General features: G+C 54.6%; 1 protein-coding gene across 5 annotated transcripts; it reads right to left on the reverse strand.

Moving 5' to 3' along the window:
* Positions 1-12,472: 12,472 nt before the first annotated feature.
* Positions 12,473-56,014, reverse strand: AMPD2 (adenosine monophosphate deaminase 2). Of its 5 annotated transcripts, none has more exons than XM_030561077.1 (18): positions 55,865-56,014; positions 35,881-36,011; positions 33,661-33,791; positions 32,731-32,799; positions 31,112-31,223; positions 24,422-24,608; positions 23,657-23,798; positions 22,591-22,680; positions 22,065-22,194; positions 21,479-21,673; positions 20,807-20,938; positions 19,817-19,980; positions 19,082-19,208; positions 18,549-18,712; positions 17,998-18,118; positions 17,391-17,564; positions 15,840-15,950; positions 12,473-15,148 (listed from the first exon to the last, which is right to left on the reverse strand). In XM_030561077.1, exons 1-18 carry the CDS (start codon positions 55,872-55,874, stop codon positions 14,933-14,935), a joined length of 2,406 nt encoding a protein of 801 aa, XP_030416937.1. In that variant the 5' UTR covers positions 55,875-56,014; the 3' UTR covers positions 12,473-14,932. The 5 variants fall into 5 exon arrangements, with proteins under 5 accessions (XP_030416937.1, XP_030416936.1, XP_030416940.1 ...); XM_030561076.1 differs by lacking the exon at positions 55,865-56,014 and adding an exon at positions 50,887-51,013; XM_030561080.1 differs by lacking the exon at positions 55,865-56,014 and adding an exon at positions 41,361-41,487.
* Between the last annotated feature and the right edge of the window lie 14,534 nt (positions 56,015-70,548).

Raw genomic sequence — 70,548 nt, forward strand, 5'->3', positions numbered from 1 at the left:
AACCTTTAAGCTGGACCTCGAGAAAGTTACTCTTGGTGCTTAATCCTTGTAGTTGCTCTTTTAAAATTTAGCAATAGCCTGCGTACCCAGATGTATTTGCTTTCTTTGTTTTAAATAAAATTTACCTTTTTAAGAACATACTTGGATTTTTGTATCTTAAGAGGTTTGTGCACATATTGTTGGCAACAGCTGATTTCCTGTTTTTTCTTTATCAGCTCTTCCCCAGAGGGGGTGATGGTGAAAGGGCTTGAGGGTACCCCACAGGAAGGAATTCCCAACTGTGCCTTCCTGGGGTCTCAGAGGGGTTCTGAACTTGGGTGGTGGCAGCATCTACCAATCCAAGGTCAGAGAAAAGTTGTAACCTTTGGAATAATACAAGCCTGGAGTGGCCAGTATTAATTTTTAGAATCCTTGCAGGCCCCCACTTTCTGCACTCAAAGTGCCAGAGTGGGAAATCAGCCTTGACATGGTGGCAGAGCAGTGGGATCATTTTTAACCAGAGGTACAGACCTCAGGATTTTAAAAGGACACATTTTTCCTTTTGGCCACCTGCAAAGCCAGGAAGTTCTTTTCTTTTCTTTTCTTTTGCTGCCTGAGGGCGAACAGGCACCCAAAGGGTTCAGCCTGCAAACCCAGGGAGTACAACAAGCAGAGTTTTTTTTCTAGCTTCGTGGCAACAAAATAGCTAGTCTAGAGTAGGGCAGCCTGTGCATGAGGTTGCGGTCGGGCACCGATACCCTAGAGCAACCAGTCTTCCCAAAGTGGCACACCACAGAGAAGACAGACTCAGATAAAGCCCAGACATCCAGCTCCATGACAGAAATGCAGGGATGGGAGACCGGAGATTTCCTCAGAGGGAATGATCAGCCCTCCCCAACCCAAGATCTAGGCGCCAAGATGGAGGGATTCCCTTAACCCAGATTGAGTTCTAACTGCGGCAGACAGGAATTTCTTCCTTCAAATAAAGCGCTTGGATGCGGATGCAGAAGCAAAGCACTTGGAGGCAGAAGCGGAGACGAAGTGCTTGAAGGCCAAAACGGAGGCGAAGCACTTAGAAGCAGAGACAGAGCTGAAGTGCTTAGAGCTGGAAAGAGCTAAACTGGGTCAACCAGGTAGCCCTAACAGTCCTCCTCCAGATACCGCTCCCCATTCCAAGAAATTCCCTGCATACAAGGTAGGCGATGATACAGAGACCTTCTTAGAAAATTTTGAAAGGGCTTGGCTTGGGTACAGCATCCCTGCAGACCAGTATGTGGTGGAGCTGAGGCCACAACTCAGTGGACCCTTAGCAGAGGTGGCAGCTGAAATGCCTAAAGAACACATGAATGAGTATGAACTTTTTAAGCAAAAGGCCAGAATTAGAATGGGGCTAACACCCAAGCATGCCTGTCAGCGGTTCAGAGCCCTAAGGTGGAAACCAGACATGGCATTTTCCCGACACACCTACCACATTGTAAAAAATTGGGATGCCTGGATATCAGGAGTAAATGTTAAGTTTCTGGAAGATCTGCCTCTCCTAATACAAGTGGAGCAGTTTATAGAAGGTGTTCCTGAGGAAATAGAAAGGTACATCCTAGATGGGAAGCCCAAAACTGTAATTGAAGTGGGGGAGATTGGAACCAAATGGGTGGAGGTGGCAGAGAAGAAGAAAGCTGGTAGCAGTTGGTGGGGATACCAGAAGGAGCAACCTGAGATGACACCCCACCACTGGAGTCAGCCCAAGGCCAACCTCACAAGGAGGATCCCTTCGCACAGCCAGGGAGACCCCAGATGCCCTCTCATCCCACCACCCTACTCTCCAACCACCCACCTTGCCCCAGCCCACAGTCAGCTCGGCAGTGCTTTAAATGTAATGAGCTGGGGCATGTGAAGGCCAACTGCCCCAAGAGCACCACTGACTGCAACTCATCACCCCGGGATCCCACCGAGAGCCTTCAGGCCCAGTTGCCTCGCAAATATCCCCAGAGCAAAGGGAAACTGTGAGTGGGGCGGAAGGAAGATTACTGCATTGAGAGAAACAGAAGCACAGGTGTCAGCTATCCACCAGTATCTGGTGGACTCCAAATTCAACAACCCAGAGGCCCAAGTAACAGTACAACTCTTTAAGGCCAACTCGTTTAACTCGCCTACAGCCAAGTTGCCTGTCCAGTACAAGGACTGGTCAGGAATATGGACTTTTCAGTCTATGACAATTATCCCATTCCCATGCTGTTGGGAGAAGACTTAGCCAACCATGTGAGGCTACAAAAAGGGTGGGGATGGTCACCCACAGCCAGGCTAAACAGACCTCCACACCTAACTCCATTCCTGAGCCTCCTACAAGAACTCAGTCTGTGTCCCCTGATACCACAGGCCCAGGGACCCAGCCAGAGATGGTGGAACCAGACCCCAGACCAGACTCTATGGTAGCAGTGGTAGATCCAGTTCCTGGGCCCCAGCCAGAACCAGCCCAAGGATCAGAACTGGCGGATCAGTCAGCACCAGAGCTCGTGAGTGCAACCCCACCAGTGTCAGGGAAGGCAGCACCAAAGGGCACCACACAGACTACATCTACAGCAGCAGCTAAACCGGCGCAAGAAGCTCAACCGGAGCTTGAAATACAACCCAGTGCACCAGTGGAGAGCGGTTCACAATCAATGGAGACACCCCCATCACCTGCATCGCTTCCAGTGGGACCAAGCCCAGGTCCACAACCCAGCAAGGAACTAATGTCTCCAGCATCCAGGGAGCAGTTCCAGGCAGAGCAGGAAGTGGATGAGAGACTCAAGGGAGTTTGGATGGCAGCACGGAGTGACCCGTCACCTCTCAGCTCTTCCAATAGGTCCAGGTTTGTTGTAGAAGGAGGACTCTTGTACAAGGAAATCCCTTCTGGTGGGCACAAGGAGGACTGGCAGCTTCAGAGACAGTTGGTAGTTCCAACTAAGTATAGGGAAAAGTTCTTGAGCTTAGCCCACGATTACCCTAGTGGCCATGCTGGGGTGAACAGGTCCAAGGATCCTTTGAGGAAGTCATTCCACTGGGAGAGAATGGGCAAGGAGGTTTCTACTATATCTGGTCTTGTGAGGTGTGCCAGAGGATGGGAAAGCCCCAAGACCAGGTCAAGACCCCTCTCCAGCCACTCCCCATAACTGAGGTTCCATTTCAGCATATAGCTGTGGATATTCTTGATCCTTTCCCAAAGAAGACACCCAGAGGAAAGCTGTACATACTGACATGTTCCCCTCTGGTGTTATCTGGACCAGTGATCTGCTAGGTCACTCCAATCCTTGACTCTGGGAGCCAGCCTTACCCTGCTTTACTCTTAGAATCCCCACTCCTAGGCTGTTTATGCACAGCCTCTGGCATGTAAGCTGCTCCTTGGATTGTGCAACCGAATGACACTAGCCAATATCTTCGGTCTCAGACACAACCCTAGGAACCTCCGTCTTGCAGTGCCTGGTTATGCCCACTGGATACTGCAAGTTTATATGAGTTCCTCAATTTAACAAAGAAATTGGTATGTACCAGGCTTGTTAGCTCAAGGGAAGCCTCTGACATGCTTCAAACTAAACACACTGCTTCAGGTAGAATAAACAAACAAATTTATTAACTATAAAGATAGATTTTAAGTGATTATAAGTCAAAACATAACAAGTCAGATTTGGTCAAACGAAATAAAAGCAGAACGCATTCTAAGCTTATCTTAACACTTTCAGTGCCCTTACAAACTTAGATGCTTCTCACCACAGGCTGGCTGGTTGCTCTTCAGTCAGGTTCTCCCCTTTGATCAGCACTTCAGTCGCTTGGTGTGGTGTCTGTAGATGTTGGTGGAAGAGAGAGGAAGAGCATGACAACCATCTCTCCCTTTTATCATGGCCTTTCCTCCCTCTTGGCTTTGCCCCTGCACCCCCTTCAGAGTCAGGTAGGCATTACTGAGTCTCCAGGCAAGGTTGAGCAATTCCCCTGGTGCGGCCTCATGCAGGTGAGTCATTGCATTGTAGCTCCTTTGCTGGACAATGGCTGTTGATGGACTGTTGCCTCTGTGTCTCTGTTGCCTCTGTGCAGCTAATATCTGGCTGATTTCCCAACTTACAGCATGCTTTAGTGACCAGCATACAACACAGTTCTCATAACTCATATGCATTAATGATACACATATCTGGATAGAGAAATGACTTTCAGCAGATCATAACCTTTCACCGATATCTTACAAAGCATGCTTTATATGTAAGATCACAATGATATGAAAATGAAGAATATGGGGGTTACAGTATGCTGCCCAATGGTATAGAATGTGACACTGACCTTAATGGATTTTGCTACCCGAAGGCCGGAAGCAGTAGCTCTAAGCAACACCAGGGCTAAAAGCATGAGCCAGGCATTAGCAGACATTTTTGCCAGGGTAGGTTGGCCCTCAGACATCCTTATGGATTCGGGAACTAACTTCCTGGCAGGAACCATGAAACATCTTTGGAAAGCTCATGGGGAGAACCACTTGGTTGCCACCCCTTCACACCATCAAACGAATGGCCTATTGGAGAAGTTTAATGGAACTTTGGGGGCTGTGATATGTAAATTCATGAATTAGCACTCCAGGGATTGGGACCTAGTGTTGCAGCAGTTGCTTTTTGCCTACATGGCTGTACCACATCCCAGTTTGGGGTTTTCACCCTTTGAACTCATTTATGGCCGCAAAGTTAAGGGGCCATTACAGTTGGTGAAACAGCAATGGGAGGGAGTTATATCTTCTCCAGGAACTAACATTTTGGACTTTGTAACCAACCTTCAAAACACCCTCAAAGACTCTCTAGGCCTTGCTCAAGAAAACGTACAGGATGCTCAACAAGAGCAAAATGCCTGGTATGATAAACATGCCAGAGAGCGTTCCTTCAGAGTAGGTGACCAAGTCATGGTCCTAAAAGAGCTCCAGGCCAATAAGATGGAAGTGTCATGGGAGGGTTCATATATGGTCTGAGAGCGCCTGGGAGCTGTTAATCATAGTGTTCCTAGGCCCTACCCTAAAACCTAAAGTATACCATGTTAATTCTCTAAAGCCCTTTTATTCCCAAGAAATCAAGATTATTCAGTTTACAGCCCAGGAGCCAGATGATGCTGAGTGGCCTGAAGGAGTCTACTATGAAGGGAAAAGCAACGGTGGCATAGAAGAGGTGAGTCCCACCCCAGCAGGAATTGGGGGGATATTTAACCCCAGCCCAGCCCTCCTTAGGTGACTCACAGGGAAAGTTGCCTTGCAGAGGAGGGCCCCGAACCTTTGCAGAACTTCTGGCAGGGCTTGGCGGCTGGGGAGGGGGGATCTGGGCTTTGGAGACTGACCCAGTGACCCCAAACACCTGCAAGGGTGGTGGCCCTACTGCAGCCCATGCCCCGCTATGGGGGAGTGGCCCTGCCATGGCTGGGGTCAGTTCCAGCCCCTCCTTCCAGGTCCCTCTCCCATGCAGAGCCTTGTTTGGGGAGGGTTATGAAGATAGCTGTTTCTGGGAGGGCCCCCCCCCATGCTGGCCCTGTGACTCCTCCCACCTCCAGGCAAGGGACGAGCACAGTTCTCAGTCCCAGCCAGGGAGTGAAGGGGAAATTGCATCACCTGGGCACACAGAGCCCTGCTCTGGAGGCTGTGGCTGGATGGTGCGGCAGCCATTCACCCCCTATGTGTTTTGCAGGTGGGGGGCATCTGCCTCCTGAGCATGGGGATCTGGGTGGCTGCAGACCCCGGTGGATTGCAGAACATCATGATCTCCAAGCCCTTGCTGAGTGCTGGGGCCTACCTCATTCTTGCCATGGGCTTGGCTCTTTCGCTGCTGGGCTCTAGAAGCAAGAGGAAGACCAAGGACAGGGTAGGCCTGTTACTCAATGACGGGGAAACAACAGAAAATGTGGAAATGGCAGAATTGCTAAATTACGTTTTTGTTTCAGTTTTCACCAGAAAGGTTAGCAGTGATTGGGCATCTAACATAGTGAATGCCAGTGAAAATGAGGTAGGATCAGAGGCTAAAACAGAGAAAGAATAAGTTAAAAATTACTTAGACAAGTTAAATGTCTTCAAGTCATCAGGACCTGATGTAATACGTCCTAGAATACTCAAGGAGTTGACTGAGGAGATATCTGAGCCATTAGCGATTGTCTTTAAAAAGTCATGGAAGACGAAAGAGATTCCAGAGGAGTGGAAAAGGGTAAATCTAGTGCCAATCTATAAAAAGGGAAATAAGGGCAATCCGAGGAATTACAGACCAGTCAGCTTAACTTCAGTACCCAGAAAGATAATGGAGCAAATAATTAAGCAATCAATTTGCAAACTCCTAGAAGATAGTAAGGTGATAAGTAACAATCAGCATGGATTTGTCAAGAAAAAATTGTGTCAAACCAACCCAATAGCTTTCTTTGACAAGGTAACAAGCCTTGGGGCTAGGGGGAAGCAGTAGCTGTGGTATTTCTTGACTTTAGTAAGGCTTTTGATGATGTCTCCCATAACTTTCTCATAAAAAAAACTAGAGAAATGCAACCTAGATAGAACTACTATAACGTTTGTGCAGAACTGGTTGGAAAACCATTCTTAGAGAGTAGTTACCAGTGGTTCACAGTCATGCTGGAAGGGCATAACTAGTGGGCTCCCACGGGGATCAGTTCTGGGTCCAATTCTGTTCAATATTTTCATCAGTGATTTAGATAATGGCATATAGAGTGTACACGTATAAAGTTTGTGGATGATACCAAGCTGGGAGGAGTTGTAAGTGCTTCGGAGGATAGGATTAAAATTCAAAATGATCTGGACAAACTAGAGAAATGGTCTGAGATAAATAGGATGAAATTCAATATGGACAAACACAAAGTACTCCACTTAGGAAGGAACAATCAGTTTCACACATACAAAATGGGAAATGACTGCTTAGGAAGGAGTACTGAGGAAAGGGATCTGGGGGTCATAGTGGATCACAAGCTAAATATGAGTCAAGAGCATAACACTGTTGCAAAAACATAATTCTGGGATGTATTAGCAGGAGTGTTATAAGCAAGCCACCAGAAGTAATTCTTCCGTTCTACTCCACACTGATTAGGCCTCAGCTGAAGTATAGTGTCCAGTTCTGGGTGCCACATTTCAGAAAAGATGTGGACAAATGGGAGAAAGTCCAGAGAAGAGCAACAAAAATGATTAAAGGTCTAGAAAACATGACCTATGAGGGAAGATTGAAAAAAATTGGGTTTGTTTCATCTGGAGAAGAGAAGACTAAGAGGGGACATTATAACAGTTTTTAAGTACATAAAAGGTTGTTACAAGGAGGAGGGAGAAAAATTGTTCCTCTTAACCTCTGAGGACAGGACAAGAAGCAATGGGCTTAAACTGCAGCAAGGGCGGTTTAGGTTGGACACTAGGAAAAGCTTCCTAACTGTCAGAGTGGTTAAACACTGGAATAAATTGCCTATGGAAGTGGTGGAATCTCCATCATTGGAGATTTTTAAGAGCAGGTTAGACAAACACCTGTCAGGGATGGTCTAGATAATACTTAGCCCCACCTTGGGTGCAGAGGACTGGACTAGATGACCTCTCGAGGTCCCTTCCAGTTCTATGATTCCACGACTACTTACTTAAGAGTCTTTGGTGAGGGAACTTGTCAAAAGCTTTCTGGAACTTTAAGTACGTTATATGCACTGGATCACTCTAGTCCACATGTTGTTGACCCCCCCCCCCCCACAAAGAATTCTAAAAGATTGGTGTGGCATGATTTCCCTTTACAAAAGCCATGTTAACTCTTTCCCACAGGTCATGTTCATCTATGTGTCTGGTAATTCTGTTCTTTACTACAGTTTCAACTAATTTGCCTGGTATTGAAGTTAGGCTTACCAGCCTGTAATTGCCAGCATCTCCTCTGGAGCCTGTTTTAAAAATCAGTGCTACCCACACAGTATTCAAAGGAAACATTAAGAACAGTCCCACTTCGTCACACCTGGCATATCCAATGTCAGTTTCCCACTCTTGTAAAAAAACGGTGACTTCCCTTACACAGGAGCTGGCGTTCTTCAGGCTGTGCTATGCCCGTAGATGTTCCGCTGTCGGGGCATGTGCACCCAGGGCACGTGAGTCGCAGACATTTGCCAGCTGTACCACGGAGTGGTGCCTGCGCCTCCGCTTTCCCCGTGTGCTCAGGCACAGGCATCAAAAGGGCACGTCCATCACCTCCTTCTCCAGTCCTTCACACCCGCGTGCTGCCAGGTGAACATCCCCATTTCTCCTGAGGCCTCAGGGACAAGGTTTATAGGAACCTGCTGGGATTGGTGTCCCCCCTACCCTGTGTTGCACCCCTGCAGCTCGCTGGGAACCCAAACTGCCAGTCACCAGTTTGAGCCACTGCCTTGCCATGCCCTGTTCCCTTCCCCCAGGCAGTTGCTGGCCCTGAACCGCTGCAGGCAGCCATGACACATAGGTGCTCGGGGCTCATGAGAAGGGCTGAATGATCCCTGTCTGTACGGTGGGGATCGAGGCCACTTTGCCAGCAGGTGCCCCCCCCAAGTCCTGTGCTATGGTGAGTCTGGGGAGATGGGAGGGTTCAGCCTCATTAGAGGGGATGCGGCCGGACAGAGTGGAAGAATCAGATCCCTGAGCAGACACTAGAAACTGCCTAACACTGGGCATGGGGGCTGGGGCTGGGAGGTATGTAGGGTACCGAGCACAGCACCCCTAATATTGGGCAGGAGGGCTGGGAGATGGTGGGGTGTAGGGTACAGAGCACAGTGCCCCCTGATGCCAGGCAGGGAGATTGGGGCTGGGAATGTGAAGAATTCAGAGCACAGTGCCCCTAACGCTGGACAGAGGGGCTGGGGCTGGGGCTGTGTTAAGGTATGAAGCGCAGCACCCCCTAATGCTGGGCAGGGGGCTGGGAGATGGGGGGTGTAGGGTACAAAGTGCAGTGCCCCCTAACACCAGTACACGAGGCCTCGTCCGTGTCAGGGTGGAAATGATCACATCCTTCGAATGGAGGATCTGCCACGGGCATTGGCATGGTCTCATCACCCCACTGATTGGAGCCAGCAGGGTCACTGCAGAGCCAGCACGTTGCCTCATGCTGGGGTTCTGAGGATCTAAATCTTGGGCATAGGCCCCTGCTGTGGCACTTAGGGGCTGGATCTAGAAAGGGCTTTGCCCCTCTCTCTGCTTCAGTGCCTGGCTCTCCCACTGCATTAAATATGGGGAGCCTGGACACCTGGGCAGGAGCTCTGACTCCACTGGGCGGCCAGGCACCTGATGTTAGGTGCTGCAGTGCTCAGCCCAAGTCCCCCCATGATCTCCCCTGTGTTCTCGCTCACGCTTCCTCTCTCTTGGACTCGCAGGGGCTGTCGTACTGCTTGCGACCTTTCCCCCAAAGGTCTGGTTTCTCAGCCAGTGCTAGAGCCTCTGCCCTGCGTGGGCTTCTTCAGAGGAGAACATAACCCTAACAGAGAGTGTAACTGTCTCTGGCTACAGGACATATTCCCAGCCCAGCATACGGCCCCAAGCGGGACAGGACCTTGGGGAACAGACTCTAACCCAGCCATGCAAAGCCTTTGGTGGGGGCAGAAGTTAGCAGAACAAAGCGGGGGAGGTGGCGTGCTCTGCACCTGGCATCATCACCAGTCATGGGGATGCAGCGTTCATGGCACAGGCTGTCACTGCTCCTCACCTGCAGGAAATTCATCATTTGAGCAGCTCTCCCCTTTGCCCCCATCCTTCTTTCAGTCAGGAGTTCCTGGCTTATCCAATGTCAGTTTCCAGCTCTTGTAAAAAACTGGTGACTTCCCTTACATGGGAGCTGGCGTTCTTCAGGCTGGGCTGTGCCTGTAGCCGTTCCACTGTCGGGGCGTGTGCACCGAGGGCATGCGAGTCGCAGACGTTTGCCAGCTGTACGACGGAGCGGAGCCTGCGCCCCTGCTCCCCCTGTGTGCTCAGGCATGGGCATCAAAAGCACACGTCCGCCACCTCCCTCTCCAGTCCTTCACACCTGCGTGCTGCCAGGTGAACATCCCCATTTCTACTGAGGCCTCAGGGACAAGTTTGATACGAACTGGCTGAGGTTGGTGTCCCCCCCACCCCGTGTTGCACCCTTACAGCTCGCTGGGAATCCGAACTGCCACTCACCAATTGAGCCACTGCCTAGCCAGGCCCTGTTCCCTCCCCCCAGGCAGTTGCTGGCCTTGAACCCCTGCAGGCAACCATGATACACAGGCGCTCAGGGCTCGAGATAAGGACTATCACCGGCTGAATGATCCCTGCCTATACAGTGGGGATCGAGGCCACTTTGCCAGCAGGTGCCTCCCCCAAGTCCTGTGCTATGGTGAGTCTGGGGAGATTGGCGGGGATGTGGCCGGACAGAAAGGCAGAATCGGGCCCCCAAGCAGAACCCCTCTACTACCTGCCTGTGTCCTAACCGCCAGGACAGTGGCCAATCCCACCTTCAGGTCAGGTTCCAGCGTTAGGCCCTGTCGATACCCTAACACCGGGCAGGAGGGCTGGGAGATAGGGGATGTGTAGGGTACAGAGCACAGCACCCCCTAATGCTGGACAGGAGGGCTGGGAGATGGGGGATGTGTAGGGTACAGAGCACAGTGCCTCCTAATGCTGGGCAGGAGGGCTGGGAGATGGGAGATGTGTAGGATACAGAGCACAGCGCCCCTAACACTGGGCAGGAGGGCTGGGAGATGGGGGATGTGTAGGGTACAGAGCACAGCACCCCCTAACGCTGGACAGGAGGGCTGGGAGATGGGGGATGTGTAGGGTACAGAGCACAGTGCCCCCTAATGCTGGGCAGGAGGGCTGGGAGATGGGAGATGTGTAGGATACAGAGCACAGCGCCCCTAACACTGGGCAGGAGGGCTGGGAGATGGGGGACATGTAGGGTACAGAGCACAGTGCCCCCTAACGCCGGGCAGGAGGGCTGGGAGATGGGGGATGTGTAGGGTACAGAGCACAGCACCCCCTAACGCTGGACAGGAGGGCTGGGAGATGGGGGATGTGTAGGATACAGAGCACAGCGCCCCTAACACCGGGCAGGGGGGCTGGGAGATGGCGGGGCGTGTAGGGTACATAGCACAGAGCCTCTAACACCAGGCAGAGGGGCTGGGAGACAGGGGATGTGTAGGGTAAAGAGCACAGTGCCCCCTAACAGCAGGCAGGGGGGCTGACAGATGGAGCTGTAGGGTACTGAGCACAGTGCCTCTAACGCCTGGCAGGGGCCCTGGAAGCTGGGGGAATAGGCAGGATACAGAGCACAGCACCCCCTAATGCTGGGCAGGTCTGCCTGTGCTGTAATCCCAGCCTGGCACGGCAGCACAGACAGACCCTCGCAAGCCCCAGCTACACTAGGAAATGTTGCCCCCAGAAAAGAGCTGCCAGCAATGGCTTCCACCGGAGCCCTTCCTCTCCCAGCTCAGTCACACCCCTGAGCAGTGCTGCAATGACCAAAGGCCAAAGCAGTTTAGAGGGAGCCTGCACCAGAGTTAACAAACTGGGATTATGCCCCTTAAGGCTTGAAGGACTTGGAGTTTCATTTTCTCTTGCATGGTATCTTCCGAGAGCTGAAGGCTGGATGCGTCTGGCTTTGCTGGAGCCCTCAGACCTTTCCCCATCGCACAGACGCCACACAAGGGCCATACGCCTACTGTCTTGTGCTGTTTCCCTTTAACACCACTGCCGGGACATGGCTACTGATGGTGACTGTCAGCTGCAGGTGATCTTCGGACGGATCCTTTAGCTTCCCTACCTGAACTCTTCCTTAGGGTCAAAATCCACTAATTCACTGTGTCCTGCACATTAGAAAGAGGCAGGAGCCTGGTGCTTTCATCTTTAGTGCCTACCCTCCCCCGTTTGCTGCTCTCTCAGGGAAACCTCTGAGCTCTCCAAGAATCCCGCATGAGCATGAGCTGAACTGAGCAGAGCAGCGGGAGCTGGGACATCTGGGTGCCGCTGGCTCGGGCTGTGCCTGTTTTCTGATCTGTAAGATGAGAGGTATTAACCCATCCCACAGGCACTGGGCATTAATCTCAGGTCTGGAAGGCAACTGGGAGCCAGAGCCAGACCTTAGCATTATTAGTGATTCACAGCCCCTGCAGCCGCTTGCATGTAGAAATCAGCACAGTGATAAGCAGTGAAACCTGGGTCTGAAGGCAGCTCCCATGTCCCCACTCTGCTCAGGGAGTCACACACACCCCGGGAGTTTACTTAAATAGTTTGTATTTATTGATCATGCTCTTTTTTGACATGACACTGGAGAACAACGACCGTGCGTCAGCTGTTTCATCAAACGACGTGGTGACACCACAGGGTGCGTGGGAGGGTAAGATACAGCTGTAAGATACACAGAAATCAAAACTCTCTTGGTCTAGGCAGCACACAGGGGCGGCTCCAGGCCCCAGCACACCAAGCGTGTGCTTGGAGCGGCATGCCGCGGGGGGCGCTCTGCTGGTTGCCCTTCGGCGGCATGCCTGCGGAGGGTCCACTGGAGCTGCAGGACCGGCGAGCAGCAGAGTGCCCCCCGAGGCATGACGCCATGCTTGGGGCGGTGTAATATGTAGAGCCGCCCCTGGCAGCACAGACAGGCTCCAGCGAGGCAGGGTGAGTATGGCGGATAATAAACCCGGCCATTGGGCAGATGGTCCCCGCCCTCACTTCTTAGCTAGGATCTGCAGAGTCCCTCTGCTTTGGACCCTGCTTGCGGCTCTGATCCGCACTGCTCTGTGCACCAGCACTGGCCAAAGCCTGCAGTGCGGTGACGGCTCCTCAGAGCTTCCAGCACCATGACCCAGAGCTTCCAGCACCATGACCCCAGGTAAGGGGCACAGGGGCGGGACTAACATTGACAGAGAGCTCCTATCCCCTATAGACCAGCCCCATTGTGAGTGCTCTGGGACAGGGCCTGGGCCCCCCAAGACATTCGCTGTGCCCAGGGTGCCATCAGCTAGGCCATTGGCTAGGGTGTGGCTGCTGGAATTGACTGACAGCCACTCATGGGTCAGAGCAGGAGCAGCCTGCTGTGACCAGCGCTCTCGTGGGGAGGAGCAGGGGGACAGGAATGGACGGAGGAGGGGAGCACATCACCCATATGGGTCCAGGCAGTGATGATGACCAGAGTTAAGGGGAGAGGGAGCTGAGCTTTGCCCCAGCATGGTGGGCTGCTCCCAGGAGCCACTGTGAGACACCCTGATCTTTCACCATGGTAGTGAGATGGGCGTGGTGCCAGGGCTCCCTAGCTGTACTGGCTACATGGGAGCCGAATGCAAAGGGGAGACACAAGGGCACAGAGTCGAGGGGCCTGTTCCTAGGACAGGGTGGGCAGCACTGACCCAATCTGCTCCTGACAGCTCTGGCCCCTGACGCATACAGCCAGCTACTCCCCAGCAAAAGGGTCACCCCCAACCCGTAAAAATTTCACTTCAAGGGGACCTGTGGGGCTGAGCTCCTCGCTAACCTCAGCAGAGCAGGCAGGGCCTCCCTTCCCCACAGCTGTCACAGTGTGGGGGGCATATGGTCTGGATCCATTCCATGGGGGGCCAGAGATGGTTCCTCCCACGCCCCCTGGGACACTGGTAACATCCCTCTCCAGGAGGCTAGAACAAAGGTGGCAGGGGAGAAGCCCGTCAGATCCAGGACCCCTCTGGGTAAAGTCATGCGGACTTGGCCACAGAGCACTCTGCAAGCCCATATCCAGGCCCTGATGCACGGGAGCAGAGTGGGCGGGGAATGGGTGGCACAAATGGTGGCTAAGCAGGTGATGGGGACAGCCATGAAGAAGCGCATCGGGGAGGACAGTTCTGCAGTCCGACGTGCACAGACAAAATTCAGCACCAGGCACAGACAACTGGCGCCTCACTCCCTACTGCCGCCAGAGAGCTCCCGGGGTCTCCCAAGGGAACTGCCCCCGAGAGACTAGGCTGGCTGTGACTGCCCTGACTGGGCAGGTCCCAGGAGCTAGAGGGTTAATGAAGAAGCCCAGGGCCCTCCCTTGCCGCTGACAAAAATGCTCAGACTGACACCAGATGCATACAGATTTAAAAATACCTCTGCCCTGCTCCCTGGCCTTCCCCCCAATGCCAACCCAGGGCAGGACCCGCAGGCCGAGCACAAGCCCAAGCTGCTCACCTGGGTCTGAGGCTTCAGGCATCACAGTTTGAGGAATGTGGAGGGTGGATCCTCCTTTATATAAATAGTCCGTGGCCCAGGCAGCCCCATAGAGCACAGCTGTGTGGGGTAGGGGGCACGGCTGCAGCAGGCTGGAGTCCTGGGCAAGGGCAAAGCCCAGCTCTCAGCCGCCTGCCCTCATGGCTACAGAGACATCCAGCCACAGAACTCACTGGACTGACTATCTCAAGGCAACAGCACCAATCTCAAGGTGCTGAGAGTGGCACCTGCTCAGAGCACCATGCTCCAGCCATGCCCCCCACGCGTACCCCACCGAGAGGGGCGCCAGCCCCTCAATGCATACCAGAGCATGTGTGCTTTTGTGCTAGCACACTAGCGCCTCCAAGCCTCTCATCGAGCTTGTGCGGTTGCATGTCAACCCCCTTGTGTCTCTTCTCCCCATGGTGCCAGAATCCACGCTCCTGGCGTGTCACCCAACTCCCTCTGCACTAGTGCCCCCAAACGGCCCTGCAGACCCTCACGAGAGTCCAGCAGGAATTTAAAAAAAAAAAGAGGGCAGAACAAACAAACCCAAAAGAAAACTAACAACCCAAAGCAACCAACTAAAATGACCCCATCCTGTTCCCAAGGGCAGCCACTAAGGAAAGAGAATGAGACCCTTCTTCGGGGAAACACCAAGCAAAGGGGAATGCAGCGAACCCAACGCCAGGGAATGGACAGGATCCCCAGGGCCAGGAGCGCAGATGCTACGAAAGGCAGCAGGGGGTTCTCATGCGCCAGGCTAGCCCTCAGGGGGGAGATCGCCTGGAGGGGGAATGCCCAGACCAGCGTCCTTCACTGCATGCCCAGGCTGGAGCTCACGATCAGGGAGTCCTCTTCCTGGATGGTCTCCAGCTCTGCCGTCTGCACGGCCTGTGTGATGAGTGTCAGCTCCTGGCACAGCGTCTCAAAGCGGTAGCTCACCCGGATGTCCGGCACGTTGGTGCGTCTGATGTCGTTCCCCTCAGACCCTTCCTTCAGGTAATTGGGTCCCAGCCAGTAGCTCTTCACCTGGGAAAGAGGGTGGAGATGGATGGTCAGGAGGTCTCAGGATGGGACTTTCAGCCTGATGGATCACATGCTGGCTGGGAGTGGTGCCTTTACTCACTGCTGAAATGCAGCCACCTCTGGAGTGGGGAGCAGCAGTCATATAACAAAGTGCAGCAATGCTATGCAACAGTCACGGCTGGGGAGCGAACAAGACTCCCAACAGACAGGGGGGATTCATGGAGCAGGCATGGAATAGCCAGAGCTGGAATCTAGCCAACCCCCCATCCTCTGGACGATGTGCCAGAGGCTCTGTAACAGGCACTAAAGGTCCCAGCCTCTGCTTTGTGTCTTGCTTGAAAGGCAGTGCAGCTCTGGAAGCAGAAAGCCCCTGGCACCGCACTGCGGCACTGACTCTCACAGAAGCAGCGTGTGCCGCTCGACAGGACCTCCCCTCCAGCACCACAGTCCCCTCTGCGGCAGTGCAGGAGACAGGGCACGGGTGGAGTACAGAGCCAGCACCCCTATTGCCGGGCTGGGGGGCTGGAGATGGGAGGGATGTGTACGGTACAGAGGGGCGCCGGGCTGGGGGCAGGAACTTGCCGAGGTTCCTCAGCATGGCCTGCACAGTATTGAGCGGCCCAGGCTTTGAATGCGTGCTGGCCTCTCTGAGCAGAAGGGGGCCCTGCCAGGGGGAGGGGGACCCCGGAGTTACCTTGTGGGAGAAGCCGCTCATGAGCACGCTGTTGCGAGCGAGTTCGCACATGTCGCAGGAGCTGAGCTTCCACACCTGCGTGGCGATGCTGTACTCCTCCATCAGGGGCTCCTGCAATGGCACAGCCGCGTCAGACCGGTCCACGCTGCACCCCACCCAACAGCCAGCTCCCCGAAGCAGCCTCTTACCCCATACCCACCTCCAGCTGGACAGGAGAGAGCATGGGGGGGCTGCTGATCGCTGCGGCCAACAGCTGGCATGGCCGGCACCCTGGCATGCTTCCCCCACACTGCCCTGCCCTGCCAGAGTCCCCTCCAGGGCCTAGGGGCAGCAGCTCAGTCCCTGGCCTCTCTGCTGGGGCTAGTGGCCCAGTTAGCATCAGCGCTGACTGGGCCTGAAGGGGAAGCCACAATGCAGACGCTTCCCATGAGGGGGAAGCAGGAGGGCTCCTCGTACCCAAAGATGTGGTTGGTGAGCACAGCCGGTTCCAGGCGGGGAGAGTTCTGCACCCGCCTCCACCCCACACACCTCTCCCCAGGGGGCCTCGGTGCATGCATCTCCTGTTTGCACACACTGGGCGGCCTGTACAACTGAGCCCAGCGGCCAGGAGACTGTGGGGAGTCCTGACCCTGAATGAGTCCATAATGGAGGGGAAAGGGCAGCGATAGTCCCAGCTTCCCTGACATTTCACCTGCCGGGAATTGGCACTGGAGCCAGAGGAATCCCGGCCTGGGGACAGGGCACAGTCCCCCAGCTGGCTGGAGCTGGACTTGCTGCCAAAGGCAGGGCAGACAGAAATCTGGGAACAAGCAGGGGGCTGGGAGCAGCAGGATCAAAGCAAGCCCTGAGAGCAGCATCTCCCCCATCACAGCATAGGGAGTTGCTTGCAGCCAGGCCCCCTCCAGACTGACCAGGGCCTGAACCAAAACCCAGGTCAGCTCCCTACCTCTCCCCCAGCCTCAGGGGCACGGCCCAGTCTCTGCTCTCACTGCAGCTGCCTGCAGGAGTCCCTTAGCCCTGCAGCAGAAAGGTGCAATTTCACCAGCTGGGCTGGCTTACATTAAAGCAACATCGTTGGGGACCTCCGGCTTCCCCTTCAGCAGCTGCAACAAAACCTACACCCTGCTTTAAACACCCCAACCTTCCCAGTGCACGGCCCTGTCTGCAGGGTCAGCGCACGCCCAGGCCGGAGCCGGCAGAGAGCTGCGGGGTTCAGTCACCAGCACCACCACTGCTCTAAGACCCTCTGGCTCCTGACACAGAACAGGGGCCCCAGCCCATTCCTTGGCAGGAAGGATCTCCTCGCCTCTTTCACCCTAGCGATGAATCCTTGTGTCACAGCCTACAGGCTGGTCTCATGCCCCCAGCTACCACCCTGGGCCAACTAGACACATCCAGCTCTTTCCATCTTTCCCCAAAGGTCAGTGTCTTCCACCCCTGATCCCTGGCTGCTGCTCTCCTCCCAGTCCCGACTCAGGGCCCCTAGATGGCGCTTTGCAGAGCTGCCCGGGGCGGCTGGGGTCTCGGCCCTAGGCGCTGTGACTCGCTCACCTTGGTGAAGTGGAACTGCAGGGGGTCATCAGTGGAGAGTGAGACCATCAGGCCACGGGACAGATACTCGGGCAGTGGGTTGCGGTGGTAGCTCAGGAAGAGACTGTTGTTGCTGAGTGGGGACATGGCGATGCCGATCTGGGCTAGGTAGTAGAGGTACTGCAGCACGGGCGCCTGGCCAGGACGAGCCGGGAGACAGCGTGGTTAACAGGGAAGAGCAGCTCCCTTGAGACCCCAACTTTCCCCCGCCACCTCAGAGCCCCAGGATCAGACACCCCATGGTGCCTCGGTGCGCCCGTTGGCTATGAAACTCTCCCGCTGGCATGCTAGAATTCCAGTGCTGTCCCTCTGTCTTGGCACTTGTAGCACCCTAACCAAGCTAAGTTCTCTTAATGCGCCCATTACCATGGTATCCAGGCTCCCCACCAGCCAAGGGCCTTCCCCAAGACCTGCTATGATGGAGATGCTGCCATCTGTACCGGTAACATCATAGCCCCCTGCCTGCCCCTGTCCTGTGCTCCTCTAGTGCGTCAGGGTCACCGGTTGCGTGGTGCCCAACAAAACCAACTGCTGAGTTCCCCGTGCGCACAGCTCTCTGGGTTCTTACCTTGCGGAGCAGCAGCCCGTGCGAGATGTTCTCCGACAGCATGAAGGCTGACACCAGGTGGTGGATCGGGCCTGCCTCCCCGCAGTGAGGGCGCAGGACAAAGGTGTGGAAGCCCCTCTTCCTGCAGAGAGGTTGCCAAAGGCAGGTCAGCGACTGGCCACTGCCCGTGGTGGGCACGGACCCACAGCACGTGAGCCAGGGAGCCACGGGGGCAGGGGATGCCGGGAACTGCCGCCACCCAAACGCAACCACCAGGAGCGGGCTGTCCTGGATAGGGAATCCCCGGACAGACCCTGCACTCTAAAAGGTGTCCAATACCCTCCTGTGTAATGCCCCAGCCACAAGGGGGCACTCCACAGCCAAAATGGTGTAACAGATAGCCCCCTGGCAGGACACGAACAGCTGGATTAGCAATGTCCTCCATGGGTTCCTGCAACCTGCCCAGAATTTCCAGGTGACCCTCCCAGTGCCGTGGGGATGGGCCAGGCAGGGCGAGAGGGCTCCCTCTACCTGCACAGATGACTCCACCCCCATTCGGGGGGGTCTCCTACCTGCGAAGGTGGTTCAGCACCGTCATGTTGGCGTACATATAGTACAGGTAGTAAGAGTAGGGCGGATTGTCTTCCTCGACCCAGGTCCCGGGCAGGGGGCTGTCCTGGTTGAAGATGCGATGCTCTGGCTTGGATTCGTCGTCCACGCTGTCAAAGCCCTCCACCTGCCGTGGGGAGGGGAGTGTGAGAAGCTGGGGGAGGAGCGCATGGCTCGGGGCAGGCAGACCTTCCCAGGGCTCCTTCCCAAGGCACCCCCACTGGAGGCAGTACTGTCGCCTCCCGGGTGACTACAGACGCCACACCCCAGCTGGTAGAAGAGGGACTGACGCGCCCAGGCCAGGGGCAGGGCACCACAGAAGCAGGAGCCTGATGGATTTCAGATCTGGCATGTTACCCTCCCCGAGAAGGCTCCTGTCTCCCCACAGAAGCACTTGACTGTGCCACATACACGGGCCCGTGCTGGCCATTCCCTGCTTGCCCTGCTGCCCCCAGCCCAATCCAGCCCAGTCCTCAAGCCTGTGGGCGGCACGCACGTGCTCCAGGAAGAGGTGTAGCTCCGGGTGGCTCGCAGGATGGATGGTGGCTTCGAAGAGGGGTAGGAAAATATTCTCCAGCATCTCCTGAAAGTTGGCCAGCTGCTTCTTGGTGCGGTACACATCGCTGTGAGAGACAGAGAGGGCCCACCCCACCCCGAGGGCAGGCTCAGACTGGGACGCCTCCCCACCATGGCCAGCTTGGCAGCTGGCTTCTTGGGACCGGATCCTGCTCCTGACTTCAATGGGGTTAGTGCTGATTTACACAGGGCAGGGCATCAGGCCACTAGCCCTGGGCAAATGGTCGTAGGATTCCTCTAGACTCTGGAGCCTGATTCCTCTCCCTGTCTCACACTCAGTTGTCAGTTCCCTCCCTTCCAGGCTCCTTCATCCTGCTTTCTCCCCCCATCCCAGCCCTCCCTCTGCTGGGTTCACCGACCTCCTGGGCCCTGGAACCAGGCTTCCCAATGAGCCTGATGCCTGCCTGGAGATGCAGGATGGCTCCCCCTCCAGCTGGATCCCTTATCATTTGGGTCAGGACACTGCCCCACTAGGGAGCTTCTGAACTGTCCAGGTTTAGCCAAGCCCAGGCCCCAGAGCAGGGCTACTGCAATACAAAGAATCATCCTTGTCATCCTTGGCTGGAAGGGTCAGTCCCTAGCATGAAGCCCACATGATCAGCTCTGCCTGGAGGCCCCTCCTGCTGCTCCAGCCCTGCAGACAGAGAATACTCACAAGAGGCGTGGCACCTGCACCAGCCAGCGCACGTTGTTGGAGTGCACCTTGTGGCTCACGGCCCACTTGGCCAGCTTGTCCCACTCGTCCCGTGACCGGCCGTATATGGAGAGCCGCAGCTCTGCATTCTGATACTTGCTCTCCTCCAGGTCGGACATCACCTCCTGCAGAGAGGGTAACACGCACGTTTGCCATGGGAAGTGCCCTCGCAGCCAGTGGGCTGGCTTGGGAAATGCACGCCTTGGCTCGTGATACATGAGGAGACACACGCACATGCGACATGAGGAGACACACATGTCCGTGCACACCTCAGCTTGCAAAACAGCAATGCAAGAGCGTGCCTGGCCTTGCAATGTGGACATCTGCACATTTTGCTTCCCAAATCAAAGGCACATGTGTGGATGCTACAGTGATGTAAGACCCCCCCCTACATGCAGCTCATGAAACATGAGACTCTCCCCCCTACACACACACAAACAAGCCTCACTAGGGGAGACAGCCAGCCCCAAATCAGGCACATCCTATATGCCCCCCACCCTCCACGCCCTCACACATTTTCACCCCCAAGAGGTTCTCTTCTCTGGATGCCCCACCCCCTGCTCCCTCAAACAGTCTCTGCTTAGCTCTGTTTCCACCCTGAGACCCCCGTCTCTATGCTGCTGTTCCCCGACACCCGGCTTTGCAAACTTGTCAACAAGACTGAGCAGACCGGACACTAAATCCACTCACTGTTCACAAGTGGGATCAAGCAAGAGACAGATTTGAACAGTGAGCCGGTGCCAGGGAAGGAGGCACCATTGCCAGGCTGCACTAGCCCTTGGTGATCCTTCCCCCATGACAGAATTGCACTTTGGCTTCCTTCTCAGGCTGCCTGCTCAGGGGGGCTGGCAGGTGAAGGCGAGCGGGGCCGGTCTCCATAGCAGGATGGCAAAGGTGCCAGGGCCCAGGGGATGCCCCTCCTGGGAGCAAGGGCCCGGAGGCCGCTCTTACCTTGATGATGTGAGCGAAGTACTTCCCCGAGACCTGGTTGTCCGTCTTGATGAAGATCTCGCGCAGGATGGACTCCCCGATGGGGTTGTACTTGGTGTTGAACTTGTCAAAGCGGTGGAAGGTGTTACGGTCCTGCCGCCGAAGCAGAGGGACACGTCAGCGCACAGGCAGCCAGGAGAGGAGCACGTGCAATCCCATGCCCAGTGACCACACTGTCCCTCCCTGGCTCCCAGCACAGCAAGTCTGCAGAGACCCATCCTCTGAGTGCCCATCCCTTGGCAGGGGCGAGCATCCCCTGCCTCCAGCGCCTTCTCCCCCAGACCTGACATCATCTTCTCCCAAGGGGCCCTGGCTGCCCCGGTCTCACAGAGAGGATCCCATTCAGCTCAGTAAAGGCTGGAGCATCCTCTTGCCTCAGCCACAAGACGTCCCTGCAGGCCAGTGCTGGGACAGCGAAGGAGCTGGCCTGAGGAGGCATGGGGTGTGGGAGCCTCAGCTCAAGAGCCACGTCCCTTGGGGAGCACAGTGGGGCAGGTTCTACCCAGAATGGGTTTGCTTTCCTGTGCTGCACCTTTTCCCGACATTCCAGGTGGGAGCCACAGTACTGCCCAGAGCAAAAGAGGCCATTCCCAGAGGGCAGCAGAGCTGGAGCACCTCCCGAGGGCAGCGTACCGCATGGACGTCCAGTGTGTCCACACTAAGGTCGTAGGCTGTAAGGTTCATGGTCTCGAAGACCTCCTTCAGGGTCTGCTCCTTGCCCTTCTCCACGTGCACGATCTCGTCCAGGTGCTTCTTCATGGTGCGCTTGATGAAGCGCAGCAGGTGCTTCTGGTTCATGCAGGAGGAGGCGTGGATGTGCGTGTCCACCTGTGCGGGGGGAGGGACACACGTGACCAAGGCCCAGGGCCTAAGACCTCAGCCCTCCCACCAGTATGGGCTGGGAGCAGGAGCCCTTGACCACTAGGTTGGGACCCAAGCCGAGATCAGCAGGACCTGAAAGCCATCACTGCCTGATGGGTCTCAGTGGGGAGGTGCTCATGGCCCCAGCACAGCAGAGAGGACAGGAACTGACCGGGCCACAGGGGCTGATGCAGGCTGTCCCTGCAAGCTGGGAGGAGCTGGCAGTGCTGCTGGCCAAGCCCGGGGGACAGAGGACCTCCCTTCCTAGGGCAATCAGACCAGCGAGGAATTTGCTTGGCTGCATGGGATGATGCCTTTGGGAACACAGGGCTGGGGTGGGCTCCGGCCCTGATAGTACCTTGCGGATGTTGTAGAAGTCCCGGTGGGGGACCTTCTTCTGAGCCGCCAGCTCCTTCATCTCGTTGAGCAGGACGTGCATCTGGAACTTGGAGCTCAGGTACTGCAGCCGCCGGTAGCAGAAGGATTTTCTGGACAAGGGAACAGGTGATGGATCTGGGGTCTCTGTTCACAAGGCCCTGGGCCTAAACCCCCTTCACTGCAGGGCAGTGGTTGTCTAGTGGGTAGAGCAGTGGACTAGGACCCAGGAGTCCTGGGTTTGATCCCTGGCTCTACCCCTCTGGGGCCTTGGTGTTATTAACGGCAACTCTTGGGCTGGAGTCTGAAAAGAGGGCATCTTGTACCGCCTGCAGCCTGAGGCTGGACCAGTCCCATTCACACACGAGGCAGCCCTCGGTTCAGCTCTGCAGCTGTAACGGAGCAGCAGCCAGCCCGAAAGAGGGGCCAGGCAGCCTCATGGGTGGGAGCAGCTGCCTAAGCCGTGCAGCCCCAGGGGAGTGGGCAGGAAGGGAAGCTGCTTTGCTTACATGGGGCCATTGATGATCAAAGCCATCAAGACGTTCATGTCGGCGATGAACTCCTGTAGGTCGGGGTACAGCAGGTCCAGCTCTGTGCTCCTGCGGGAGGAGACGGCACAGGGCCGGTCACACCGACATGTCACACACAGTCATGGGGGCAGGGAAAGGGAGCAGCCCAGGGCAGGGCACCCAGCTGGCATGTGGGAGACCCAAAGTCAAGTCCCTGCTCCAGGAACTATTTACAAGGTGGCCAAGCTCCAGAGGAGAGAGAGAGAAAGCCCCACCTAGAGTACCCTATAGCTCCATGGCTAGGGCACTGCCCTGCAATTCAGATCTTTCACAAGGGCAGGGGAGTTAATCCAGTGCACAGGCCCCATTCACAGGGGTTGTTTCCAACCATCTCCCCAAACCCTCAAGCCATTTCAAATGGCAGTGTTATTTGTCACCTTCCCTCCCAACCCCCCTTGGGAGTGTTGCTGGAGGCTGTTAAGCAGCAGCTACACCCACCCCAGAGGTGGCTGCCCTTAGATGCTAAGTGAAGTGACAGTTCACAGGGCTCCCTGGGATCTTTCGATGCAATGTAATAAAAACCTTCTCTGAATAATATTATTCCTCCCAGGAGAGGCAGTGCCGCTCAGTGCTTAGAGCCCGGGCTGGGACCAGGGGCTGGGCTCTGTCCCTGGCTCTCTGTGTGACCTGAGGAAAGCCAGCCAGCCAGCCTTGCAGAAGTGGAGTGAATGAGAGGAAGAAACCCCAAAGAGATGGCCAGGAAAGGCCACCCTGCTGGCCCCAGGCTAGCCCCAGGAAGGCAGAAGGCAAAGGGCACCTGGTATCCAGATGCAAAAGGGGCACTGCACGTGCCACGCAATGCAGTGCCTCAGAGAGCCTGCTGGAAAGGGGCGGGATTGCCCACGGGCAGGGCTCTCATTCCATGTGCCCCAACGAGGCTGCTTCTCCAGTACAGACCTGCCTCCTTTCAGACCCCCCAGCCCTTGCTCCTCGCCTTGCCAAGCACACGGGTTACACCTGTGTTCATACCCGGAAGCCCTCCCACCTGTGCCTCCCCCTCCCTCACCTGTCCACGACATCGCGCTTGGTGTAGACGTGGATCACACCACTGACCATCCTGAGGCCGAAGCCCAGGTCGGCCGGCATGGCCTCAGGGAGGCAGGTCTCGTAGGGGTGCTGGTCTGTGAAGGGGGGGTGCACAGGAGCATCTGCAAACAGGAGGACCAGCAGCGCAGGGAGTGTTCATACTGGGTTGGGGTCTGGACAGCACCTAGTGCTAGCCTGGGACCAGGTCCCTCGTGGAGCTCCAGGGCAAGGCAAAGGCGGTGAGCCTGAGAGCAGGGCTCCCCAGTCCAGATATGTCACTCGCCTGCTCAATGCCACCCCCGCCCCCCAGGACTCCCTCCATCTCGCAATCCAGACTTTTGCCCCTTGCCCCCAGCAGGGACCCTCTTCCCTCAGGGCCCTTATCTGACTCCCCTCACAAATGTCCCCTCCGACCACCCCCTTTGAATGAACAGGGCAGGGGGAGCATGACCAGGATGTAAGTGCCAGTACGTGGGGAAGGGACGGGTCACCCAGTGAGCCAAAAGCTAGCTCGACATCCCCCGCCCCCCCGGGCAGGATTGTTCCAAGGGATGAGGCTTCTTCTCCTCTCCCCCACTCCCCCCAGGAGTCCATTCTGCAGCCTTATGGGAACTGAACCACAGAGCCCTGCTCAGGTCCCCACCAGCTCACCCTCTCCTAGCACCCATCGCGCTCCCACCCTGGGGCACCTCGGGGTTTAACCTGCCGCTTGTTGCTCCCCTGCCCACCGCAGCCCTGGCTTCACCTGCAGCCACAGGGGTCTCTGGGATCTCCTCATAGAACCGGGTCTCCAGCGGTTTCCCGGAAAGCTCCTCCAAGAAGCGGGCGGTGGTCTTGCAGAAGCTCTGCAGGGAGAGCCCCATGTACTTCTCCCGGATGAACAGTGCCTTCACCACGCTTTTGGCAGCATCCAGCAGGTCTGTGAAGGGCACCTGGAGGGCGAAGAGGAGACACGGGCTCTAGCCAGGGTCAGGCCCACGGCTTGGAACCAGCCTGGGCAGGTTTCCATGGATGAACATGCTCCATGCCCCAAACTGAGGTCTGGGAGGATCCATGCTATGGGGCATGCAGAAAGATGCGACTGTCAGCGCTTTAAGGGGCTAGAATAGGGCCTGGGTTTTCCCTAAGGGGAGGAGGGAAAATCTTGCTCATATGTAAAGGGTTAAAAAATGATCAGTAGGTTTGGGATCCGGAAGCAACTTTTCTTCAGTAATATCCTGCAGCAGCAAGTTCCGCAGGTTAACAATACATGGTGGATTTAAAATAATAATAGTTTTAACATAGTAAGAGTTTCATTCTTTTTAAATGTTACCTTTTCATTTCACTGCGCTCTCTCTCTCTCTCTCTCTCTCTCACACACACACACACGTTTTTCAGAGCTACCAGACCCAACCGGTCACCTCTTCATTTCCTATCTTAGGGTTTTCCTCAGCCACCCTAGACAGAAGCCATCAGCCTCTCTATTGCAGGAGTTGTGCTAGGATGCAGTGCCTCCCACTACCTGGGTCTCTTCCTTGGATGCTGGTGCAGAGCCAGCCCGAGAGGATGCACAGGGGGCTGTGGCCTGAAAATTAACTCTCTTCTTCGGGCCTCAACCAAGAAGATGAGAGGGGTCTAAGGATTCCCTAGAGGGGAGACTTGAGGGAAGAGAGGGCGCGTTCCCACATCCTCAGCTCCAATCACCATCTACCCTTCTCCTGTAGCAGGGGAGCCTGCTGGAGGGGTAAGACCAAAGCCTGTCTGGCCCAGGAGACATTAATCCCAGCCCTAGGCCAGCAGCAAGTGGGAGAGAGATGTGTGGGGGGAGCTCTATTCCCCTTCCCCAAGACTCCTCTCCACTCCTTGTATCATTGCAGCCTGCTGAGCACATATGCCCACTCCATCTCTGCTGCACGAGAGGATCTGTGTACAGACATATCCTCCTGAGAGTGTAACACACCCACACAGAGGGAAACCCTCTGCTGTATCTATCGCTGACTGGGGAGTCATCTGGACGGGCACCAGGAATCTTGTGAACGAGCAGGAAGGCGTGTGGCTGAGGCTGCAACAGCAACGCTGCCTTGGCAGTTTAACGTCCCCATCGTGGATGTGTGTACAAGTTAGTAATCTCCCACACAGAGAGCGTATACGTTACAAACGCACTGCCGGACAGACGTGCGAGCTCCCACGCTGAGAGCGTACATGTTACAGATCCAGTGCCGGGTGCCGTTTGATCTCCCACATAGAGAGAGTGCACGTTATAGACGCACTGCAGGGTGCCGGGCAATCTCCCATGCAGACAGCATACAGGTTATAGACACGCTGCCGAGTGCCATGTGATCTCCCATGCAGAAAGCGTACACGTTACAGATGCGCTGCCGGGCGTGTGTGCAAGCTCCCACGCAGAGAATGTACATGTTATAGACATGCTGCCAGGCGCCAGGCGATCTCCCACGCAGAGCGCGTACACATTACAGATGGGCTGCCAGGTGGGCGGCCGATCTCCCACGCAGAGAGCGTACATGTTATAGACAAGATGCCGGGCACCTTGTGATCTCCCACGCAGAGAGCGTACACGTTACAGACACGCTGTTGGGTGCCGGGTGATCTTCCACGCAGAGAGCATACATGTTATAGACGCACTGCTGGACAGCCGCGCGAGCTCTCACGTTGAGAGCGTACATGTTACAGATCCAATGCTAGGTGCCTTGTGATCTCCCACACAGAGAGAGTACACGTTATAGATGCACTGCCGGGCGCCGGGCAATCTCCCACGCAGAGAGCATACAGGTTATAGACACGCTGCCGGGTGCCATGTGATCTCCCACGCAGAGAGCGTACATGTTACAGATGCACTGCCGGGTATGTGTGCAAGCTCCCACGCAGAAAGTGTACATGTTACAGACGCGCTGCCAGGCGGGCGGCCGATCTCCCACGCAGAGAGCGTACACGTTATAGACACGATGCTGGGTACCGTGTGATCTCCCACACTGACAGCGTACATGTTACAGACGCGCTGCCGGGTGATCTCCCAGGCAGAGAGCGTACATGTTACAGATGCGCTGCCTGGTGGGTGGGCGATCTTCCACGCAGAGAGCGTACATGTTACAGACATGCTGCCAGGCAGGTGATCTCCCACGCAGAGAGGGTACACGTTACAGATGTGCTGCCAGGCAGGCGTGCGATTTCCCATGCAGAGACTGTGTACATTATAGACGTGCTGCCACGAGATGTTCTGGCCCTTGGGGCTTTGCAGACTCTCTCTGGATGCTCTAACTTCCCATCTGTGGTCCTTTTCAGCTTGCTGTCCATGTTTTCTGCCTGGCACATTCAGAGGCAGATCGAGCCAACAGCCAACAAGGTAAAGGTGATGGGAGATAAGGAATTAGAGGATCAGGAAGAGAAACAGGAATCACGCAGCCCTGGAGGACGCTGAGTAGCGGAGGACTGTATTGGCTACACAAATCACAACACAGTACATTGCTCTTTTCTACTCATGGATCATAACATGCTTTTCCAGGATTAGTACATTGAGCCTTGCAGGGGAGAAGAGGGAAAAGGACTAGAGAAAGGCCGAGGCAATAGGCCCATTTCCTGGAGCGTACCATTGCAAAGGCTCTTAGGGTCCATCTACACAGTAAGCAGTGAGTCTCAGAGCTCAGGTCCACAGGCTTGGGTCCACGGAGTTCACACTCCAGTGATAAAATTAGCTGTGTAGACATTCAGGTTGGCACTCAGGCTCTGAAACCCACCCCCCTTCCTAGGCTTCAGAGCCCAAATCTCTATCCAGCTGCTTTAGGGTCATAGCGTGGGCCCGACGAACCCCGCTGACCATGGCTCTAAGACACACTGGCACAGGCTGCTGCTCGCCATGTAAACGCAACCTAAGACCACAGGACGGCCTGGCCTGGCGAGCTCCTGTTACTAGTGTGTGCACAAGCACACGCATAGGATCTGATCCAAAGCCCATGGAAATTATAGGCTCCCGGGTCCAGATCCCCAAAGGTATTTAGGCATCTGATTCCCATTGGGGAGTTACCTAAACTCCTCTGAGGATCCAGGCCCTGCTGACTCCAGTGGGTGTCAGAACAGGCTCACAGTGGGCTGGGTTTCTAGAGACATTGTCCAGAAGAAAATCATGGCCAGATCCTGAGCTGGTGGTCAGTCAGTGGAGCGACATCAATTTCCACCAGTGGAGAAGCTGGCCCCTCATATTTTAAAACTTCCTCTTGCTCCTAACAATACTTTATAGAGGATTCAGCCGTCACTTGCTTATTTACATTTGCTATCAGTTTTCTCTTTGCATTTCCCTTCCTAGATTAATCAGGTTTGCTCTCTGATCCCCATGGGTTGTAGTCAGGTGCCCTGTCCTGCCTGCGATAGGTTAAATTATGGACAAATAACCCCTCACCTTTAAATACAGGAACACATCCAATCGAGAGCAGGTTTGGTAAAACCCATTACAGCGGGGGCCAGGTCCCTTTCCGCAATACTAAAGGCTAATAAAGGAGCACTGGATTCTACCAGCCATGTGATGGAAGCAACTGGCACCGTACAGGCCAGAACTCCTTAGCCAAATCACACTGCTGCACAGCAATATGCCGCGGACGGGAAGATGCTCGGAGGGTGGGTACCCATTGCTATTTCGGCAAGGGGAACTGTGCTAGGAACTACTTTTAGATGTCACCTTGATCCAGTGGGAAAGGGGACAGGGAGAGAGACGAACGGGCCACATCCTCCACTGATGTAAACTAGCATCACTCTGTTAATTCCAATGGGGCTGTGCCACCGCTGCCACCATGTCAGGGTCTCTTTGAACTTTAGCGTCCAGAAATTGGGGACCTGCATGTCCCTTCAAAGCTTAATTCCTAGCTTAGATCTTGTAGTGCTGCCACCAACCAAAATATAGTGTTTGGTACACTCCTTGTCCCCCCAAAACCTTCCCTGGGGAGACCAAGACCCAAACCCCCTGGGTCTTAAAACAAGGGGAAATAAACCATTCCCCTTCCTGGGTTACCCTGAGAGATACTGTGATTCAAACTCCTTGAATCTTAAAACAGAGAGGAAATTCACCTTCCCCCACCACCCTCCTCCTTTCCCCCACCAATCCCTGGTGAGTTCAGACCCAGTTCCCTTGGGTCTTAAACAAGGACAAAATCAATCAGGTTCTTAAAAAGAAAAACTTTTAATTAAAGAAAGAAAAAGTAAAAATGATCTCTGTAAAATCAAGATGGAAAATGTTTACAAGGTCTCAGCTTTACATAGACCAGAGGGACTCCTTCTTCACTAGCAGAAGATACATGTTACAGCAAACAGAGGTAAAATCCTTGCAGCAAAACACACATTTGCAAATAAAGAAAACAAACATAAATCTAATCCGCTTTCTATCTATTACTTACTATCTTGAACCTGAGAGACTGCTTCAGTAAGATTGGAGAAATCTGGTTGCACTTCTGGCTTCTCTTAATCCCAAGAGAGAACAAAGAACAACCCAAAAAGCACAAACAAAAACTTCCCTCCACCAAGATTTGAAAGTATCTTGTCCCCCGATTGGTCCTCTGGTCAGGTGTCAGCCAGGTTCACTGAGCTTGTTAACTCTTTACAGGTAAAAGAGACATTAACCCTTAACTATCTGTTTATGACAACTCTGTTGATTCCAATGGGGCTGTGCCAATTTACACCAGCTGGGGATGTGGCCCAGGGATTGGCGGCCCCGAATGGAGTTCAAGAGGATCCCACGAGGATCTCACTGGATCCTGCTGGTTCTGGAGAGGGGAGGGCCAGCCCCTGGCTCAGGTACTCAGGGGCAGATGTGCTGCCCATCACCCAAGACAAGGGGATTTGGGGATAGATGTGTGGCCCAGCCCTCAAGACCGGGTGCAGCGAGGTGCCAGGTGACATGGGCAGAGGTGTCTCAGGGCATGTCCATACCACAAGAGAAGGTGTCATTGTGGCACGAGCCGGCATACCTGCACCAGCTGTATTAATGCTAACAGCGCAGCGAGGACGTGGTGGTGCGGGCCAGTCACCTGTAAAAGCCCATCACAGACTCAGGGGATGTACTCGGGTTGCTAGCCCGTGTCAGGGTCTGTGCTGTTGGGTCTTCATTGTTATTGTTACCCACGCTAGATCACAGGTGTGGTCAGACCTTCACCTGCAGCACAGACGTACCTCAGAGAGGGTAGGGGGACTGGCAGGCTCAGGGAAACCAGAGAATGCAACACAGGGGGTGTCAGTTCCAATCCCACCCCAGGTCCCTGCAGCCAGCCAATCCCTGTCACAAGGAGCCTTTCCCCTCTAAGGAGCACTGGCTCTGGTCCAGCCCCAAGTCATAGAATCACAGAATCTCAGGACCAATCCTCAACTAAATCATCCCAGCCAGGGCTTTGTCAAGCCTGACCTTAAAAACCTCTAAGGAAGGAGATTCCACCACCTCCCTAGGTAACCCATTCCAGTGCTTCACCACCCTCGTAGTGAAAAATATTTTCCCTAGTACACCTCTACCCCGATATAACGCCACCCGATATAACACAAATTAGGATATAACGTGGTAAAGCTGCGCTCCGGGGGGGTGGGGTTGTGCACTCCGGCGGATCAAATCAAGTTCGATATAATGCAGTTTCACTTATAACACAGTAAGATTTTTTAGCTCCCGAGGACAGCGTTATATCAAGGTAGAGGTGTATCCAACCTAAACCTCCCCCACTGCAACTTGAGACCATTACTCCTTGTTCTGTCATCAGGTACCACTGAGAACAGTCTAGATCCATCCTCTTTGGAACTCCCTGTCAGGTAGTTGAAAGCAGCTATCAAATCCCTCCTCATTCTTCTCTTCTGCAGACTAAACAATCCCAGTTCCCTCAGCCTCTCCTCATAAGTCATGTGCTCCAGCCCCCTAATCATTTTTGTTGCCCTCCGCTGGACTTTCCAATTTTTCCACATCCTTCTTGCAGTGTGGGGCCCAAAACTGGACACAATACTCCAGATGAGGCCTCACTAATGGCGAATAGAGGGGAATGATCATGTCCCTCAAGCTGCTGGCAATGCCCCTACTTATACAGCCCAAAATGCCGTTGGTCTTCTTGGCAACAAGGGCACACTGCTGACTCATATCCAACTTCTCGTCCACTGTAACCCATAGGTCCTTTTCTGCAGAACTGCTGCTTAGCCACTCGGTCCCTAGTCTGTAGCAGTGCATGGGATTCTTCCGTCCTTGTTGAACCTCATCAGATTTCTTTTGGCCCAATCCTCTAATTTGTCTAGGTCCCTCTGTATCCTATCCCTACTCTCCAGCCTATCTCCAGTCACTCCCCTCCTCCTAGTTTAGGGTCAAGTCGGAGGGGAGTGACTGGCTCCTTGTCCTTGTTGAACTTCTTTGAGAGAGAGAGGGAGGGTAACCCAAGTAACCCTTAGTTCCCACTCCCTGCAGGCAGCCCCTTGTGCCAGGCAAACTCACCCCACATGTCTCTTCCCCGGAGATGGTGACCCTCTGGAACTCTCTCTCCAGCAGCACATCCCTCTCCTTGGGGAGATGATCCACCAGGTTCTCGTTCTGCTCCTTGTATAGCCTGGGGGAGGGAGGGGGGAAGAGATGCGTCAGGGGGCAATGGCGGGTGTCTGGCCCTGGCCATGCCCCAGCTCCCTATCACTTCCACACACACCCATGGAGCTATCCAGAGACAGACACACGACACAGGGAGATGTGCAAACACAGACTCAACCCCGCAGGGGGAGCTTCCCTGGGATCTCAGCAGCCACATAGCAGCAACGATGTGCCCACTGTGACCCAGTAACCAGATTCACAGCTCAGCCGCTCTGTGCACCAGGGAGCTGGCGCTCAGCTGAAGAGAGAAGCCAATCCCCAGCTCAGTGCCACCTCCTGGGACGCAATCTGTAGTGAAGATGCCGCTCAAGAAGGTCCCATTCACTGGGCATCAGGACTCAGCTTGGCTGCTGGAGGTTGAGTTACTGGGAACCTGGCTCTGGACTGAGCACCCTGCCCTGGGCAGCTCAGCCCAGGAACGCACGAACAACGAGGGGGACATAAACAAACTGCAACAGAGACAAGAAGCAGCGCCGGTAGCCCTCTGCGGCATCTGGAATCAAAGGCAGGTGGGAAAGGGAGCTCAGAGCTAGGGAGAGTGCCCGGCAGGAAGAGCGATCCAGCCAGCCCGGCATCCCTGAGGCAGGCACCTTCCCCTAGAGGGCACGGAAGCAAAATCCACCCCATTGCACCAGCGAGCCTAGAGCTGTGGGATCACCAGCTTTCATCACAGGGATGCCAGCTCTGCCTGCCTTCCCCACCCTAGAGAGCAGGCCTTTGGGGAGCTTAGCTGCTCCCCAAAGAGCACACCTCATTCATCCCCCTTCTCCTCCAGCTCACACTCCTTCTCCCCTAGCTGCGTCCCTTCTTCCCTATCCCTAGAGGAAGCGGCTCCCTCCTTCCCTATCCCTCCTTAGTGGCTCCCCAGAAGGATATGCATGGCTCCATCCCTTCCTCTTCCACTCCCCCATCCACGCCTGGCTACCTGCAGAGCCTCCAGTACACACCATCACTCAGGAATGGGAGAGGGTGCAGGAAATCCCCCAGGTTGGCCCCTTTGGCATCAGCTACTGCAGGAGTGACCAGAGCTCTCAGAGCTCATTTGTGATGTCCCCCACAATCCTGGTGGATCCCCTAGAGCAGGGGTAGGCAACCTATGGCACGCGAGCTGATTTCACACTGCCCGGGTCCTGGCCACCAGTCCAGGGGACTCTGCATTTTAATGTAATTTTAAATGAAGATTCTTAAACATTTAAAAACCTTATTTACTTTACATACAACAATAGTTTAGTTATATATTATAGACTTATAGAAAGAGACCTTGTCAAAATGTTAAAATGTATTACTGGCACGAAAACCTTAAACTAGAGTGAATAAATGAAGACCCGGCACAGCCTTTCTGAAAGGTTGCCGACCCCTGCCCTAGGGAATGCTGCTCCCCAGCCAGGCTGGGATCAGGTGGAGCCCCAGCCCCCAGGGCGCACCCAGCTCACCCCAAGTCGCTGGCGGAGGGGGAAAAGCCAGACACTCACTGTAAGTCAGCAGCACTGTCAATTTTCAAGAAGTCCTGTTTGGCTCTGAGTAAAATGTCGGGTTCTAGTCTGAGGACACATGGGAAGCAAAGGCAGAGGCAGGGGCAGATGGATGGACGAACGGAGACAGACAGGGAGGAGAGAGGAAGAAAGGAAACACGGGTGTTAATGCAGAAACCAGCACCAGGCACCACAGACACAACCAAGTAAAACTCATCGGGATGGGAAAGGGGACCCTGGAGCGAAGAGACCCAAGAGTGCCCAGGATGCCTGTGGGACCAGAGAAGGACCAGGGCTGGGGGACCCAGGAGAGCCATAGCAACCCGAGAGCCCAGCCCCTCCTCCCCTAAACTCCACCCAGCTCTGTTCTTTGGGGTGCTGGCAAGCCTGAGGCTCGAGCGAGGCAGGAGAGACAGAGCTTGCTTTGCCTGACAGACGGGGTGGGGACAGTGTGTTCAGCTAACACCCCAGCGGGGACCACCAAGGAACCCCAGGATGCTTCCGGCTGCACAAACTCCAGGCAGGATCGGGCAGCCTGGGGCTGCCAGCTCTGCACAAACACCTGCTCCAGCCAGAGGCTCACCCTGCTCCTGGGTTGCCCATAAGCTGCCCTGCTGGGCTCCATGGCAGCAGACCTGGCCTGAAGACCGAGCAGGCAGGTCTAAGAACAATCCTGAAGGCCCTGGGGGTGTATGAGCGATCCTGGCTGGGGTGCAGTGAGTTTCTCAGGCCCCTGACCAGTCACATCTCACAGCTGGCCTTGGAAGGGACCCTCCCCCCTTGTCTAATCCCAGCTCCCTGGTGCACTGGTGGAGCCGGTTAGCCGTTAATTCAATGATACTCCCTCTGCTCTGCCCCAAGCAGGGCATAATGGGATCAGGACCTAGAGAGACGTGGGGAAATGGGGACAGAGTGGGGGCATCGCCTTACTTCACGTCCTGGCTGATCTGCCGCTCCAGCCGCTGGCGCCTTTCCTCCAGCTGCTCAATGGGGCTGTCCTCGGGGAACTCGTACGGGGCGCTGCGCATGTCGCTCTCCACCAGCGAGCGGGAGAACAGTTCCTGTGGGCAAAGCAGCACAGAACAAGGCATGAAGGGAGCTGCCAGCACGGCCTTCAAATCATCCCCGCCCAGCACATCGTGGCCTATCGCTGGCATGCAGCAGCATGACGAGCTCCTCCCATCCTCAGCTGGTGCAGGGAAGCCACCAGAGGCTTACCAGGGGATGCCAGATTTCCCAGCAGCAGGGCAGACATGCCCCAAGGCACGACAAGTGAGTCCGCAAATGAGGGTGGGGGTGGGGGGGGGAGGAAATAGACGAGCAAGCAGAGATTGCCTGGCTCAGGGCAATGGGAACCAGCCACAGGAGAGCAGCTCAAAGCCAAGGCAGGCCAGCATTGACGGAGCCTCAGTGCAGGTGCCGGGGAGTTAATGTCTGTCTGTTGTCAGAAGGGCCACAGGTATCCCCTCTACCCCAAAAAGTGGCCTCTCTGGAGTGGGGCAGCATGGAGGAAGGCACCAGCTGCTGCTGCCCCTTCAGAGCCCAGGGCTGCCAATCCAGCATGAGTCACAGGCTGGCACTAAACTTGTTCAGGACGCTTGTTCAAAGCAGAGAGGAGTTGGTGAGGTTTGCCTGGGAGGCTCAATACACACGAAGGGGATGGGGGTGGGACAGACTGATCAGACAGCTCTCAGCATTCCTCTCCTCCTCCCCCACATGTGGCCTGCCCAGCCCAGCTGCCTCAGGCTCTGGGCTCCTGACAGGATCATTGATCCCTCTCAATTGGATGATGATAAATCTGCACCCGGCAGTCAGGGTGTTGCTGATCAATGGCTTTTAGCATCCTGGCCATGAGGCGCAGGGCCCCACGGCCGTGCCTCAGTGGATTCCCGTCAGGACCTGGCTGTGTGAGGGAGCATGGTCAGTGATTGATGCCACGACAGCGCTCGCTTAGGGACATGTCTCCCCACTGAGAGCGCCCTGAGGCCGCCGTGCCGTGCCTTGAGCAGAGAGAAATGCAGCTCCAGGCTGAGTCGAGCCTGCTCTGCAGGGATCTCCCTGGTGCCTCAGAAATGCTTTGGGGCAAGGAGGTGCCAGGCTCCCTGGGACACATTCGGCCTCATCCAGAAAGGAGATGGGCAGATATTAGATGGAGTGCTAATGAGGCTCTTGCCTGGGCACACAGACTGATCATTCCTGAGCAATCTTCAGGCTGGCCAGCCAGGAGCCCATAGGGCCGGAGCTGCTGCCTTCCCCTGCTTTCTTACTGCTCTCTTCCCCTGCCATTCCCCGGGACAGCCACTAGCACCAGAGCCCCTCAGTCACAGCAACATCCACAGAGGCCAGCAGCCCCGCAGTTTGCAAACATCCCCCAAAGAGCCCTAGGTCTAACTCTCCTTCTAAACAGCCAGCTGATGTCTGCCTGCATTGGTTCCATTCAGGAGGGAGAGGGGGCCAGGCTGTGAGCGCCATCTCACGCTCCGCCACCGTTTCCCAGAAGCCACTGGGGTCAAGGCGACTGTTTTGGCCAAGCCAGCATGGGGCTAGAGGACTATGATGTGCCTAAGGGGCTCGTACCAAACATTCCGGACAGGAGACGGGCAGAAATGTCCCAACAGCTCATGGCTGCTGAGGAGTCACCCACAGTTCTGAAAACCTGTTTTGTCAGGCTGAGCCCTGGCAAACTCAATGTACCGGGACACTGGGAGACAGAGGCTGAGGGAAAGCGGGCTCCTGCTCATTCCCCTGATTTGGGGACCCCTCCCTGGCTTTGCTTTAAGGGGACTACAAATGGGAGACAGTGGGATGGAAGGGAAGGGAAGGGAAAGAACACAAAAAGATGATGGATGGAGGTGTATAGGGATGGATAGCTAGAAGGGCCTGTAGAATGGGGTGGAATGGCTGGCTGGACCTGGAGAATAGGGTGGGATAGATGGCTGGCTGGGTGGGTGGGAAGGCCTGGAGAATAGGGTGGGATAGATGGATGGATGGGTGGGTGGGTGGGAAGGCCTGGAGAATGCGGTGGGGTGGATGACAGAGGGATAGATGAATGGATGAGTGTGCATGGGATGGGAGAGAGAGATGTGCATGGGATGGGATAGGGATGGATAAATAGATGGGGAGTTTGCATGAGATGGAACAGACAGCTACCTCAGCGATTTCCTTGTACTTGCCATCCATGGAGGTGCGCAGGTCGACAGGGAATTGCTTCAGGCAATGCAGAGTCCCTGGCAGGGAGTGAGCAGACTGCAGTGATCGAGGCCCCAGCCCACCATGGATCTCTGTGGAAACACAGTTCAGACCAGTCAGCCAGGGAAGGGAGGGTGTGGTCTGCACGGCCCAGTGAGCAGTAAATGCCAGCCACACAAAGGGGCAGACTTTAGCCAGAGTTTAAAAAAAAAAGGGGGGGGGGAGTGGAGGAAAAATACACTCTCCCCCCCAGGGGGGGAAAAGAACCAACCCTGGAGTTAGCACAGTAGGGATCAGCGAGGAGGGTCTCTGTGTTTGTACAGTACCTGGCACAGCGGGGTCCCGGCCACAGCTCCTAAGCACTACTGTAACAATAGATAACCAACAATGCTACAACAGTGCCTGGCTCCCTTAGATCCTTTGCCTGCTATCACTGCAATCCGGTCTCTATTGGTGTAACATGGGCTTCCATTCCCATCACCGTGGCATCTGGGCACCTTCCACATCAAATCAACAGCACCAGCGAAGCCCCTAGCAGATGTCACGGAGTCTCAGGTATGCCTCCCTATTTCGGGGTAACAGCTCAGCTGGGGTAAGGATGGGATTTTATTTCTTTGTTTCAGGGTTTGGTTTGGTTTCTTTGCCGGAGTGGATGCTGGGGGGAAGGAGGCATTTAGGTCAATGGGGGGGGGGGGCAATAACAAGGGTACTACCCTTCACTTCCTTAGCTTTTTCAGGCCTCAATGCACTTCACAGCCACTCAGCAGGCGAGAAAGGGAGAGAGGGAAGTCTAATCCTCGTTTTACAGCTGGGAAACTGAGGCACGGAGTGACTTGCTCCAGATTACACAGCAAAGGAGAACCCAGGAGGCCTGATTCCTAGTCCCTCACTCTGACCTCCCATGTGAGGCAGCAATTCAGACATCTAAAGTATCCAGGCCGAGGTGTGTGAGTGAGCAACAAAGCACCCAGAAATATCTCAGCACATGCTGTCCCCCGCCCCCTAAAGCCATTCCCTTCCAGGGCACTGGATAGCTTAGAGGATTGGCAGTTCAGACACCATGGTAATAGAGGCTATATAAAAACCTAAGACAGAGGGGTAACAGGAGAAGGAGGCTCTCGCTGCTGGACTGCTGCTCCAAATCCAGTCCAGCCTGGCAGGAATGGGACAATGTTACCTTCTAATGGCTGGGTTAGTGGCCAGAATGAAATGGGTGCTGCGTCTTGCCCAGCCCCTAGGGAGAAACAGATGCCCACAGCACATTAACCAGCACTAACCGGCCCCCATGCCGCCAATGGTCATTTACAGGCCTCAATAGCAATCTGCACCAGGATCCCAGCATCTATTTAACCTCACAGCCTCCTCAAACTAGTTCAGCGTTGCTCCTGTCTCACAAATGGGGAGCCCGAGGCAGGGGGCCACATTTTCCAGTGCTCCGCTCCTAGTTTGGGAAGCCAATACGGGTGAGTGATTCCAGAGCCCAGTGGGCACCCAGTGTACTGAGTTCCCATGAGGGATGGGCCCTTTGGAAACCACTGGCTAGAGCAGAGAGGTGACTGGCCCAAGGTGACACAGGGACTCTGTGGCAGAAGCAGGAATAGGGCCCAGGGCCAGAGCACTGCCAAACCCACCAGACCATCTAATGTCTCCCAGAGAGGCCAGGAACTGAGCAGCGCACCTCGCCTCTCTTCCCTAAGCTGGTCCCACCAGGTCACAGTTTAGATGTTGTGAATGAGGAAGCTTGTCCTGTGCAGTCTATTTTGGGCCTAAGCCAGACCTTCAGCCCCCAGGGCTGTTGAGCCAACACTGAGCTCACTGCAAGGGTCTCTGGAGAGAATGCGCATGTAACAAGAACAACGTGGTCTCTGTTCTGCTACCCAGGAGAGGCTTGGGGAGAGAACTTTCTCCTGTCTCAGCCTGTCCGAATGAATATAAGCCCAGCAGTCAGTTCTCACACCAGGGGAAAGCAGGCACAGGACCACAGAGAACCTGAGGGTCTGTTTTAATGGGTGAACTGGCTAAAACTCCCTGGCCTTGAGATTTCCTGGGAATAGAAGTCACCTCCCTGCATCCTGGGCTGAGATAGCACAGCCACCTCTAGCTCCCACTCCACAGGCAGAGAGGGCAGTGCAGAGGAAAGCTATAAACAGTTCCAGACAGGAAGATTTTCTCACCCATCCCCCTACTCCTAAGCTACAGCGCTGCGTTAATTAGCCAGGTGCACTGCTGTTAGGCAGTGGGATGCTGAGCTCTATTGGCTAATGGGCCGATCTCATGGATCAAACTCTAAATTCCTTGAACATGAAAGTGCCAAATGTCAGGCACGCAGCAGAGAGAAGGAACGGATAATACTAGTGCAGCAGCGGCCAGGTGCTGGTTTCCTCACGCAACTGCTGCCACTTGGAATCACATGCCCACCTGCAAAAGGACTGTCACAAAACTGAGTAAGAAAAACAACACAGTCTCCCCAAGGAAAGGAATGGGAACCCCATCACCTGAGAATGGCCAGAGCCCTACTGGAAAGGCTGTCCCAGGTTCCCTCATGGAGCCTCCTCTTTCTTTCCAATCTCTCGCTAGAGGGGCAGACACATCCTGGCCTCTGGCTGGGAGAGAAGTGTATTACTTCTTTTCCACCCTCACCTGAGAACCTCCTGACTGCCAGGGCTGGCTCCAGGCAGCAGCCCAGCAAGCAGCTGCTTGGGGCGGCCAATGATGAGGGGTGGTACGTCCAGCTCTTCAGCGGCGGGTCCCTCAATCTCTCTCAGAGTGAAGGACCAGTCACTGAATTGCCGCCAAAGACTGAAGCAGTGGCGGTAGAGCTGCAGAATGTGATCGCGGCTTTTTCTTCTTCTTCTTCTTTTTGTTGCTTGGGACAGCAAAAACCCTGGAGCCGGCCCTGCTGACTGCTGAGGTGGTTCTGCTATTCTCCCTGTGGCAAGGGAGGTGTAGGTGGGGGGAGCAGAGGAGGTGAGAGAGACAGCTACTATTCTACTCTACCCAGCCCTCAGCTGATCCACTCCAGTACCTGCCTCTGCTCAGAGCTTCCCCAAACAGCAGCACAGAATGACCCTGATTCTCCCCCTCCATAGGATACTGAAGGGCAGCCCTGGAACTGACCAACATCTTGTTAATTTCACTCTGCAGCTGTTAGGCAAAGTTCTGAGCAGGGGCAGAGAAGCTGGAGCCTTCCATCTCTGTCTGTGCATCCACATTCCACTCAAGGGGGGTTCTTTCCATAGCTAAAAGCAAAACACACACATACACTCTAAATGAAAGCTTAAATTCTACAGAAGTTGGTTTCTTCTCCAAGCTCTCTGGGGAAACTCCTACTCGCTGCTGAGATGCAGATTAATTTGATCTCCAAAGCTGCTGGGGAGCTGCTCAAAGGATGTTTAACTGCTAAACAGAGACGATGGATGGGAGGGAGTTAAGAAAAAAATCAACACAATATGCAGAAGTGTACAGGGAGAGATGCTGCCATTGGGAAGAGATTCCCCACCCCTCTCAAACTGAGGAATCCACACCTACAGCAGGAGGTGCTGTGCTCTGAGGGCAATATCTTTCAGATAAGAAATGAAGCTGAAATCCTGGCTGCCTGGAGCTCCATTGCCTTCCCCCCTTCTGAGTTTCAACTCTTCTTCATTTCCTGTCCTTAGCAGCTGTGTAACATTGCCCTGCACCGTGAAACAACTGCTGTGAGCCACCCAAGAGGAGGCTGCATTGCAGCACCACGGGGGGCAAGGAGCAATTCTTGTGTATACTGCGTGTCAAGTGCTGTGGGATCCTTGGGGACGGAAGGTGCTGCTATTAGCATGCAAGCAATAGCCAACGTCCCCCCTTGCCTACCGGCTCAGTGTGTCTCGCTCAGAAGCCAGGGACACTTCCTACCCCTCTTAACTATCCAGTGGGTTTTGAAACCACTGCACTCACTTAGCAAGTCTGGGTGGGGAGACAAGGACTGGTTTAATCCCTTTGAAGTTACTCACCTCCTGAGATCACCGCTCTGGATATAAGTCAGGTCTCATTGGGAAACTAGGCTCTCTCACGCCAAAAGACTGAGCCCTTAGACACATTAACCCTTTTGTGTCTGGACTCTGCTTCATAGCAAGGTTATCACTCAATGGGGGTGTATTTGCTGCATGGGGCAGCCCTGGAGATGCCCATTTGGGGCTGCTGAAGAGGTTAAATCAGACCTTCAACCCAGGGCACTCCCTGGCTGAGTGCTGGCCCGGGTGGCTGAGGGGTGTTTGCGAAGGACCCTTCTGGAGCTCTCCTCTCAGGTCCCATGGCCAAGCCCTGGCACTGGCTGAAAGGAAAAGCTCCTTTTCCAGCTGTCAATGGCCTCACGTCTCCTAATGGTCTTCATGCACCGCGCACACCATCAATTCATTAGGTGAAGCAATTGGTGCTGGGCAGCCACAGCGGGGCCAGCCCCAAGGACAGGATTTGGCTAATCCAAGCCAATGAGGGCCAGGGTCTCTGGACCCCCAGCAACCCCTGGCTCTGCCTTCCCAGGGCAATGGCACGTGGACAGGGCCTGCGTCGGGACAAGCGCCCACTTGGGAAGCCCAGCGAGAGCAAATGTGTCGTTAGCTAATGAGTGTGCCACCGGGCCAGGTAGGGGCTGCAGCTCAGCGAGCCTCCAGGCAAGGGCCTCCAGTTCCACCTGGACTCCTTCAAATCACCACCATCAGTCTTTGGGGACCCCAAATCCTAGTGTGGCCATCTCACCTGGGAGGACCGGCAGTACTGCAGCAGAGCCCAAGCTGTCTCAGCAGCCCAAACTCCTTCCCTGCACCATGGCTCCAAATACTCCTGAATGCTCCTGCACTGCTCCCTCTTCCCTCAGCCAATCCTGCCCTCTGCAGCTGCATCTCCCCACCTGCGCTCCCCTTTCCCAACCTCCATCTGGGGGCGGGGGGTGAGGAGCTGCCTTTGCTGAGCACCTCCAGGGCCCTTTGGCCCTCATGGCGGCAGGGTGCAGGCCTCCCCAGCCCAGACCTGCTCCACGCAAGAAGTGTCCCTGGCTTCCACCAGCCAGTGCTGCTGGGTCTGTCAGCTGCTGCCTGCTCCACCCCCACCCCTTCTTCAACGGGCTGCCCCCACCACCCTCCAAAAATAATTGTCCAGCTCCAGAAGCCTGACACCACCCATGCAGTGACACAGAACAGAGCCTCTCTCCCACATGTGACTTACTGCCCCTGCAAATACCCCACTCCTATACCCCAGTCCCCCTCTGCCAATATTGCTGGGTCTGCTAGAAGGGTTTCCTCCCCAGCATCCACGGCACAGTGCCCCCGCACGGCTTCATCTCCCATCCCTCCTCACACCTGGTACCCCCCAAAACCTGCAGGCTCCTCTGCTCAGACACAACCCAGAGCTGCGACATTAGGGCCTCTCTGAGCCACTGCTTCCCAACAGAGCATCCCATCATCTCCTACCTGAGCACAGCTCAAGGGGGACAGCCCCTGGGGGGCTGATCAGGCACGGCTGCAGCAAGCGAGCAGCCTTGATCAGACGAGGGGCGATAGGCTGGACACGGCTTTGGACGTGGCTGCTGTCAGCGTTTCACAGCCTCCTCCGTGCAGCTGCAATCCCACAGGATTCCAGCTCTGAAGCCGGCTTGGGCTGTACCAACCGTAGCCACGCGCCGGGGGGCGGAGACCAGAAATATTTCAGCCCCGTACAAGAGGCAGACAAAGCCCTGAGACATCATCTCCCGAGGCGGCGGAAGCACTAGGTCGCAAACTGGGCACAGAGCCAGCACGTGGGGCCCGGCTCATCCACGAGGTAACATCAATGTCCAAGGAGCCCTCCTGCCAACGCCAAGGTTGCTGCCCTGAGCCCACGGCACCAGCTCAGCCCATCTATCGCCAGCCCAGCAGCACCCAGCACTGGAGCATCTGGCTCAGCCTGTGCGGCTCTGCGTCCCGATTTGGCCAAGGCTACCCAGGCGGGAGGGCTGGGCCAGGTCTTGACCAGAACCAGGCCTGGCACACAAGAACATCCTACTCCAGCGCAGACTCACATGCCATCCTGAGCATCCTTCTTCCAGTGTTGGGTGTGCAACTCACAGCATGATCTGACTCCCAAACCCTATCCTGTAGCCAGAGCAAAGAGCCAGGAGTCCTGACTCCCAGCCCCCTTGTTCTGATGCACTAGACCCCACTCCTCTCCCAGAGCTGGGAACAGAACCCAGGAGTCCTGGTTCCCAGCCCCTCACCATTAGACTCCACTCCCCTCCCAAGTCAGAAGAAGGCAAAGTCTGACCTCACTGGCCGCCTCCAGCCCCTGGGGGCTTGGAGTTACTGAGGGAGGTGGTGGACAAGCCAAGGGCAGGGCTAGGGTGAGGAGGGGAGATTAAATCTCATTCTGGTTGTGTGGTTTAATGTTCTCCTTGCAGGGCTGAGGCCCAGCAGCCGAAGGGGGTGGGGGCTACTGCTAGGTGAGGCTGGCTACCAGGGCTGGCTCTTGGTGCTGCAGCCCCGGATCAATGAGACACTCACACTGACCTAGAAGGAGCAGCTGCTTCCTCCCTCCCTGTGGAGTGAATGGATGTGCCCAGCCTGCACTCCCCATCCCCGAGATGGAAAGCTGCAGAGGAGCTAGTGACAGGCCTTTCATTGCACAGCTCTGTGCTCACCCACAGCCGGGCTGGACTCCAGCTTAGGGCAGCATCTTCCCTCCCGGATGGCGAGAGGGAGGCCTCAGGGGCATCCTGATGATACAGCACCCCACCACTGCCTGCTCCCAGCACCTGCTATGCCAACTGGACCCCCCCCCCCATGCACCTGTTACACCCAGGGAAGAACGGAGGCTCAGCTTGGAGGGTGGGGGGTGCTGAGCAATTGATGGGAGTCTCAGGTGCTCAGCATTTGGCTCTAATTTAGCATCTATTGGGCCAAGCAGGGGGCAGGGGATTGGTGAGACCTGGCTGGGATCAGATGATCCACCCAATATTCAGGGTAAGTAAATATCAGGACAGATTCATCCCTTCTCTCTCTGCACCCTGAGTGGGGTATGAATGCCCTAGATCAGGCTGCACTTGGCCTCAGGCCCTGCCTTTAGTTTTGTCCCTCAAGCATGCCACTGTTGCTTGCTTATTAACAAGACAGTGGGGAGGGGAGGCAGCCAGGGCTGGGAGCGTGGGAGACAGCAGCCATGTCAAGATACCGCCCTCAGGTCAGGGGACCTGGCACCCCTGACAATGATATCATCAAAATGACATCATCATTTTGTGTGAAAAGATGCTACTGTAAGGCTCTCACACAGCTTCATAAACATTCATTCATTGCAGTCCTCACTGGGAGGTAGGCAAGTCACTGAACCCATGGGGAAACTGAGGCACATGTGCCAGAGAGAACGGGCAGCCCTGAGGAAGCACCAGCTGGGACAACCCCAAGCTCAGCACCTGTGAGGTGAGATTAGTGCCTCACATCCTGGCAAACAAATCTGGCCATCGGCATCGGGGTGCAAGAAATGAGTCACAGATGGGAGTTCCCTCTCCTCACCCTGGACACCACGCCCCAGCTCTAGCCATAGCTTCACAGAATAAACACAGGTCTGGGGGGACCCTGACAGCTGGAAGCGGGTGGCAGCCACTGCTAACACAGCTCCCCCAATGTATTTGGAGTGCCCAGCTGGGGACACCATAAAGGGCCCAGGTGCCCCAGAGAGTGAGCGCCAGAGTTGCAGGTGTTCAGCTTTTGTCACAGTTGGGCCCTTTTCCGGTGACAGCAGTTGGGCTCCCAGCTCCTGAGGCCCTCCAGACCCAGCACCACTGTTTGGAGCCGTGGCTGGGACCGCGTCACTGCAATCACGGCCTCGGCTCTGCTCCCAGATGGCTGGTTTATTTCCTACTTCATGCAGGGGATTAAAGACAACAGCTTCTGTCCCCGGAGACGGAACAGACTGGCGCTGAGGAGCAGCCTGCCTGGAGCCTAGCTGCAGGGCCGCAGCGCACCACCAGCAAAGGGGTGCACCACAAATCCTATGCCTCTCTACTGCACCAGGAGCCCTCGGTCGCCAGCTCCTCCCTTCGCTCCAGCCTACAGCTGAACCCTGCTCCCATTCTGACCCTGTTAGCATCCCCGAGTCAAACCTGTCTCCTTATGAGAGTCACCTTGGGGCACCCTCCAAATCCTCCTTTCCAGGAGAGTTCCCCTGATGGGAGACGCCCACTCTCCCTCTCCACCCCAGTCCCCCTGCGCTATTTCCCTCTTCCTCTCTCAGCAGATTCTTTTGCTGGCCTCTGGGCCCAGCCAGCAGGGGCCCCAAGCTCAGGAGCAGCTGCTTGCAGCACACATGCAAATCCTCCCCTGTGAAAGAGAATGGGGAAGGAGTCCCCTTATGCAACCCAGATACAGCCCCTTGCACTAGGTCAGGTTCCTCAAACACTGCTCTGCAGTGCTCCGGCTCAGGGAGGGCTGTGCAGAGAGTCAGAATTATCCCCTTCCTGCCTCCTATCCATGCTACAGTTGTGCTAGCAACAAACAGGAAGGCTCCATGTATATTTTGCCTTTCTATACGGTCTTTCAGTCAGTGGCCCCACCGCCCTTTACAAAGAAGAGCCAGTGTAGCCATCCCCACGGCACAGATGGGGAAACTGGAGCCCAGAGGAGGGACGTGACTTGCTCAATACCCCGCCTTGCCTCAGATAAGGATTACAGGGGGCGGGGGAGAGGGCAGCTGTGAACCACTGTAGCTTTCACACCTGGGGGTGGGGAGAATATCCAATAATCCCCCCAATCCTAAAAGAACTAAAATCTAAGCCCCTTTCAGGCGCTGTCAGCCGTTGCCCTTAACAGCTCTGCTGGCAGCCAGGACTGTAGCTGCATTTCTACAGTCCAAATCCTACACAGCTAAATACCCCTCCCCTTCCCCTTCCATCCCACTGGGTGGCTAGGCCATAGGAAAAAGCAGGAGGAGTCTTTGTGGCATCTTAGGCCATGTCTACATCTAAAATTTTGCAGCGCTGGTTGTTACAGCTGTATTAGTACAGCTGTATAGGGCCAGTGCTGCAGAGTGGCCACACTTACAGCAACCAGCGCTGCAAGTGGTGTTAGATGTGGCCACACTGCAGCGCTGTTGGGCAGCTTCAAGGGGGGTTCCGGGAACGCGAGAGCAAACCAGGAAAGGAGACCCGCTTCGCCGCGGTTTGCTCTCGCGTTCCCGGAGCCACCCAGCAAACCGCAGGGAAGGAGACCTGCTTGCTCGGCGTTCTGGGAACGAGAGAGCAAACCGGGAAAGGAGACCCGCTTCGCCGCGGTTTGCTCTCGCGTTCCCGGAGCCACCCAGCAAACCACAGGGAAGGAGACCTGCTTGCTGGGGGTTCCGGGAACGAGAGAGCAAACCGGGAAAGGAGACCCGCTTCGCCGCGGTTTGCTCTCGCGTTCCCGGAGCCACCCAGCAAACCGCAGGGAAGGAGACCTGCTTGCTCGGCGTTCCGGGAACGAGAGAGCAAACCGGGAAAGGAGACCCGCTTCGCCGCAGTTTGCTCTCGCGTTCCCGGAGCCACCCAGCAAACTGCAGGGAAGGAGACCTGCTTGCTGGGGGTTCCGGGAACGAGAGAGCAAACCGGGAAAGGAGACCCGCTTCGCCGCGGTTTGCTCTCGCGTTCCCGGAGCCACCCAGCAAACCGCAGGGAAGGAGACCTGCTTGCTCGGCGTTCCGGGAACGAGAGAGCAAACCGGGAAAGGAGACCCGCTTCGCCGCGGTTTGCTCTCGCGTTCCCGGAGCCACCCAGCAAACCGCAGGGAAGGAGACCTGCTTGCTCGGCGTTCCGGGAACGCGAGAGCAAACCGGGAAAGGAGACCCGCTTGATTACCAGAGGCTTCCTCCTTCCACGGAGGTCAAGAAAAGCGCTGGTAAGTGTCTACATTGGATTACCAGCGCTGGATCACCAGCGCTGGATCCTCTACACCCGAGACAAAACGGGAGTACGGCCAGCGCTGCAAACAGGGAGTTGCAGCGCTGGTGATGCCCTGCAGATGTGTACACCTTCAAAGTTGCAGCGCTGTAACTCCCTCACCAGCGCTGAAACTTTCTGATGTAGACAAGCCCTTAGAGACTAACACATTTATTTGAGCATAAGCTTTCATGGGTTTTAGCCCACAAAAGCTTATGCTCAAATAAATGTGTTAGTCTCTAGGGTGCCACAAGGATTCCTCATTCTTTTTGCTGACACACTAACACAGCTACCACTCTGTAACCTAGGCCATAGGAGACTATCCTGGAGCAGGGAAGCCTGAGGGGGTCTTTTCCAGCACTAGAGTCAGTGGAAAAACACTGGCCAAGTTAATGGCTGCGAGCGAAACTGAAGAGTGATTATTAAACTTTCACTGCCCACTTCACAAACAAACCAGGACCTGACCCCAGGTCTTAATGTTCTGTCTCCCTTTGGCAGCATTGCAAGTGACATTGTCAGACTTTTTTTCTCTCTCATTTTCCAGTTGTTTTCTTCCTCAATGACACCATCACTGGGAGGTAGGCAAGTCACTGAACACATGGAGAAACTGAGGCACAGATGAGCAACTTGCCCAGTCACACCACAAGCCAGTGACAGAGCCGGGAGTTCTGGATTCCAGTTCCTTGTTACTAACTGTTGGGCAGCACTGCCTACGTAGCTACTAACATGCCCTCCTGACAGGGAGAAAAACCTTCTAACACAGAAGAGTAGCAATAGGCCAGTCAAGTCAAAAGGCTTATTGTACCAGAGCAAGATCACCACAGGTCTTTCAGTAGGGTCCCCATGCACCATGTATGTAAGATACGAGATTTCCCCACAGGCTGATCTGGGAGAGCTGGAATTGCCTGTGATTGGTTTCTGGGACACTTTAAAGCATCACACAGCATTCAGGTATCAGAGGATGTGACTAGCCCACACCCTATCCACCCGCAGTCACAAGACCATCTGCCCAATTATTCCCACTTCTCTTGTGCCATCATTTACACCAGTGCAACTCCTGGCCATGGTCCAAACTACCTGTGTGTCCCAGGATGAATCGCTTCCCTGTGCCTCAGTTTCCCTGCCAGGAAAACAAGGGGACAGTGTTACTTGCCCACTATTTGCATAGTGCTTTGAGATCTCTGGCTGAGAAGTGGATAAGTGCTAAGCATTCTTATGACTATGGCATATTGTGGGGCCATGCGGGCCGACCTTTATGGCCGACCTGGAAAAACGCTTCCTCAGCTCTCGTCCACTCACGCCCCTTCTCTCCTACACTACATTGATGACATCTTCATCATCTGGACCCATGGGAAGGAGACTCTGGAAAAATTCCACCAAGATTTCAACAGCTTCCACCCCACCATCAACCTCAGCCTGGACCAATCTACACGGGAGGTCCACTTTCTTGACACCACAGTGCAAATAAGTGATGGTCACATTAACACCACCCTATATCGAAAACCTACCGACCGCTATGCCTACCTTCATGCCTCCAGCTTCCATCCCGGGCACATCACATGATCCATTGTCTACAGCCAAGCACTGAGGTACAATCGCATCTGCTCTAATCCCTCAGACAGAGACCAACACCTACAAAATCTCCACCAAGCATTCTCAAAACTACAATACCCGCACGAGGAAATAAGGAAACAGATCAACAGAGCCAGACGTGTACCCAGAAGCCTCCTACTGCAAGACAAACCCAAGAAAGAAACCAACAGGACTCCACTGGCCATCACATACATCCCCCAGCTAAAACCCCTCCAACGCATCATCAAGGATCTACAACCCATCCTGGACAATGATCCCACACTTTCACAGGCCTTGGGTGGCAGGCCAGTCCTTGCCCACAGACAACCTGCCAATCTGAAACATATTCTCACCAGTAACTGCACACCGCACCATAATAACTCTAGCTCAGGAACCAATCCATGCAACAAACCTCGATGCCAACTCTGCCCACATATCTACACTAGCGACACCATCACAGGACCTAACCAGATCAGCCACACCATCACTGGTTCATTCACCTGCATATCCACCAATGTAATATACGCCATCATATGCCAGCAATGCCCCTCTGCTATGTACATTGGCCAAACTGGACAGTCTCTACGGAAAAGGATAAATGGATACAAATCAGACATTAGGAATGGCAATATACAAAAACCTGTAGGAGAGCACTTCAACCTCCCTGGCCACACTATAGCAGACCTTAAGGTGGCCATCCTGCAGCAAAAAAACGTCAGGACCAGACTTCAAAGAGAAACTGCTGAGCTTCAGTTCATCTGCAAATTTGACACCATCAGCTCAGGATTGAACAAAGACTGTGAATGGCTTGCCAACTACAGAACCAGTTTCTCCTCTCTTGGTTTTCACACCTCTACTGCTAGAACAGGGCCTCATCCTTCCTGATTGAACTGACCTCGTTATCTCTAGCTTGCTTGCTAGCATATATATACCTGCCCCTGGAAATTTCCACTACATGCATCTGAGGAAGTGGGTATTCACCCACGAAAGCTCATGCTCCAAAACGTCTGTTAGTCTATAAGGTGCCACAGGATTCTTTGCTGCTTTTACAGATCCAGACTAACACGGCTACCCCTCTGATACCCATCTTCTCAGTTCCCCTGGAGCTCATGTTACTTCTCCCCAAGCCCAGCATCCCTGGGCTGCAGGTCTCAGCTTTTCACCGAGGTGTAGCCAAGCTGGAATCTCTTCGAGGGTGTGTCTACACTGCAATTGGCCACCCGCAGCTGGCCTGTGCCAGCTGACTCCTGGCTCACAGGGTTCAGGCTAAAGGGCTGTTTAACTGTAGTGTAGACACAGGACCACTTCACAAGGTTCTAGAGCCCAGGCTCCAGCTCAAACCTGAACATCTACAACCCACCAAGATTGAGTCTGCTGCGTGTCTGCAGGATGCCTCCCACAGCCCACGGGACTCGCAGCACCCACCTCAGCTGTCTGCATGAGGCAAAGTGTGTCTTTCAAAGTATCAGAGGGGTAGCCATGTCAGTTTGGATCTGGATCCAGCACATGCATCCGACGAAGTGGGTATTCACCCATGAAAGCTCATGCTCCAAAACATCTGTTAGTCTATAAGGTGCCACAGGACTCTTTGCTGCTCTTTGAAATTAGGCTCTTGACAGCATGAGCAGTGCCCTGTCAATACCAGCTCTGACTCCCAGAACCAGCTGCATCACACAGAGATGCTGATTTCACCACCTTCCTCATCTCACACCCTAGAGGGATGGTGCAACCCAGTGACTCTTCCTCTGCTGGAATCCTGTCTGCCCTGACCTCCTCCTCCTCTTGTCAGCCTCTCCACTCCCTTGGCCCAGGTGGCTCTGCCTTGCAGGAGCCATGTGGGTTCTGTAACCTGCCCTCCCCATGCGAAGGAGAGCACAGCGGGGAATGCAGTGACATGCCTCACAAAGCACCGTCGGGCTGGGGCAGGCCAGGCAGGTTACTAAGGAGACTGCTACCCATTTCAGCTACCCAATTATAATTGCAGGCAAGAAAAAACAAGATATTGAGCCACATGCAGAATTGCACACCCCTTTATTCCTATGTGTCCGGAGCACACAGCACATCCTCTCACACAGACACACACGTTAGCATCAGGGTGTCCATCAGACACAGCCACACAAATACACACTCCCCCAAGTACACAGCATGCTTATCGGTGTCAGCTGGGCTTACAGGCTCTATGATAACACAGATGATAAATAAATGAATAAGAATAATGTGTCCATGCAACACAGCTCCATGAGTGCACAACACAACACCCATACGCAGATTAGCTAGGTGCATTGTGGGCTTTTCCCTCCCTGCCTGCCTCTGACACATCAGGGTACCAGCTGCTTAGGCGCTCAGATACCATGGTGCCCAAGACTAATATAGGACAGTGAATAGATGGCACAATGGCCAGATCCAGTATTAAGCAGATGACATTTGCTGTAGGGCACATGCAGCCACGCCCGACGAGCCAGGTGCACAGCACCCCCAAAGCTGCCAGAGACCCACCCAACATTCACAGCCTCCCTAGGGGTCAAGTTTGAAGTCTGTGCTTAAGTGGCATGATTCTCACACCGCAAGATACAAGCAGCCCCCACTGACTAGAACAGGCATCACTAGTATCCTGTGGCCAGAGAACAGGGTCTCGGATTACCTGGCCTGCAGAGCTGATATCAAAGCAAGTGACCAGGTCCCCCAATATTAGAGGAGGCTGCTCAGGTCCCCCAAGGCTTGGCATCTCTGCAGCAACCTGCCTTTGCATGCTGGGGGACCTAGAATATGGTGGAGGGAGAATATTCTGTGGCCCTCAAAGAAGGTGGCGGCTGTGTTCCAGGCCTGGGAGATGACCCCAGATTTTGATTTGGTCCATGCCCCACACACCACAGACCAGCTAGGGCAAACAGGGACATAACAACATGTGGCTCTTCCACATCAGCTTTCAGCTCGGGATCTCAAAGCACGTGCTGAAGGCAGACGAGGCGCATCACCCCCATTTCACAATTGGGGAAACTGCCACTAACTCATTGGGGGTGGCTCAAAGCTAGGAAGCGAAAGAACTGAGGCATCCTAACCATGACAACACACTCCTGCCCAGAGCCAGGCAGGGAACCCAGGCACCCCGGTCCCCTGCTCTAACCACTAAAACCACTGCCTCCTCCTGCTCGCTCCCCCTGCATGCGATGCCACACATCCATGGTACACACTCGCGTGCAGAGCTCCCGGCCTCACACTCACGTGCAAGGCGGGGTGCAGAGGGGTCCCCTTTTCCTCCCCCCAGCCCGATCCATCCCTTGCCTTTGCCACTGCTGCTCCCCTCCCCGCAGCAGCGCCCCCAGCCAGACGCCCGCGATTACCAGCATCCCGCGCAGCGGCGCCGCCTGGGCCCACATGGCCACGAGAGGAACCAGCGACCCACCCCCCCCAGTCCGCCCGTCCCCGGGGCCCCCGCGCGGAACAAAGGCAGCGCCACCCGCGGGCGCGGGGGCCCGGCCGGCGCTCACCTGCGGCGCCGGGGCCCTGCAGGCTGCCCCGCTTCTGGAAGGGGTGCTTGCCCCGGGAGGCCGCGGCGCCCGCTGACATTTCGCTTCCGTGCGCGGCGGGGGACTCGCAGCTAACGAGCCGGCGGCGGCCGGCAGCTCTTCCTGCAGCAGCGTCCCAGAGCTTGCGCGGCCCGCTCGGCCCCTCCCCTGGTTGATGATTGATGCAGCGAGCTCGGGGCTGGATCGAAGTCCCAGGCTGTCCGTCCTGGTGGCAAACCCGCGTGCCTCAGGTCCCGGGGACCGGGAAAGGGCGACCCCCTGCTCCCAGGCGAAGGGGCGGGGAGGTGCATGGGCTAGAGCAATGCATGGATAGAACTGGGGGTCACTGGTGCTGGAACTAGGGGTGCTGAAGTAGTAATAACAGACACCAAATACAGGGTTTCCATTAGGAGCACCCTTGGGGGGCTCCCCCCAGCTTCCCCAACCAAGCCTGTCTAATCACAGCTGTTTCCAGACCCACTGAGGCCAAGGGTCCCTGGAGCCCAATTTCCAGTCTTTGCCAGAGGCCAGGGCCAGCAGCTTCAGAGGAGGGAAGAAAGAACTCTGCAAGGGGCAGTTATGGAATATGGGGGCTCCTGGCACAAGATGGGGCGGACAGACCTGCCCCCCACCCCACCCTGATGCCTGCCCCCCTTCACAAACACATGCCTCAGAGGTGTATCTGTGCCCACAGTGGCACTTACAGACAGATCTACCTTCTCACTCCTGCATTTAGACAGGGATTGGAGCAGGAGAGGAGCAATCCAGGCCCCCCTGCCAGGGGTCTCCCCACAGAACAAGCACCAGGTGATGATCCCATGCTGTGCTGCACAGCATGTTTCCTCTGCGCTTTCCAACCCAACCTGCTAGGCTCCATTCCCTGGGGAAGCAGAGAGGTCACATGCAGCAGTACATCAGTATCAGAGCCAGAAGCAGAATCCAGTTGTCCTGCCACCTCCACCCCCTGCGCTAACCACAGAGTCATACTCCCATCCTGATCTGCAGCACAGGCAAAGATTTACACTGCTTTACGTTCTACTTTCCCCCAAACAGTATTTTCAGAAGGTATCAGCCCTGTTCCACACATTCTGCTCCAAGCAGTGCTAGAACAAGAGTCGTGGAAAGGTGATCCACTGTGGAATAGGAACAGCACAGCTGGGACAGATCCTCCCCACTTGTATCATCATCAATAAAACTACTCTGGGAAAAGGCAGCATGGCCTAGTGGAGAGAGCACTGGACTAGAAGTTCTGTTGCTGACTCTGCTTCTAGGTGACCTTGGGCAACACTTTACCCATTTCTGCTTCAGTTCCCCGCCACCCTTTGCCTTTCATATTTATTTAGACCAGAGTCCCCCAAGTGGCACAATCCCCTAAAGGAGTACAGAGAAAAGTCTGGGGGAGTGCAGCAGGACCTGGGCCAGCCCCCACAAGGGTAGGGGGGGAGTGCCATCCATCCCTTCTCCATTCCCAGCTGTGCTCTAGTCCCGCTCACAGCTGCGTCCCAGCTGCAGTGCTGCTCCATTAATGGCCCTGCACCAGCCCTGAGCCTCACCGCTGGCCGCAGGCCACCACCACAGCCCAGCTGCAGCTCCACCCCCAGCCGCGGCCTCGCTCTAGCCCTAGACCCACCCCCCAACTGCAGCCCCCTTCCCTCTGTCCGAGTGGGTGTGGACAGGGATAATGGGGAGATCCTTAAAAGTTTGGGGACCACTGATTTAGACTGTCGGCTCTTTGGGGCAAGGACTGTCTGGTGTTACGTGTGTGCTGCACCTGGCACCACCTGTGACACAGACATGCCAAGGCAGATATATTGCCCCGGGTCTGACCATCCTCTCGCTATTTCACTGAAGGGGATCGGGTGCCGAGCACTAGCTGATTTCTGGGTTATTGCAGGATGTTTGTATGGGAGAGAGTTTTAGAGCGTGTAACCTGCAGAATGCTGGGTTTCAGACCTGTTGAAATGAAACTTGTCACCTGAGTTGAGGTGGTCTCAGGGCAAACTCAATCAACACTGAGAACAATGGACATCAGGGGAGCCAGCCCTGTGTTTACTGTCTGGACCAGGTCCAAGCTTGAAGCTTTACAGAGACAAAAGAACCCCAAGAAATGTCTCTGAACAGGGGAACTCTGGGGGAAGAGACAGTCTGTAACTGTGCTGGAGATGAAGAGCCCCGGTGGTAATCCATTATGAAGGAGACACTCTACCACAGGCAGGGCCAGCTCCAGGCCCCAGCTTGCCAAGCGCATGCTTGGGGCGGCATGCCGCGGGGGGCGCTCTGCCGGTTGCCAGGAGGGCAGCAGGCGGCTCCGGTGGATCTCCCACAAGCATGCCTGTGGAGGGTCCGCTGGTCCCACGGCTCCGGTGGAGCATCCACAGGCACGCCTGTGGGAAGTCCACCGGAGCCGCGGGACCGGCGAGCGGCAGAGTGCCCCCCGCTGCGTGCCACCATGCTTGGGGCGGCGAAATGGCTAGAGCCGGCCCTGACCACGGGGGTTGTCAACCTTTGAGAAGTGGTGTGCCGAGTCTTCATTTATTCACTCTAATTTAAGTTTTCGTGTGCCAGTAATACATGTTAACATTTTTAGAAGGTCTCTTTCTATAAGTCTATAATATATAACTAAACTATTGTTGTATGTTAAGTAAATAAAGTTTTTAAAATGTTTAAGAAGCTTAATTTAAAATTAAATTAAAATGCAGAGCCCCCTGGACCGGTGGCCAGGACTGAGGCAGTTAGAGTGCCATTGAAAATCAGCTCGCGTGCCACCTTTGGCACCTGTGCCATAGGTTGCCGTCTCCTGCTCAGGGGCGACTCTAAACATTTCACCACCCCAAGCACGGCAGCATGCCGTGGGGGCGCTCTGCCGGTCACCGGTTCCGCGCCTCCGGTCGACCTCCCGTAGACGTGCCTGCGGAGGGTTCACTGCTCCCGTGGCTTCGGTAGAGCCGCAGGACCAGTGGACCCTCCACAGGCATGCCTGCGGGAGGTCCACCGGAGCTGCAGGACCAGCGGACCCTCCGCAGGCATGCCGCCGAAGGCACCCTGCCTGCCGCCCTCCCGGCGACCGGCAGAGCGCCCCCCACGGCATGCCGCCCCAAGCACTCACTTGGTGTGCTGGGCCTGGAGTCGCCCCTGGCTACTGATACCACAAGCAGTGAGCTCTGGGCTCCCTGAGCCCCACTCTGTCAGTGGGCTAGCAATTAACATATCCCACTTGAGAGGCCGATTCCTTTGCCTTCTGGACACGGGCAAGGCACATCAATCCATTCTCTCCTTGGATGCAGGATGCCCGGTTCCCCAGCTGAACCTCACCTCAATACTCTCCTTAGCTCACAGCACTTAGATCTGTCCACGCTAGAACCAAACAGTTTTATTTAACAGAACTTGAGTTAAAGATTCAAATAAAAGGACACATGAGGTAAAAGGAAAAGGTAACATGCAGTCTAGAGCCCACATGTATTAACAACTAACAAGTCCCTTTCCTGGAATAAAGTATTCCTCATCCAATGCTCAGTGCTTGTTCAGTTCACAAAGCTGAGATCCACCTTTCATAAGATGCTCCAGCTGATAGAGCAGGGGCAGGGGCGTGCTTGGGGCGGCATGCCGTGGGGGGCGCTCTGCCGGTCGCCGGGAGGCTCCGCTGCCGAGGCATGCCTGCAGAGGGTTCACTGGTCCTGCGGCTCCACCAAAGCCGTGGGAGCAGCGGACCCACCGCAGGCACGCCTGCGGGAGGTTGACCGGAGCCGCGGGACCGGCGACCGGCAGAGCATGCCGCCGTGCTTGAGGTGGCGAAATGTCTAGAGCCACCCCTGCCAGTAGCCACCAGAACTGGGAGACTTTCCCCTGGTGGGCACAGACAAGGCCCTCACTCTCTGTAAGCAGAGGCCAGTGATTTGCTCCAGACACCTCAGGTCACCCCAAAAGCCTCATGCTGCCCTCACAGAAATAACAATTAAAGGAAGAATCCGGAGCTCTGTCTAGATACTGATCCTGGATCCAGCCTGGGGCTTGGAGATTTCACAACTGCTGGTTGCGTCACCTTTGTCTTGGGGAATTGCCAGCAGCTAGGCTCTGCTCCACTGCACTAGGAACCTTGGTGCCCCAGGGGGAAATGTTTCTATTTGCACATTTCAGAAAAGAAAATCTTGGCAGCCCTTGCATTAAACCCCGAGCAGGGGCGGAGTCAGGCCAGGGCCTTTGGCAGGAGCAAAGAGCGCCTGCGATTTGAAGTGCCATTTCCAACCAGCTGCAGGAGAATTGCAGATTATTCCCAGCGAAGTGTGATCGTGGAGCAGGGAACGTGACACACAAACCCCTGGGTACTGGGCAGCCCCTGTAATGTCCCAGCATGTTATGCTGCATAACGTGTGTGTAGTAAACACCAGCTGTGCCTCCAAAGGAAACCGTTACAGCATGGGTTGAGCTGGACCCAATCCAAGTCCCCAGCGGAGTCAGTGGGATTAACACTGCCCCTCCCCCGCACAGACCCTTTCCCTGCCCCCCGGGCCCTGGATGTTAGCGCCTCAATTCTTAACCCGGGGAGCTGGAGATAACCCGGGGTGCGAACAAGCGAGGCGGAAAGACAAAGAGGAACCGAACAATCAGCCTTTGTGCTACAAGAGCCGAGCGCCGGATCTTCCTCCGGTGGAGCCCGACTGCAGCCCGGCCCCCGCGGCAGCGCCCCCCCCCGGGCTGCAAAGCCGTCGCTGGGCTCTGCAACCTGCGCGCCCTGCGTGGGAGGGGGTCGAACAGCAGCGAGGCCGGTGAGCAGAGAGAGGGAGGGCGGATCGGCTGGGGGGAGGGAGGCTTATCTGCTCGATTAAGAGAGGGGGAACGGGGGGCACCAATGTCAGCTTCAGAGTAACAGAGCGGAAAGGGAAGTAGAGCGGGGGAAGACACTGATACAGAAGCTCGCAGCCCCCGCCCTGCTCTCTCCCAGCCCGAGCACCCCTCGCCCTACCTGAGGCCATGCTGATCCTGCCCGGGAGGCAGGAGGCTAGCAGGGGCAGGCTGCCTGGGAAGCAGCGGCTGAGCCTCCCATTGCGTGGGGAGAAGAAAGCAGGCTTTGTGTTAAATCTAGGAATGGAGCAAAGCCCGGACTAAAAGCTCCTGCTGGTTGCGAATACAGTCACTGAGGCAGGCTGTCCCAGCCAGGGCACTCTGCCTGCCCTGGAGTCCTGCCAGGGCAGGCTCTGGGCTACAAAGTAGGCCAGTTTAGTGCAGGCAGAAACCCCTCCCATCCCTTCAGCTGTAGCTCTAGCTGTGCCTGGAACTTTAGCTCTAATGCTAAGCATGGGAGCTAAAGGAGAATCTCCATTAGCTGTTAGCAGTATAGTGCTTATGACCCCCAGCTGAGCAGTTCTGAATCCATCCAGCAGAGAACAGCGGTGACACACCAGTGAGCTCATTACACTGCAGACTTTAATAGTACAATCTTGCAATTTTCAGCCCCCTCCCCCCCATGAGTAATTCTTGGCCTCCTCAAAAGCCCCTCCCCTACATCATTGCAGGGCCCTATTCAGAGTTGTCATTCTTCTCTCAGGGGTGACACCACTGACTTCAGTAGGGTTTCACCGGGCAGTAATTTTGGCCCCCAGTTGTTTAAAACCCTTCATGGATTCACCCCAGCCCACCTCCCAGACCTGGGGCCAGATCCTCAGCTGGAGTAAATGGATGTGACTTCATCAGCATCAATATCACTAAAGTGGCCAAGGCCGGCCCTAGACTAAATGGCACCCCAGGCGAGGAACATCTTACACACACACACTCCTCTGCAGTCTTAGAGAGTCATCATACATTATGTGTTAAGCAGGGCAAAAGAAGTAACAGTATTTCTTTTATATTGTTGCGTAGACAGGGGTTCCATAGGGATCTCCAGCATCTCATTAAATATGTCCCTTATTAGTCACTATTTACCCCAAGTCTTAAAACACAAGTACCCTTTCACAATTGCACAATCAAACAAGGTTCACACAATATCACAGCAGGGCTCTCACTTCATGTCTCTTCATTCTTACATCTCACTGGCTGGTGACGCCCCGCCCCTTATCTACCCTCGGAAAATGTAGTTCTCAAAGTCTGGAAGGTTCCATGAGATTCAACGTTCTAGGAGGTTAGTGACAAATGACTCCACCTACGGAGCACCTGAAACATGTCACCTCAAACCTTCTCTTTTTCCTTTTGTCACTAAAACGAAAATCATCCGCCCGAGGCCGGCACCCCCTGGGTTGCCTACCTCTAAATCCAAGCTCTTCCTCTCTCATACACCTGTGCTGGCCCCTCTGCTCTCTGTGCTCCCATACAGTCTCCCCAGCACCGATACAAGAGTCTTTAGCTCTGCAGCTAACTGCCATCTGGAGCAAGAGCCATCTGGACTCTGCTCTGCAGCTCCTGGCCTGTCTCTGTACTGGGTTCATTTCAGATCTTCACTGGACACATCTTTTCTCCCCCCAGCCCCCATTTTCTGTTACTGATCAACAAGAAAGTTGAGGTTTTAGGGGGGGGGTTACTAAACAGACACAATAAAAAGTCCTGCCCCCTCACACGCAGAATCCATTTCCAGCTGTTCTTTGGTTTCTCCTGCTTTAGGCTAGAGCTTCTGAGCAGGAGATGCAGAGGGCATTGGGGGACAGTAAGGGGCATAGTCTATATGTGACGGGGAGTAATCACCTGGTAGCAGAGGGGAGAGCATGTGGGGGAGAGCAGGGAGGCTGCTGAGGATGAGAGGAAGTCGTGATGAAGGGAAGGGGTTGCCCCCCTTCTCCTGGCCGTGGAGGTTGCAGCCGCAGTGGATCCGGGGTGGATGCTCTGCATTCAGTGCCTCCAGGTAATCCCAGGCACCAGCTTTCTGCACCTGCTGAGTGACTCCTACTGGGAGCCAAATTCCAGGGCCAGCACCACATACTGAGTTCCACCGTGTGCGGGATCTGCCCCCAGGGACTCCACAGGGGTAGGGGTGGGGAGGAGATGAAGACCAGCCTACTTTGAGCTCCTCCCCTCAGCCGGCTGCGGAGGAGGTCAAGGGGAGGCAGAGTGAAGCCATACACCTCTCCTGCCCCAGCAGCTGAACCCACGCGGCTGTTCCCATTCAGCTCCAAGGAGGCAACCACAGATCTCCCTCCCTGCTGTGTGGCTATTGTGAGTACTGGGATGGGTGGGCTGAGGCCTGCCCAGAACTAATGCTCTGTCTGCCCCCTTGGCGGAGGACAAGGAACCCCGAACCCTGGCCACAAATGAAAAACCAGGACTGGGAGTCTGGGTCAAAGGTTAAAAATCAGGGCCCCAGAAGAGGACACTAAGCAGAGAACCCCGAGAGCGCTCACCACTGCTCAGAGGTGTCAGCGGATGCCACCCAGAAGAGACATGATTGGATAAGGGCCTGGAAACAGGCCCAGATCACCTCCCATAGCTTCCTCCTCCTGGACTGATGGGTGGCTATCTTGGCCAGCACCAGGAGAAGGCAGTCGAGGTGGTCTTACAGCTTTGTGGGGCCATGGATGAGGTGTGCATGGACGAGGCAGGGCGGGAAAAAGTGCAGCCAGAGTCTCAGTGAGGTCCTGGAAAAGCCAGAAAAGGGGCTGCAGCCTGGCACATCTCATAGATGTTCGCCAGGGTCTCTTTCTTGCCAAAGAAGGGACGGGTGTCAGGGGATTCTGTGAACCATGCCTCCTTGGAGGAGCCGCCAGCTAATACCCCCAATGGGCTGTGGAGCTAGGGTGGAGCTTAGACTGTCACACTAGAGCTTCCACCCTCCGCAGATGGCAGCTCCTCCTGCCACTCAGTGTCAAGGTGAGAAACAAGGGAAAGGAAGTGGATGGTATGAAGCATGAGCATGTAAGGATGTTCTCTGGGTGCAGTTCAAAAATTGACCGACTGGATGGCATTTAGCCAACTCAGGGAGTGTGTCAGGGGCAACTGGGTTTGCGGGGTGTGATACTTTGAGGTTCAACCCAGACCAGTAAGGGGTTGTCTCACCACCTGCCCTGCAACTCTGAGTGCCTTAAATGCTACTCTGCCATGGCTCACAGCTCTGACACCAACAGCCAACCTATAGGCATGTAGGTCACACCCTGGTTCCCATCTGCCTTGGTGACTCCTGTCAGGGTGACCCCAACATCCTCCTAGTCCCAAATTTCCCAAAGCCATCTGCCAACGTAACAGTCTGCTGGAGTTCCCAGGCTTGGAGTTAGTGTTACCCCTTGCAGCCTCAGCAAGTGGGAGTTCTGCTATTGCTAAGGTGTGTGCCAACTTCCTGACCAGAACAAGAGCTCTGTGTAACTCAAAGGCTTGTCTTTCCTACAAGCAGAAGTTGAACCAATAAAGGATATTGTCACTAACTCCTGACACCCCTGCGTGTCTGCATGGCCAGCAAACTCTTCAGGGCTCTACCAGTCCAAACCTTGCCCGGCAGGTAACAGGCCTTGTGTCCAGCCCTTGCCTGTAGCACTCCCAGGATTTATGCAGTTTGCTGCTTCTGTAAAGAGACAATATAGTTTAACTGAGGCTTGACAAACACTCTGATTTCAATCACAGCCTGAATTGGCTTATAGTAAAAGTAAAACAAGTTTATTTAACAGCAGGATTATGTGATACCAAGTGTAGGGAATAAAGACAGAAGGGTTCACAAGCAAACAAAAGTAAAAATAGGCTTCTAAGACTAAAACTTAATTTCATCACGTTACCATCTTTGCCTGCCCTTGGCTGAAGGCTCAGACGTTCTGTGATGTTAAGAGCTCTGGCCCCTGGAATCTCCCAAGTGATGGATACCTGAATGGCTCTGTTTCTGCTTATATCTCCCAAAGCTCATTGACCCTGTTCCAAGAGGCTCCTGCTGTTCTTTCTTTCCTGTGGGCTTTCCATGCTCCTGCTGATTCATATGTAAATAGGGTTTCCATTGTTTTGATCCCATAAGGCTTAATTTACACTGGAGACAATTAGCTGCCTTCCCTCCTGTCTAGGAGAAAACCCCGTGTCTGGTCACTGATTTTAAAGTGTAATATCGATGACTATCCATAATTCCTACTATAGTGTTAATGCAGGCTAGTGTATTACAGGCATTCCTAAAATAGCTCACTCAGTACATTTCTATCACGCAGTAATGTTGTATACAATCTGTTGATTCAATACTTATCATTTGCGGGTCAGTCACCATGTCTTTAGAGCCCAGTAAACCTTTGAAATGGATTCCTCTGAAGCGTATCCCCAGATACAGTTTCTTGCTCCTTCTGGGGTGTAGCTATTGTGTTGGATCCGCCCCTGCTTGATAGCTTTGTTTACCTTATATGTAAATATACCTTCATTGTCTCTGCCTGAGACAAGCCTGGTTAGATAAGCAAATACACATTCCTTTGTCTAAGGCAGCCTTGGCTTATGCATTGCTGGCCAAACAGGTTTTAAGAACATAATCCTAGCACATATCCATAACTCTTTGTACACCCCCCTTACAGACATCATGCAAGAATATTAGTGATCAGTGAGATATGAGTTTTTCAGTGATATATGACATGCCACCATTTGGGTATATATCATGGCACAAGTGTGTTAGGTGTAGTGAGTGTGTCAGGTCTCACAGAGTTGCTGGCACAGAGTAGTGAAAAATCAATGGGCCTGTGTGTCACACAGGGCAGGGGTCTGAGGAGAAGCTCAGGAGGGCTAGGGGTGGGCGGGGAGCGCCCTCCTGCAGGACGCGCTCGAGAACAGTGAGAGAAGCAAGGGACAAAGCCGCCCTCACCTCCTGGCACACACAACGGAGATGCACAAAGTGGGCAAACCCATGTGCTAGCTGAGCACCACAGGCTCTACCCAGTCCCACCATAGTCCAGGAAGTCTTCGATTCTGGTGGCACCAGCCAGGACCAGCCTCCAGCACACCCAGGGGGACACCATCCACTGCACACAAAGGTGTGGGCTGTGTAGGATTTCTCACAGGAGACCTTCCCCCTCAGTGGTCACTGTGGCCATGCTCACTGAGAGTAGCTTCCAGGTCCTGGCAGATAAACAGCGGCTCAGATAGGTCCCAGGGAAGACTTGTCAGGGGGAGATAAAAGAGCTGCCGGTCGTATTGGAGTACTGGACTATGAGCACCATAAAGGAGTTTCTGCAGGGCCGGATGGCTGAACGGGTGCATCTGACTATGAGTAAGGGCCTAGTGGGAGGCTCAGGACACCCACAGAGAGAAACCCATTACACTCCTGGCCAGAAAAACTCCAGGATCTTCTTCTGGATGCTGGCCAGGGTCCCTGGGGGTGGGATCAAGGTGTGAACCCATGCTAGAGCATGGACAGGACTAGCTGGCTGATCACCAGTACCCATCCCCAAAGGGAAAGGCACCCAAGCACCACCATCCACCTCCACAGCTGGTCAGACAGCCTGGCCTCCTGAGCGATCCAACTCCCCTCAGTGTGGCTGCCATGATCAGCGGATACTGTGACCTGCGCCCTCCCCGCCAGGAAGGGTTTATGGTGCTGCTCTTTGGGGCTGCATCCACAGAAAACTTCAGCCCCCAGAGCAAGGAGGAGGCGGTCCCAGGGCAACCCCACTAGGGATCACAGGTTCAGCTACAGCGCCACATCACCCAGACAATACTGACAAACAGCAGGGCAGTCAGAGAAGAGCAAGGAGGAGCTGGCAGGTGGGGAGAAACTAAAAGAGCCCAAACCACCCAGCTGAGCCAGGCACCTGCGCTAATCTACCAGATTGGTCACCAGCCTGCCATGGGGCATTTAAAGCAACTGGAGGGAATAACCCTGCATTGGTTTAACAGGGGGTTCCATCCCTGTGTGCTGTTTCCTGTGGTGCAGAAGGCTGGTCCCAGGTGCCAGCGGCTCCAGATGTCAAGCTGATTGCCTGGCAGCGTCTCCCAGCAGCTGCCAGCTCCGCCCACAATCACAGCTCATGCACCTATGAGTTCCTCTTCCTGAGACTTTGCTCAGGAGATTAGAGCCATGCATGAAAAGGGCTCCAGGGGGCAGCCCCGTGTCACCTGATCTCTGAACCCAGCAGGGGTTTTACTCCGCTCTAACCTACCTCACCGCAAGTCTCTCCTAGGGGGCTGGATGCCACCTTGCTGTTGGGCCTGTTATAAAATAGTCAGTCACATGATTCATAGCGAGGTAATGGGGACGCCTGTATAGCTGCAAATTCCCCACTCAGACCTCGTGGTGCTGGGGCTCTGCCGGTATGAACAGCTTCTCACCATTAAACAGCTGTTCAGTGTGGGATCCCTGAACTGTCCCTCCTGTGACAGACCCATGGAAATCTGGAGCTGTGCGAGTTTCAGGAGGGGCAGGGATCATGGGCCTTTGCCGTGCTGAGAGCCAAGCCCCCGGCACTGCCGAACTGCTCCGTGGCTAACGGGTAACACCCTGCCTATGCAACAGGGAACTACAAGCATGCTGGATCTGCAAGCAGCAGAGAACGTGAGCCGCAGGGGAATGGTTGGCCATAGTGGGGGGCTGGGTGTTTAAAAGGCTGGCTTTTCCTTCTAAGAGATGCATGTGCCAAGACAGTCCCACTGCAGCAGGGTCACTACTTGATCAGATGTTCCAGATCCCTGCTGGTGTAACTCAGTAGAGCTCCATCAGCTTCCCTAGTTTACTCCAGCAAAGGCTCCTAACCCCAAGCACCATCCAGGGACTGGAGAACATGGGAAGCGTGAGTCCGTGGAGGGTACTCTTCCCAGCTGGTGCTGAATCATTGCTCTAGGAAAGCGCTCACAGGTGCTGTGCTGCTGGCTCGGCAGTCTTTCAGATGAGAGGCAGAGCCAGGGCTCTGTCCACCACACATGTGATGAAAGATTCCTGGACTCTTGTCCTAATAAATTCCATCCTGGATAACTATTTACTAGGGATCGTAGTATTTATCTGGCCCCCATCATGACAAGCTCTGAGCCCCTCACACCTTTCACGGATTTCTCCTGTGCAGTCTGGCAGCTCACAGAGGCACAGAGTAGCTAAGGCCTGGTCTACACCTAAAACTTTGTCAACCTAGCTGTGTTGCTCAGGGCTGTAAAAAATTTCATGCCCTTTGAGACATAGTTAGGTCGACCTAACGCCTGCTGGAGACACTAGGTCAATGGAAGAATTTTTCTCTTAATCTAGCTGCTGCCTGTTTGAGAGGTGGATGTGAAGCCTCCTGTGGGTACTCAGGCTGTGAGGTCCCTCGCCACCACTTGCCCTTAGTATGAGGAAGCCTTGTCTGTGCCTGCTGGGAGTCAACTCCGCAGGCCACGGGCAACACAAGCTCAGCCCTCTAAGGCCACGCAGGTCCCATCGTCCCGCCACAGATTAGCAACAGGCACACACCAGCCCTCGAGTCCTCCAAGCATCTACCTGGAGTCTCCCATCCCAATGCTCGCAGTATTCACTGATCTGCTGCTTCCAAAGACAGAGAACACCCCAATGCATCAGGTCCACACAGTGCTTAGATTTATTTATGGTGAAACCAAGTGTAAGTTTATTTAACAAAGCTCAGAGATTCTAGTAGTAGCATTGGAAACAAATGGTTACAGATAAAATAAAATCATAACACCCATTCTGGAGCACAGACTTAATTAACAAGGTGCTCTCCTGTCTAATAACATGTTGCTCACCAAAAATCCTTCCAGCACTTTACAGCTAGTTGCTTTATAGGCTTCTCTCAGGAGACATGCACACTGGTAGTTTGCCTCCTTGGTGAAGGATTCAATGTCTCTTTGCACTCCGAGCTATACCATAACAATCCTTCGGCTTCATTCATGAACAGAACATCCCCAGTTATTTGATTCTACCTGTAGATTTCCTCTCTTGTCAATTTTGCAATCTCTGAATTGGCGCTGGGCTCAGTGTGCAAACAGCCATTTGGTGTGAGGCAGACGATGCACACATGGCCAGACAGGGAGTTAGGTATCAGTTACCTCCTGTCTGAAAGGAATGTCTCCAAGGTACATCACCACCTGGTGACCTGCCTTAACGCCAGGACCTTAACAACATAGTGTTCAGTAGAGACACAACACCTTAACTGTTCTCCGTGCAGACATTTCACAACGATTTTGATGCCCTGGGGCTACTGACTCTCATGCCACCCTTTGGTGAACTATTATGCAGATATCTGGCCATGGGGATCCCTGTACAATCTTATGCATCCCCTATTCCCTCTGCCACTTGGCATCAGGCGGTCGCTGGGTCACAGTGGATTACCCACATCAACAGGAAAACCACTTCCGTTTATGTGAGAAGCATCTACACTGCTGTGGCACAGACATACTGGAGCATAGACATATCCTAAGTGATTTGGCCAAGGTCCCGAAGGGATTCTGTGCAGACCGAGGAATTGACCCTGGGTCTGCAGAGTCCCCAGACAGCATCCTAAGCATAGGGCCATCCCTGTTTACAAGGAGTTGCACATGCTGTGGCATTATGTAAAAAATTAATCCAGCACTGATCTAGCATACGTCAGGTACAGGTCACAAAACAACAAAGCTGGGAAATCATGTTCCTTATTAGAGATGGGGAAACTGAGGCAGAGAAAGAAGGACCAAATTTGCCATTGACCTGCTGTGTGAATTTGGATGAGCCAGAAACAACCGCAGAGCTCAGGTCACCTGATCAGCCCACTACCCTATAATATTTCCATTCAGGATTTGCTTTCCTCTCATTCTAGAGAACTGTATAGTGTTATAGTGCACCGTTAAAATACTGATGTGCCACTCAGGAGGTGGCTGCATTACAAAGGTGGATTAAATCTTCTAGATAGATTGGTAAGGCTATCTACATCACCTAGGATCTGGGGGTTATAGTGGATCACAACCTAAATATGATGCAGTTATGAAAAAGGCAAATATCATTTGGGGGTGTATGAACAGGAATGTCATACATAAGACAAAGGAGGTAATTGTCCTGCACTAGTGGGACCTCGGCTGGAGTCCTGTGTCCAGTTCTAGGTGCCACACGTGAGAAACATGGATAAACTGGAGAGTCCAGAGGAGAGCAATCAAAAGAGTAAAAGGTTTAGAAAACCTGGCCCATGAGGAAAGGTAAAAATACTAGGTCCATTTAGTCTTGAGAAAAGAAGACGGGAGTGGGGACCTGATGACAGTCTTTAAATACCTTAAGAGCTGTTTTAAAGAGGCTGGTGATCAGTTCTCTTTGTTCACTGGAGGTAGGAAAAATAGTAATGGACTTTATCTGCAGCCAGGGAGATTGAGGTTAGATATTAGGGGACACTTTCTAACTTCCTGGATAATTAAGTGCTGGAACAGGCTCCCAAGGGAGGTCACGAGCTGGTCTAGGTTTACTTGGCCCTGCCTCAGCACCGGGGGCTGGGACTAGATGCTCTCTCAAGGGCCCTTCAAATCCTGATCCTATCTGTGTGCCTATACCTCATCGGGATGCTGTCAGGCAAAGGAAATGCTTCAAATGCCCAGCGGTAAGCGGCACCCAGGAGAGGGAGGGACGGATGTGCATAGAAAAGATTCCAGGTCAATTAAATATGTGCTAATAATAAGAGTCTGTTGTGGAAACAGAAAAACAAATCCCTAGGCCAAAGCCAGAGCAAAGGGGTCTGTAAGCAAAGGCGAAGAGCGTTACAATGCAGGGCTATGGCAAGGGTCAGTGGTTCATATCTCTGCTTGCCCACCTAGCTTTCACGGTCCCTCGCTTTAGGTCTCTAGTTCACTCTGCCCCATTCACCCCTCAGCTCCTCACACGTCTCTTTCCCTTTGGGACCTGGGACCCACATCTCAGCATTAGAAGTGGAGTGATAATGGGACGTGCTGGCGTTAAATTCTGCCGCTCGCTCATACCAGCCCAGCCCCACTGCAAGCATAGTACATGGCCTGTGGAGCACTAGGGGCGTGCTTTTGTGTGTGTACACGTTTGTGAATGGCTGTAAGCATGTGGGAGTGCTTGTGCACAGCAGGAGGTCCTTTCTTAGCCACCAGTGCCGGCTGAGGGCAAAGCCATCCGCCAGAAAGGCCCCTGGGCAAGCAGGCTCCCATCATGAAAGGAACAGGCTGCTGGGGCCGTTAGTCCAGAACAGGCCAGCCCCAGAGGTAAAGGCAGCATTTAGCTCCTACACCTGGACATGGCTGTGCTCCAGCCTACAACTGAGTTGCTTCAGCCAAGTGCTCTAAGGAAAGGATCATTCAGGCTGAATGAGGCTGCCCCTTGGTGTCTGTACCAACCATGGGTTGTGGTGGGGGGCGGGATCAGCTTGTGCCATCCCCCTTCATTTCTCTCCCTTTCTTTCCTCGTTCTCAGCAGCTCCCCTTATCCACTCCAGAGCTTTCCCGTTAACCCCTCAAGGGCTGAGTGAGGGGGATTGGCCAGCAGCTTTTATAACTCCTCAGCTGGTGAAGGACGTGGGCTTGACAGCAGCATTGGGAGAGGGGTAGCCAGGCCGGTTTCCACAGACAAGGCCCCCTGCAGCAGTGCACCTCACCCTGCCCAGTAGGTCTCATGCTGGGAAGAAGGGGGGTGGGGGGCTCAGTCTTGGAAGTGCATTTGGCCTATAGCCTCTATGCTGAGCCTGCCAGCCAAGGGGCTGGATGCAGCAATGGAGGGGTGGATGCCTTCCCGCCAGGAGATGGGCTCAGACACACCAATGCATTTCACCGAGGCCACCAGAAGGCAACATCTTTTAGGCATGACTGCCCCAGGCTGTATTTGAATTAGCAACCTAGCAGCCACATCCCACTGAGCCAGTCTGTCCTTGGAAGTGCCAGCCCCACCAGTTCCCCTTGAGATGCTTCTTTAAACCTCCCCCCACAGCTCTTAACCTCATTTACTTGGCCTACTTCTGCTCTCGTCCCACCCCCCACTTGCACCTTTTGCCTCCCCCTCACAGCCCTGTGTCTCCTCTCCAGTGCTTTAGCTGGAGCCTCCCGGAAAGCTCCAGGGAGGCAGAGCAGCTGTCATGCCAGTGACATGCCTGGATTTCAGCCCAGGGCTTAGGGACCTTTCCCAGGCGATTGCTCTGCAAAGTCACCCTAATCTGTGGCTAGCAAAGGGACTATTTTTAGAAAGCCTCCAAGCTAAGGGAATTCCACACACTCAGCCGGGTGGCTCCTTCCTGCCATGCACCCACCATTGGAGCGTTTCTATGGGAAACCTACAGGGGGATCATTAAAGATGATCATTTTCAGGTGGCTGCAAAGCTTGGGGCTATAAATAAGCCATCCAAAATGGCCAGCTGAGCTAACATGGCACACACATCAAAGAGCATCAGGGAGTGGATCTCAGGGCAGGACGGAAGTGGAACATGCTGCTCCATTGCCTCCCCTCTCTGGGAAAGAAAGGTCACTAATGCATGCAGTCCCCATTGGGCACCAGGCACCCACATATCCTGTGACTGCCAGGGGAGTGCTGCATTGACCCCCAGGCTCAGCCATTCTGCTCCTCCCCAGGTGGGCCCTGCAGACTGGAAGGCCGGTCACAGCCTGCTATGGCCATTGTGGGATCCAGCTGGTGAAGGAGGATGACAAGATGGATCAGGACTTACCTTGGCAGGGCTGGTCTCCATCTACTGGCGAAAGCAGAAGGAAGAGTTAATGCCCCTCTCTCCAGGCAGGATCTGGAAGTGGGGCGAGATGCCTTTCCCCTGCCTACTTTCTCCCAGTCAGATCCCCACCTAGGCTGGGGATCAGGGTTCCAGGCACCCAGAGTTCCAAGCACCTGCCAGCCAACATTGAGGCCTCACCCCAGGGACTCAGTTCAGAACCACCAACCATCCTCCCCTGCCACATCCTGATTTGAACTCTTTGAAAACTAGTCAGTTCCAAGCCAGATTTTCACTGAGAAAAAGACACATTCTCATGGTCTTTTGAGCAGCCACTTAGCCTGTCATGCCCCTGCTGGGCATCTGGTGCCAGTTCCCAACCCCGCTCTTGAAAAGGGAGCCCATGGATAGACAGCTGGCACCAAGAGATCAGGCTAAGGGTGGGTATGAACTGGCACAGAGTCTGCCAGGCAGCTGTGTGAGGTGGGCAGGCAGCATGAGTCTGTTCCCACTGGCGATCAGACCTTCAGGGCGGTGAGAAGGTTCTCATGGAGGAAGTGTGAGCTGCAGATATTAAAAGGTTAACAGCCAGGGAAAGCAAGGGGGGACGGGGCTCTTACTGGCCGCAGCCCCTGCTACCAGAGCAATGGGGTCATCTCTACTGCATGGGCTGAACTGGCCATTACCCACGGCAGCAAATACCCAGAGGGAGAGCAAGACCGGGAGGGGTGTTTGCCTAGTGTGGCAAAACCTTGGGATGTGCGAGGCAGCAGCTCCTCAGATGAGAGCGAGAGATGTTGATGCTGCATCCAGGGATGGGAAGAGGCTTCCTATCCTAAGGTCTCAGTGCAGACCCCCACCACTCACAGCTACCCCCATTGTGGTGCAGTCCTTCCACCTCCCCAACCAAGCCAGTCCTTCCTCTTGCCATCCCATGCCGGAGGAGGTGTGGGTTGCCCCAGGCCAGCCCCAGAAGGGCACATGTTCCCAGCAACCTTAGCTCAGCTTGGATGGATGTGAAGGGTTTGGTATTTTAATTGGTCACATCTACTGGCACCGCTCCATTAGTGGCAGGTTTATTAGAAGCGTTTGGAGACTTGTATGCTTCCCAGGTTGCTTGGGAATCTTTGACCACTCACTGCATTGTCCCTTCTGAAGTCTTTCACAACAGGGTCTTTGTTTCCTATTTAACACACAGCAGAAGAGAACAAGCTGCCACAACCTGGTCCAGTCACTGTCTGTGGGTGGATACCAACCTCTTGTGAGCAGATTCAATTCCTGGATCTTAGTGCTTTAAGGCTCCCAGGTGAGAGCAGAGCTGGGTCATGGCTCCTAGCCTAGGTTTCTAAGACACACTCTCAAGTGCAGCTCCTGTGTCTTCCTCCGTATCTTTGGACATGGGGCTCTGAAGCCCAGCTGCCTTAAACCCCCACAACCAGTGACTCACCTTCCCAAGCCCCCATGCTCTGTCAGAATCCACCTGGCTGCAGGCTCTCTGAGCTTCTTGATTCTCTGCCAGGTTGTCTCTGGAGAGGTTAATCAAGAAACACAGGGATTAGTAAAGGGATTTCTTAACCATAGTCACTTTTACTCTTAGGAAAGCACTAGAGAGTTACAGATCTTTGGAAAATAACAAACAGTACGTACACACACCCATTCCTCTCTCCTGTGAGGTCTGGTCAGCATCTCAGGCTTCTATCTCCTCCAGCCTGGTCTTCTGGCTGTGGCAACAGACAGCTCCCTGACTCAGCAAGGCCCCTCTTACCACACTCTCTTCCTTCACCACCCCTGGGAAATTCTAGCTCCATCCTGCAGTCAGGCTTCTGTGAAGAGAGTCCATTGTCCCTGGCAATGGGCCGGTACGTGATAGCCAATCAAAGCTGATAGCCTTAGCATGCTCCTTGATGGCTGTAGCAGGGTGGTCACCTGCTCCTGCCTTAAAAGGCTTAAAACAGCCTAGGGAGAAGGCTGTGGCAGGGAAGGAAAAGTGAGACTGAGGGTACATCTACACAACGGGATAATTCTGATTTAACATAAACTGGGTTTATAAAACAGATAGTATAAAGTCGTTTGCACGCAGCCACACTAGGCACATTAATTCGGCGGTGTGCGTCCATGGTCTGAGGCTAGCGTCGATTTCTGGAGCATTGCACTGTGGGTAGCTATCCCATAGCTATCCCATAGTTCCCACAGTCTCCCCCGCCTCTTGGAATTCTGGTTTGAGAGCCCAGTGCCTGATGGGCAAAAATCATTGTCGCAGGTGGTTCTGGGTACAGCCTCACCCCTCTCTAAGTGAAAGCAGCAGACAACCGTTTCGCACCTTTTTTCCTGGGTGAACTGTGCAGACGCCAAAGCACTGCAAGCATGGACCCCACTCAGATCAAAACCGCGATCGTGAACATTGTAAACACCTTGCACATTCTCGTACAGTCTATGGTGAACCATGAACTGCAAAGCCAGGCGAGGAGGAGGGGGCAGCTACGGCAGTGTGGTGACGAGAGTGATGAGGACATGAACACTGAATTCTCTCAAACTGCGGGCCCCTGCGCTTTGGAGCTCTTGCTGGTAATGGGGCAGGTTCTACCCATTGAACGCCGATTTTGGACCCAGGAAACAAGCACAGACTGGTGGGGCCGCATAGTTTTGCAGGTGTGGGACAATTCACAGTGGCTGCGAAACTTTCACATGCGTAAGAGCACTTTCATGGAACTTTATGACTTGCTTTCCCCTGCCCTGAAATGCCATAATACCAAGATGAGAGCAGCCCTCACAGTTGAGAAGCGAGTGGCAATAGCCCTCTGGAAGCTTGCAACGCCAGACAGCTACCAGTCAGTCGGGAATCAATTTGGAGTGGGCAAATCTACTGTGGGGGCTGCTGTGATGCAAGTAGCCAAAGCAATCACTAAGCTGCTGCTACAAAAGGTTGTGACTCTAGGAAATGTGCAGGCCATAGTGGATGGCTTTGCTGCAATGGGATTCCCTAACTGTGGTGGGGCGACAGATGGAACCCATATCCCTATCTTGGCACTGGCACACCAGGCCACCCAATATGTAAACCGCAAGGGGTACTTTTCAATGGTGCTGCAAGCACTGGTGGATCACAAGGGACGTTTCACCAACATCCACGTGGGATGGCCAGGAAGGGTTCATGACGCTTGCGTCTTCAGAAGCA

The sequence above is a fragment of the Gopherus evgoodei genome, chromosome 4, assembly GCF_007399415.2.
Source record: "Gopherus evgoodei ecotype Sinaloan lineage chromosome 4, rGopEvg1_v1.p, whole genome shotgun sequence".
Lineage (NCBI taxonomy): Eukaryota > Metazoa > Chordata > Testudines > Testudinidae > Gopherus > Gopherus evgoodei.

Bases quoted from the DNA above. Each gene is read 5' to 3' on its own strand.
- AMPD2 (XM_030561076.1), bottom strand. From the start codon at position 50,965: ATGTCAGCGGGCGCCGCGGCCTCCCGGGGCAAGCACCCCTTCCAGAAG. The intron at 33,792-35,880 runs GTAGCTGTCTGT...CTTTGCCCACAG, and splicing joins AGTACAAGGAAATCGCTGAG to GAACTGTTCTCCCGCTCGCT. The intron at 32,800-33,660 runs GTAAGGCGATGC...ATGTGTCCTCAG, and splicing joins CAGATCAGCCAGGACGTGAA to ACTAGAACCCGACATTTTAC.